The sequence below is a fragment of the Labrus mixtus genome, chromosome 14 (genome assembly GCF_963584025.1).
Source record: "Labrus mixtus chromosome 14, fLabMix1.1, whole genome shotgun sequence".
Taxonomy (NCBI): Eukaryota; Metazoa; Chordata; class Actinopteri; order Labriformes; family Labridae; genus Labrus; species Labrus mixtus.
The window spans coordinates 11377783-11449513 of NC_083625.1; the positions used below are offsets into that span (position 1 = coordinate 11377783).

Consider the following 71731-nt stretch of genomic DNA (forward strand, 5'->3'; position numbering starts at 1 on the left):
CCTGCACTGTGGTGCAGCACTGACAATCAGAACTCTGCACACATACACACAGGCACAAGAGCACACACACTTTTAGAATCACACACAGGGAGACACACGCCCACAACTTCCGGCAGCCCCCCTCCCTATCTCTCTCTCACTCTCTCTCTCTCTCTCTCTCTCTCTCACACACCCCTCCACTGCAGGCACGAAACATTCTACAACTGCTGGTGTGCTGGAGCTTCAGGAGAAACTGCCAATGAGAACTACTCTGCATTCACACTAGATCCTGCTTCTTTTTTGTAACATACATGAATCATTTTGATAAGGAAATAATAGAGGAAGGATTGCTGATAGTAAAAAGAAAATGAAAACCAATAATAATTATGGTACTAAATATGATCAACATGCCTCCTAAATTCTATCTTTCTTTTGGTTGCACCTTTTCCAGATAAAATATTGAAGTGTTGATTTATTGAACGAAACACATTAATGGCCAATTAGAACAGTAAAGCAAAGTTATTTTTAAAGAAATCGAAAATGTAATGAATATAAAGTCTATCAAATTGTGTCAATAGCCCAATTCTTGCTGCTTGTATTCTCTCTCTGCTGCCTGCCTGCTTAATAATTTGTCTATAGTAGCTATAAGACAAGTTTAACTTCTCAATAAGTTCTGTATGTGCAGATGTTCCTGATTACTGTGCTAAATAAGAGAGCCAAGCATGTTGGATGAACAATTTAGGTGTCTGGTGAAGGTAAGTATAAAAAGATATAAGAGGTTTTGTTAGATGTTAGGAATCGTGAGTGAGATTTATAGGAAGGACAAGACAGAGAAAAAGACGCTGGCCCTTTAATTTGGTGTTGCTAGGGAGATGAGCTGTTTACTTAGTATCAGCCACAGAGATGATGTCTGCTTTAACTTTAATAAGCCTCCCTCATATGCAAATACACATGCTGGTTCTTTTGTGTATGCCTTTTTTTCTGCAATGCCACAATCACTATACCTCTTGCAATCTTTCAGTTCACGATAAGGGCATGAGTGGACGCAACTGGGAAATTGAGTGATGATGATGAGATGACAACAGTAATGTAAATTGCTTGAATGGAAAATTTAAGAAGATCAGGCCAAATCGTATGGGTTGGATTAAAAACAAAGTGACAGAATGAGAAATTAGAGAATGAGAAATCAACACTGACATCTAGTGGATAGTGTAGGAAATTGAGGGTACGCCTGTATGTAGGATCTCTGACAGTGCTTCTTTATATAATGTGCAGACTTTTTTGACATCCTTCCTCCAGGCCTTCTGTAGGTCAAGGCCTATGCAACAGTTACATAATTACATATTTAGAATAACACATTTTTTTTAATTGAAAAGGAGAATTAAAAAAAGTTAAATTCCTGTAAACAGCTTTAAACTCATCCATTAGCCTAGTCTAATTGGAAAGGTAATTAGATTGGAAAACTTTGTTCAATAAAGCACCCTTTTTTTTTTCTTTTATTGTTTTTTTTTCTTTTTTTCAAAACATGACATGACAAAATAGGCATACAATGCCCACCAAACATACAAGAAAATCCAAAAACAAACCAAACTGTCATCACCCTGCACCCATCTGTCCTTGATTGTTAATGTACAATAACGGTCCTTGATCTTTAGTGGAAATAAAGCACCCTTTTATCAAATGTGTTTGCATGCAATGATGTGGTGTAAATATGTTTTTCCAAACTGTTGATCTTCTCATAAAAAAAGATACGATTTCAAGTAGCCTTAAACTGTCGGCAAAAAAAATCCATACCATTTAAAAAAAATAAAAAAAATAAAGAAAAGGAAAAACTATATTAAATTCAGCAGGCCTATACCTCAGAATGACAGGAGCTTTACATAAAACCAGCCAAAAATTACAACATCATTGGCAAAGAAAAATACTATCAACGTTTTAAAGATGACTTATGAAATCAATTATTTAAATTTCTAGGAAGCGACTGCTGCTGCCTACTACATTACATTACCGAACTGCCTCCACTAATACGTCATCTGATGACTATATTTGGGATCCAGCGACTTTGAGGATGTTTGACACAGATGGGCCACCGTACTTGTTGTGTTTGTTTTAGTGAAAGCAAAGATGGCGAACGAACTAGACCGAGTGCGAATCTCAGCTGCGGAACTTCGAGGCGACGCGTCGAATTCACTCAATATAACTGACTGTCAAACAGGTGAGAGCAGCGTAACTAGAGCAGACGAGTTGACACATTCGCGGAAAAGTAGATACATTTATCACTGAAGTAGCACAAGTTATCAGAAAGTAGCCTACGGAGTTGCTGAGTTTCTGACCAGCTAATGTTGTTAGCTAGCTAGCATCCTGTCCCTCCATTCTTCAGGTCCGCGCGGTCTGTTTTAAACGCCCCCTTGACATAAATACCAACACATGAGTTTTCTTTCCCTGTATTTAGTTATGTGTTTTCCTTCCTCGATGCATCGTGTTTACTTACATTAGGTCCGAAGTAGATATGTCCACCTAATATTTGGATGTGCAGTGGAATGATAACAACGATAAGCTTGACTTTTCACATCGTTTAATGTTAGATAATGTGCTCAACAAAGTTTTACACTTTCGTTTTATGCCATTAGAGAACAAAATATTAATTTAAAGAATTTAAAATAAGGTGATGTTTGGTTCTCAAGTTGTTGGGTGTCTTTATCTGTGGGTCATTGGTTGATTAATATGCACAAATCGTGTTTCCATAATATGCCCAGAAACTGATAAAATGTTAACGTGACTTGATTATATTGTGGTCAACAAGTCCTCAGTTGTGTTATCATTTTGTGCAGTAATAGTAAAACTGATTATACTGTGTGACTTATAATAATAATAATGATAATAATGATAATAAATTAGATTTATACAGCGCTTTTCGAAATACTCAAAGACGCTTTGACAGGAAACAACAAAGCAAAAACTAAGAGAACAATACAAAATAGAAATAGTGTCAGAGGATGAGAGTCAGTGGTTGTAGGCGGTGATGAAAAGATGAGTTTTTAGGGATTTCTTGTAGGAAGTGAGTGTGGGGGATTCTCTGATGTTTTTAGGGAGAGAGTTCCAGAGGGTGGGAGCTGCAATGGAGAAAGCCCTGTCCTACCCAAAGGTTGGTCCTGCAGGTGGTGGGGGGGGGGGGGACAGGAGGTTTGCATCCGCAGACCTGACAGTGCGGGTGGGAGTGTGTCGGTGGAGGAGCTCAGACAGGTAGGGGGGGAGTCAGGTTGTGGAGGGCTTTGTAGGTGATGATGAGGAGTTTGAAGTGGATACGCTGGGGGATGGGGAGCCAGTGGAGGTCATGAAGGACAGGGGTGATGTGATCTCGGGTGCGGTGAGTGTGTGAGGAGACGAGCAGCGGAGTTTTGAATGTATTGAAGTTTCTTGAGTGATTTGGATGGTGAACCATAGAGGAGACTGTTGCAGTAGTCTAATCTGGAGGTGATGAATGCGTGGGTGAGGGTCTCGGCAGCTGAGAATGAGAGTGATGGGCGGAGGCGGGCTTATTCAATCTTAACTGAAACATTGTGACTACTATAAATTGTTGTCAGTCAATCCACCATGAACTCTCATACCACATCATTACTAATAACACCAGAACGGCCAGTTTTGGTCATTTCATTGTTTTGTGACTCAAGGAAAGACACAGAGTATGAAAATTGTATAGTTTTCACTTAAAGCATCCGTTTGGCACATGTAAACCTACAGTGTATCCTTTCTGTTTATGACTACTTTGTCTTACAGCGTTTGGATTTTTTTGTGTTTTTCTTCTTTACTGCAGGGGAGCATTCTGTAAACAAGCAGCATAAGAGGCATGAAGGAAAGCGTCCTGATCTGAAGCGCTATCAGTCAGTACCTGGACCTGGACAGCGTCACTGTGAAAGTGAGGAGGGAGAAGCTGGTCAAAGTGATCCTCTGACTGCTGATTTAGATGATCCGCCCTCACAGTGTGACATAAAGAGCGTTTCTCGAAACGTTATAGAGAGGCATGGGTGCACATATGATGGGATGGATACCGACTATATGGAAAAAGACAGGATGAGAGGTGATGGTAGTGGAACTCAGAACTGTAGAAACGCTGGCATATCACAGGCTAAACCTGATGCAAATCTAAGAAAAGACTTTGTTGAAAATGACAGTGAACAACTGGAGCCTGTAGGAGCTGCTAAACCCATGAGGAAAGCTCGCAAACCAGATCGAGCATTTTATCAACCTGGGAGCAGGAGGAGTATTCAGGGAAAGGACGGTGGAGTTGGAAGTGAGCAGGATAAGCCTCCATCTAACAAGCATGAGCACAAAACTGAGCAAGAATCCCAATCGATTACAGGGAATAGGGAAGGGAACAAAAAAACGTCTATACTGAAGCAGGAACAGAAGGACCAAGAAGTAAAAGGCACACATGATAATGCCAAACAGTTTAAATCAAGTGAGATTAACAGAAAGCAGGAAAGCCGAGATCTAAACAAACCTCCATTACCATCTGATTCTTCAGTAGAGAAAATGTCTCGCAAAATAGAAAAGCTCAGTGTGAAAGAAAAGGGTAAAGTTGGAGGTGAAGGGGATGACACCCCAGTTTCAAGAGATGGGAAAACAACTGATAAAAAAGCAAGAAGCCAAGGAGTAGGAACCATAGAGGAAGAAGAGAAGGTAGAGAAGAAGAGGGAAAGGGGAAACCGCAGAAGAAGAGGAGGAGAGAAGGAAAAAGAGACAAATCAGGATGCCAGTAGAGATGATAATGAAGTGGGTGGTGGAGGAAAGAGGGACGGGAGGAAAGCTGAGAAAGAAAGAAACAGAAGAGCACCTGAAGCAGAAAAGGATAATAAACCAGGGGAGTCACACCCAAGCAAAGGAAGAGAGAACCGCAGAGAAAACAGAAGAGGAGACAATAATAACAACCCGAACAGAGATACTGAGAAAGATGCAAGGGTGCAAAAAAATAAAGACAGGGTTGTTGAAAGAGGGGAGAGAAACAAGCCAACTGCAAATATTGCAACACCAACTTCAAAACGCTATTCCAAATCAGATATTCGGCGCTCACGAAATCGAACTTATAGCAGTAGCTCAGCCAGCAGTGTGACCAGTCTTGATGGTCCAGGAAGAGGAATGGATAGGGATAGTACCAAGTGGCCATGCTTGGAACCAAAGTTCACTAACAAAGAGGGTATGGCTTATAGTGGAGAAGGGCGGAGGAGACATCTGCAAAGCTGGACAGCCAATGGGGAGTCTTCTACAGAATCGCAAGAAGGGAGTGAGATGAGTGACATAGCAGAAGATAGAAGGAGGAAAAGAAGAGGTGGACAGGAAGAGCAAAGTGCAGGGAGGCAAAGAGAAGACAGGAATGGATCAAAGGGAAACAAAGGTGGATGTCGGGGAATCCTAAGGGTGTCTCTAGAAACCCAGATGGGTACCTCGCCACGTGGTGGGGCTGCCAAACATTGCTCACCAGGCTCGGTTCCACGTGGCAGAGGTGGGGGTATACTGGTGCTCCCAACCCGGACAGATGTCTCTAATCCACCTGAGGTTAGGCAGAGACTTCTCTTTGGTGGAATAAGAGGAGGAGCTGCTAGCAGGAGTAGAGGAGGCAGAGGAGGTGGATTGAGACGACTCTGGGATCCAAATAACCCTGACCAGAAACCGGCTCTTACCGGAAACCAATCCTCACAGCACTTATCTCTCCAACAGCCGGTTTATCTCCAAACAGGGACTGCATATGGACAGCTTCACTTTTTGGACACAGACGATGAGGTTGCAGGAAGTCCTCCAGTTCCACAGGGTGAGAATTTTCGATCAAAGCAAGCTGCCATGGCCTACTACAAATTCCAAAATTCCGACAACCCCTACTTCTACCCCATGTCCAACAGCAACACACATAGCCCTGGTAACACTACCAGCCATCAGTATTCATATCCTTACCATATGGGGCCCTATCAAATGGATCCCACAAACGGTATGTACCCAGGCCCTGGTGTGGGTCAGTTCTGTGGTAGCTATAAGACAGCAGGTTACTCCCAGACAGCTGCAGGAGCTGGTTTGACTCCAGAAGAGGCAGAGCAACAAGCCAGAGGGGAGCTAGGGAGAATGCTGAGGGCTGCAGATGCACAGGAGCTCCAGCTCAGTAACCTGCTTTCCAGGGAGAGAGTGAGCGCTGACGGGCTGGATCGGATGGCCCAGCTCAGGTGAGGATTTACGGGAATAGATGTATGTTACTACCATTTTTCTCTTTGTGTCACGTGTGACTATCATGCTTTTTACTGCTTGTTTAGCTGGCAGTTGCCCCTCGAGCCCAATTAATTATGAAATGTACAAATCTGACACAGTTGGTATTTAAACAAAACATTGTCCTGTTGTGCCCTTTTTTCTAGAGCTGACCTTTTGGGGCTCTATGAGCAAGTCATCCTGACAGACATTGAGTTCTCAGACTCTCAGAACTTGGATCAGGCTTTGTGGAAGAACGTCTTTTACCAGGTTATAGAGCACTTCAGACAGTTACTCAAAGACCCCACTTGTGACAACACTCCTCATATCAGGAACATGCTGCTCACACTGCTTGATGAGGTAAGAATTGTTTTCCTGATTTTGAGTAGGTGTGGTTTCACTATTTATTATCCTGCCATAATACACTTCAGGAGAAATGTTTCTCTGGGACTGAATTGCTCTCTGGGATAAATAAAGTTGTCTAAGTCTTACTAAAGTTATATTTGGATATGCAGTTGTAAATCCAAATATATAGGGTTAGCTCTGCAATCAAACGAACCAAAATGATTATGATTGTATATAACTACAGAATATAATAATTTGTAGATGGCCTGTTATAATAGTGGAATAATTTGTTTGCTATATCATTTTACAGCTTTGTGATGTTGTTCCTTAATGAGTTGATTATACATGCCTTTCTTTTTTTCTGTTGTGATCATTGTGTTGTACAGGGAGCACTATTCTTTGATGCACTGCTTCAGAAGCTGCAGACAGTGTACCAGTTTAAGTTGGAGGATTATATGGATGGCATGGCTATAAGGGCTCGACCATTACGCAAAACGGTACAGCAGTATTTCTTTGAGTTTGTATCTGTATGTCTACTTCACATGAGTTTACTGGAGTTTACATCATGAACTATATGTCGCTTAGGACTTGTTTTACAATGTACACATATGACAATGCTGAACTTTATATGTTGTATAACATTTAAATGTTTAAAGTTTTTCTTGTGTTTCTGGCTTCCTCAGGTTAAGTATGCACTTATCAGTGCACAACGCTGCATGATATGTCAGGGAGACATAGCACGTTACCGGGAACAAGCCAGTGACTCGGCCAACTATGGAAAGGCTCGCAGGTAGGCTGCAATTTGAAGTTCTCTAGGTATTGAAATATTTCGTCCCCTCTCTGAAGAGTCATTAAGGACACAATCACATTTGGCAATCCGTACCATGCCTAAGCACGCTTCACCCCTAAAGTCCAGTTCGTTGGACTGTTGTGAGTGCTCTGATTCTTGCTCAAGCACGGTACACGTTGTTGGCCCTGGCAGCTTGGAAGAGGTGTGCTTCGGCATGGTAACGTTTATGCACGAGCACAAGCACGGGTACACAACATACACAGCCTTCATTATGGAGAGATCCTGGAGTGTTCTGGCTGTATCTCATTAAAGTGACTCAAAATAAGCCACAAAGTCAGCTCTATTTTTTTATTTTCAAGTGTGCATGTCTTGTAAACTAAGCATGCTTCATAATTACGTAAAGCCATGAATGTGTCATTCTTAATTCATTCAAGAAGTAACCGTTCCGTTGTGGATGGGGCACAGGCAAATGTACACAGGGCTCTCATATAAGAGGCCACATACAGGAAATAATGAATAGTGGCCCCTCATAACCAGGGGCCCCTAGAGAATTCTTGTGTACAGGGTCTATAATTTTATACAGCATCCCTGTTTGTTGGCAACTATTATCATGTGCATCACTGCCATCTACGTAATAGTATGGACCATAGTTCTTTATCTTGTTCATCAAACACTTAAAAAGATGAAAGCAAAACGAAATAACAAAATAAACAAACCAAAACAACCTTAAACCTACGAGTAAAATGTTGTACCCTTTAACTTCATTTTTACTTTTAGATTGTTGCTATGTTCTAAAGCCAAGAAACTTAATAGATGTATTTCCTTAAATGCAAAAAAAAAAATGTGCACAAAGTTTCATGCTGATTTCTCTATACGTTATATACGGTACTCATTTTTCTCAGTTGGTACCTGAAAGCCCAGCAGATTGCCCCCAAAAATGGACGACCATATAACCAGCTGGCCCTGCTGGCAGTCTATACAGTAAGTAATTGGTATTTTTTGACTATTTATGTGACGTTATGCTTTTCTCCTTGTTATGGCCCTGTAATGAAAAAAAAACACAAACATTTTTGAGTCGTGGTCTATTTTCATCCACCCATTGTGCCTCTTATTCTTTCTCTGTTCCCGCCTCTCGCCCTTATAGAAGAGGAAGTTGGATGCTGTGTATTATTACATGCGCAGCTTGGCAGCTTCCAACCCCATCCTGACAGCAAAAGAAAGCTTGATGAGTCTCTTTGAGGAAGCTAAGCGGAAGGTAAGACACATGCCTTGGTGACTGGATTGGGAAAGTTGTAAACATCCCATTGTATTAAATAAAGACAAATATTAGGATTTGGACATGTAGGTATGTTTTTTAATAATTTACTGAACTGAATTCCAAACCAACAGAAGCAGTTCCTTTTAACCTGTTGATCATGGTGTGACTGTAGGCAGCAAAAGACCCACTCGTTTACAGGCTTTGTTCTTGTAGACAGAGCAGCTGGAGCGAAGGAGGAGGCAGGAGCATGAAGGAGGCTCCAGGGGTCCCGCAGTAAAAGGAAGAGGAAGAGGGGAAGACGGAGCACGTGTAGAGATTTGGATTCGCCCCAGTGGGCAAGCTTCAACGCCTTCCTCACAGAGGGGAGGTAGTGAATCCAGCAGAGACTCTGAACAGGATGGAGAACTTGGCAATCTGAGCCCTAGTGATGTAAGGTCATCTTTTCTTTCTAATGTCCACAAGTGATCATTAACAACCATGCATCATTCTTCTTTGTCTGTGAACATTTCCCCCCCGCTATTCTTGATAATGTTTTTCAAATCTCTCAGACACTAGCGCCTGCATTCATCTCCTAAATGGATTAATAGAGCGTTTGATTCTCCCTTCTTTTGAATCTAATTGTGTGCTCCTGTAGCTTAATTGTTTCCTTTGAGTTAATTTTTGATTCACTTTATTTTCTTCTTTTGTTAAATGTTTTATTTTGAGTATGTTTGGGGCATTTATCTTTTGTTTTCATGACATCTTCTTCGTTAAAAGGTTTTTCAATAACCTATTCACTCTTTCTTGTTCTTTGGCTTTTTCATTATTTTTACTAAAGGAAATGGTACTTGTTGAGTTCTGTTATTCCTTCTCTGGCCACTCCTTATTCCTTCTCTGGCATTAGATATGGCACATGGCATCATGTGCCATGTTTAATGCCACATGTGGAGTTTGTGTGTCCCCTGTCTTCTGGAATTGGTTCAGTTGGGCATTGCTGATCCGTGGTACTGTTAAAGCAGCAGCAAAATGGATTCATTCCAGATTCCGAAAAAGATGCTTTCACTAGCTCGTTTTTCATATGAAAGATCTCAAATATTTTGTCTCTCATCAAAGTACCCTGCATCTCTTCAATAGTTATCAGTGTGCATCCTGTTGGAAAAGAGGTGCATGTGTGTCCTCCTTCCTGCTTCAGTAGCCTGTCAGTCCATTTCCTCCAACCCCTAAAATTTAAATCCTCGGGTGCATTTCATTGGTTACATCAGCTCCATGTCACATGTCTTTTCTTTTGCTGTCATGTGTCGTGCTGAAAGGTTTATTGCCAAATGATAAATAATTCTTTCTGTTCTTCCTTCTGCCTTTTTTTTTTAATCCAGCTAAATAAAAGGTTTATACTAAGTTTCCTGCATGCACATGGAAAGCTCTTCACTAAAGTTGGGTAAGTAATGCCTCTTGTATTCTGGCTCCTAAATTCAAGGACTAAATGTTTAAAAAGAGCGCTTTTTCACTTTCTGTCTGTTCTGTATTTACAGCATGGAGTCCTTCCCAGACGTGGCGAGCCGTGTTCTGCAGGAGTTCAGGACGCTGCTTCAGCATGGCCCTGCTCTACTCGGCAGCACTCACTTGCTGCAGATCATTACCATCAACATGTTTACCATACACAATGCAAACAGCAGAGGTATTTATATAAAATATCACCATTATCATTATTCAACAAACAATGTTTAAAAGGTTAAAAAATATATATAATATGTGGCTGGGCAAAGGTCCTTTATTTTCTGTGTGAAATATGACTTTTTAAGAAAAGTACACCTGCTGGAATGTTTGGACTTGAAAGCTTCATTGAACACTGCACAGCTGATAGTAGCTCTTGATGTTTCAATTCAGATTTCATTTTCATACAGTCAAGGTTTTACTAAACCAATTGAGCATGCAGTTCTTCTTCCAACTTGCCCAAAATTAAAAATGAACACAGATTCTAACAGTCTGCAAGAACCATTGGTAATAATTATCCAAAGGGTGTTGAAGAAAATACAGTTTAAATTCTTTGTTTGGATTTTCAGGTGAAGACGGAGAAGTGCGGCACGTTTTGCAAGAGCAAAGCACTGCCCTGGGTCTGGGCATGTTTGCACTGCTGGTGCAGCGTTGTACAGAGCTGCTCAGAGACACTCCTGCAGGTACACTGTAGGCTCTATAAATATTATTGTAGGCAAACGTTATCTAGACAAGCTTTATGCACATTACTGGTCAGCTCAAACCCTTTCTGCCGAGGTCAGTGCAGGTGAGCCATCTTGGCTTTTTGTGATTATTTGCCATGCTGAGAGCTTACTCCATAATAAGTGTCTGTTTGCTGACAGCTAACAACACACGTGTTGTGGAGGTAAACATTTTGACGGGTGCCATGTTTTTGAATGTTTTGGTTACAGTCAACTATGACATTGCATAAGAAAGCACATTAGTTATTATTTCCTAATTTAAAAAAACAAGTGATAAATAACTACCGGATATATTTTTTTGGTTTCATTATTACATTTTAACAAGCAAATTGCAATCAGCTCTGATGTCCTAACACTATCTATTGCTCTTTGGAGTAAACACATTTTTGGCAAACACCAACAACAAAAGTCTTCAGGAGTTTCTAGATTAATCCTTAGATTTGTCTTACCTGTTAAAAACACAAAACCTTCAATAATTTTTGGCTGCCAAATGTGATGGGCTTTTTAAATTATTTTTGTAATCACATCTAGTGTTAAGCATGTTCTGTTAATTATTTTGTGAATTTGATGTCAGTCTCAAAACATCATTCAATTGAAGTTTTGCAATATTAACGATCCTGTTTTCACATGATGGAAGTTTCAGTTCTTTTTGTTGAATCTTTATTTTCAAGTGTTGTATTAAAAAAAAAAGTCCCCTCTCTCAGATCCAGTTGTGATGGCAGATGGAGAGGAGGAGGGTAAAGGGGAGGACTCGGAGGGTATGGTGCGGGTCTCAGCTTTTCCAGTGGACCTTAGGGAACTACTGCCCAGCATGAAAGTCTGGTCCGACTGGATGCTGGGACACCCGGACCTTTGGAACCCACCACCATCTAGCACTGAGTGAGTTACCCAACTAACTGATTTCTTTGGCTACTTCAGGTCCTGGAAACAAGTAGAAAAATAGTTTTTTGTTCCTTAACAACCCCTAAGTGAAATAATTGGCTATTTAGCATCTAAATGTTCCATTGGGTTCAAAAGCTATTTGCACCTCGTCTGTTTTACACAAAAGCTGCACTATGACAGCACGTGAAGTGGAATTAAATGATTCTGTTGGTTTGTGTCTGTGGGGGATTACACACTGTCGTTTGACATGATTTTTGTATGTAAAACATTTAAAATTGTCACTTCAATTTCTATCTCAGAGTAATAAGTCAGATCTGCTCATAGCATCTACTGGTATTTCTACACCACACAACCCTCCTCTGACCGAAATTACTGACGCAGTTTTTTCATAGACTTGTCTGTCTCCATCACTTCCCTATCCAGTAGCAACCCTGATGTTTGGCAGTGCCTGGCTGACCTGTGTAACATGCTGGCATGTGTGGACCACGGGGAGGTGCCGCTGTTCAAAGCCGACACTGACGAGAGCGAGGGAGATGAGGAGTTGACAGTGCTGCAACTGAAAGAGGACAGACTACTTGCTGGCTTTGTACCACTGCTGGCTGCACCACAGGAGCCCTGTTACACCGACAGACACACTGAAATGGTGAGTGGAAAGAAATTATATCATAATCCTGCAGCCCTGTTACATACTTCCTCTCCTGTGGAATTGCTGGATTTTCTTCAGCCACCTACAGAATGCTCAAATTAACATGTGAGCCTAATCGTCCTCTTGCCGTTCTCAAGCACATAAACCTTCATCCTCTTTTCTCAGGCAATTGCAGCAGATTGTAAGAGGGTCACCGTGCTTAAGTACTTTCTGGAGGCTTTGTGTGGACAGGAGGAGCCTTTGTTGGCCTTCAAGGGGGGCAAATACATATCTGTGTCTTCTTCATCGCCAAACAGCTCACAGGATACACGGAGCATGCAGGATTCTATTACAGAGAAAGAGGTCAGTAGCTTCTCTTAACTCTTATAACCTTTCTTCTTTTTTTTTTAAAACGAATTGAACTATACAAAATGATGTAAACGTCAAACCAAATTCAATTGCAGTTCAGCAGAGCTACGTTATTGTGTTGCAAAGTGTGTCATCCTTATCTTTGTCTGTTTGGCAGGCTGATGATGTCATAGTGGAGGCCGAGTCCTCTCTCTCCGCATCAGAAGGAGACGAGGATGCTGAGGAGGCAGGAGACAGTGAGAATGACATCAGACAGTTAAAAGCTCGACGTCACGTCCTTGCCAACAAGCTGGCACAGCAACAGAAGCGCAGAGATAAAATACAGGTAAGAGGCTTAGACTTGCATACCTGGAAATAGATATTTAAATCAAGAAACAAATCACTTTTGAAATTGTCTGCGTCATTGATATGTCATTGATTGGATGAACAATCTGTGATGAAAACCAATAGTTAGTAGTAGCACAAGCTGAAACACGTCAGTCCAATTTGGAGCTTTTTCATTTTTTTGAACAAACACTTGGGAGGAGCAGGCCGTCCTGTCCATGTAAACATGATGTAAACACGGCTCTGACAACGACACAGCCAGCGGGACTCGTGCTTCTCGCTCATTGTAGACAGTCATAACTCAGAGAGATATTTACATATGATATTTAAGATTTGTCGCACAATTTTTCATTCCAATGCTATTTGAAACAGCTTCTGTCATTCTTCACTTATGAAACTGACAGCTATTTTAAACGCCACCTAAATGTGTGACACTATGGGATTCGCGGGTAAACAATGTCAAATTGGTTTGCAATGTGTGGCTAACGTATGCAGCCTTCAGTCCTCCTTGCAGCTTAACATCCACATGCCTGTGCTGAATATGGTTACCCATTGCTCTGGTCATGTGGTTCATTTTATCTGCGTTGCGCCTTGTCAGGTGTCACCCTTTCATTAGTGAGTTAACACATCAACCAGAGCCCTGGCTTGTGACAGGTGCCTGAGTTACAGCTTAGATGCAGCATTTATTAAGGCACTGTGCGCATTAATTAATAAAAAAATATGACTACTAAGTTTGACTAACAAGTAACTCTGATGTGAGTAGTGAGGGTGAAGATGCTTAATCATTGTATAATTATGCACATCCCCCAGTAGCAACCTCAAAAACCAATGAAAAGCTGATGTTTTTTTTATTTAGTCCTTCATGGAGTTAGCTCATAAAGCATTTAATGTGTATCTTCTTTCTTGTTCCAGGCAGTGCTGCAGACCAGTGGGCAGCTGGAGCTGGAAGTGAGGCCACTCTTTTTGGTTCCAGATACGAACGGATTCATTGATCACCTGGGAGGGCTGAAGAAACTCCTCCAGTGTGGAACATACATAATAGTTGTCCCACTTATTGGTAAGACACAAATAAAGAAAAAGGGCTCAAAATGTAAGTTAGAGTAGGCATTCTAGAAAGTAGGATGACAGAGAGCCTTGTGACATATTAAAAAATGATTCCCCATGTGTATGACATAGAGTGTAAAAACCAGGCCACCTTTGTTTGTGTGTGCTCATGGTGTTATCTGTGTTCTCTCTCAGTGATTACAGAGCTGGATGGCTTGGCTAAAGGCCAGGACAACTATGGTGGAGGAGTGGGGTCAGGAGGCCGCAGCACTGGCAGCCGCAGTAACTACAATGTTAGTGCGAGCCACGTGCAGGCGGTGCAGGAGAAGGCCCGGTCAGCAGTGGCTTTCCTGGAGAAAGGATTTGAAGCCAGGGAACCTTACCTAAGAGCCATGACAAGCCGAGGAAATCAGCTCGAGTCTATCGCCTTCCGCAGTGAAGACACCACTGGACAGCAGGTGATTAAAAAAAATGTTTTCTCGATTTTTCATTCATTTTTAATATGGTTTCAGACTTTGCAATATGCTGCTTTATGTTTTACTTTTAGTGATTTAGTCTTATGCTCTTCCTTTAGGGTACCAATGATGATGTGATTCTGTCCTGCTGTCTCCACTACTGCAAGGACAAGGCCAAAGATTTCATGCCTCAGCAGAGAAGTATGTAACATCATTATTGTCATTGTGTTTCATCATTGTCATTCACTCACAAACATAAAAAAATACTTTGCACAATGTGTTGTAAGTAAAGTGTATTTTTTCAATACTCTTTCCCTTAAAACACAGATGGAACAGTGAAACTCCACAGAGAGGTGGTGCTACTCACAGATGACCGTAACCTGCGCGTCAAAGCGTTGACCCGCAACGTCCCGGTCCGGGACATCCCTGCTTTCATGAGCTGGGCCAAAGTGGGCTGAACCGGGCAGAGCTGGAATCAAAGGAACCCAACTGCTGAAGCCGGCTTGCCACTCAGCCAGGGGAGAAGACACACTTTGAGAAGAAGACAGGGGAGAAACAGGGGAGAGGAAATGTATGAAGAAAGCAAAAAACCACTTCATATGGAAAATAAGCAAATGATTGAGAGAGTGGTTTCAATGAGCTTGCCCCACCCCCCCACCCCCCTTGAGACAAAGTGTGTGTGTATGTATGTGTTAAGATCAGTGAGCTTCCCCAGAAAGAGTCAGGGAGACTTGATAAGTCTCAGGAAGGCGGGATCAGAAAGGAGTCAGGTAATAAAGGAGTGATTTGATTTGTAAGATGTCCGGTACCAGCCTCGAGCCTCTGCTCCTAGTTAGTGAGTGTATTCTGCAAGAAGTATTCAAATTTGAGGCTAATGATAGAGTGAGGCAGAGAGAGGGAGAGTGTTTGTGGTCATTTAATTGATTAAAGAGAGTAGTAATGAGGCCACAAGTGGCACTTCCACACTCCTCTTGAGGACACGGCCACTGAGGCTGCTCTGGCCTCTACAGTAGAGCTGAGAGAAGAAGGAAGATGAGGAGAAAGCACAGCTGGAGGACCCTAAGAGTGTAAAATGAGTGAAGTGAGGGTCAATTAAAGGCCCACATGTAACTTCAGACTATCCACGGATAGGTTTGTTTGTTCCATGCATTGATAACTTGAGTTGTTCCTCCAGCTTGATGCTAACGTTGAGTTTGGGTAGTAAAGGAAAAATGCTCTTTAACAAGTCTACAACTAATTGGTTATAATTTATTTTCTTGTTGCTTTAACTTGTTTTTCGGTTTGTGTGTGACATTTATTTGTTTTAATTCTTGGAGGCCAATTTCTCTCTTTTTTTTTTGGACCTGATAATAAGCATCTACAGAGTTTTTCTCAAAACATGTGAACCCCAGTTTATTGAATCCAATCTTTTAAAGGTTTTATGATTTTTTTTTTTTTTTTTAGCTTAAAAAGAACAGTAACATGGACAATAATAAAAAGCTAATCAGTTGTTTTTTTCCCCGAGATGTTTGAGTGACATTCCAGCTATCTTTCTTTTCTCACTTGAAACAAATAAAAGCAGATACTGAAAGAGCCCCATCTACTTTAGACGGCCATGTTGTAAGTAGATCCTCGGCCCTTACAGCTACTCTGCAGATCTCTTAATATAAGGTCCTACTTGTACCTACTTAACTCCATCTTTACAATCACGTGAGGAGTCCTGTGCTTTTCACATAAAACTACAACAGCAGTTTACCTATTCTGAAAAAATATTACTAACCCCAACACGTGTTTTTCTTTTTAAGTGTGACAGTTTTTTTCAAGGTCATATTTCACATAAATCCACTTTCACTCTTTTAGTTATAACACACATGAGGTCCACCATCATAAACCACAGCCTTTAAAACTCCAGTTAGCTGGAGCATCATCTCACTGGTACATGTTCAATATGAAACACATGGGTAGTGTTTGTGCTTGTGTATGCATTGCATTGCTTTGAAGACAAGTACAACTATGCTGACTTGTCTCGGATGCTTCTGTGTGCATTTGTTTCTGAAAATCTAAATCTTTTACTAACAGTTGGTATATAAATAAAAAATAATTCCGTCTGTAGATGTGGCTTTCTTGCTTTTTTTTTTTCTCCTGTTCTGTTTCAGCTAGGCTCATTTGACTCTCATAAGCTCTTGATGTTTCTGTATTAGTGTGAACAGAGTTATTGCATTTGTTCCACTGCTCTGTGCAGATGCTACTGTAGTGTTCAGTAAAATCTACCGTGTTTAGTGCTGCTGCTTTGTTTTTGTGTCAGAGCAAATGTAGTAGAGACATAAACAGTTCATCACTATTTCATCTTCCATCAATAAATATGTTCTGAAGCCATTGATGTTTCCTCATTCATTGTTTACTAAAGAAGGTGATCTTATTAGTACAATAGGCAGACATCTTATAACAGGAAAAAACATGCCACATATTGATGAAACATCTATCTATTATATACCATTCCAGGAACTCTTGTAACTGAAGCAGCTAAAAGGAATTCAGCCTTATTCATCTGATTATTTTCCCCTTTTTTAATCTGGACCTTTCAGTGAGACATTTAAAGAGTCAGATCGCGCACTTGCCAGTTTCATTGACTTATTTATTATTTCTTTTATTACATTAAGTATATATATACAATAAAGCAAAGCGTTAAACTACCTGCTAAACGAAAAAAAAAAAACTTGTTTACAGGATGGATAAATCAAAAGTTCACAGTGAAATGTAAAATCTATTAATACCAAATTAAAAGCATGAAATAGGATGCACACTGCACACAATCAGCGAAACCTGCAGCAAACAATATTGTAATCAAAACCTTTACGCGTGTGCCCTCATGTGGTAGATAAAGATGACACACGTGGGAAGAGATAAAACAAAACATTGAGTACTGAGCATTGGTCAGAGCAAATCAACACAAAACATTTTTCATTGATACACAATTGTGAGAAAATGGACATATCAATCACACTGAAATTATTAAGGTTAAATCTGGGAAAAAGCACAAAGGTTAAATTAACATCTAGACATAGTACATGGGTGAATGTCTTGGGTTGATTCCCATCACTCTGATCTTCAGGCTGATGTTTGATCAAATTTCAAAGTTCTAGTGCTGATGAAGATTACAGCCCACAGGGTCAATCAACGCACACGAGTACAAATGGTATAGAAATAGTGCTCGGAGGCTTCTACTGTCTACTGTAACATGATAGCACACATTCTTCTATAGAAGGCAGTTATAGCAGTCAAATCTGAAGTAGCACAGTCATTACACATGTTGAGCTAAAGGCTAAATACAATATATCTATGTGTATAGTAATGAGGATGTGTGTGTGTGTGTGTGAGAGAGAGAGAGAGAGTTTGTGGGACACACAGTTCTGCAGCCTATCCATCCATATCATTTGCTTCAGTATACTTGTGTGCCTGGATACAGACCACACAGGCAGGACCTGATTCCCATCATCATGACAACAGGGCTACCAGGCAACCAATCAAAGCCCTCTGAGCCCTGCTCTGTGAGCTGATTGGTCCCTCTGCCTGCAGCCTGTTCTGGAATGCCCATCTTTAACCTCTGTGCTGCCATGCACAGTGCATACATCCTTTATATTCTCTTGATGCAGATTACACCTACATGGCTAATCCTTTGAGATGTGGTGTCACGTTTGTACTGATGTTATAACAAGTTGTTTTTCTCACGCGAGTACGAGTCCATTAAAATGAACAGTATTTATATAAACATGAGATAAACAGAGGCCACAGCTGCACACATGGCTACTTGTATGCGCCCCTGATGTAAACAAAACATGATGTGTCACAAATGGAAATGTATCCGGCTATTTGGGCACTTGAGTGTTGAGGTGATAAACCTCCTTGAAAGTATGTATTGCATCACCAAGCATGTGGACTTGTCCACTATTCTGTTAAACCATTACATTAATACAACCAATGTAAGACTAAGTTGTACTATTTATCGGAGGAGTTGTAGCCTACAGATTAGATTTGTTTTTACACAGCTTCTAAGTACAAACTAATGGTTCCACCAGATGATGAAGATTTATTTTCCTGGTGCACAACAAAGACTGTTTACAATACTGAAAGATTGTGCTGTGGTTTAAACCCCCCTCCCACTCATGATACTATACAAGAACAAGATCAGGTGACCTGACAGTCAAATGCTATTGACCCCACTTGACATCTTGAGAAAATGTGTCATTGTGTGAGGATAAATAACACCCTTTTAGTCATTGCCTGTCACTTACAGGGAGGGTTATTTATAGTAGAAGTCAAGACTGCAACTGTTAATCAGGTTAGGAGCTCAGTGACAGAGAGCAGAAGGTCAAATAAACACACACAGGAGGTGAAGAGAGAAATGTCCAACACTTGGTTACTCTCCAGTGTTTAATTCCTGTGTTGACACTGCATGGTTCCCTCCATCCAGACCACACACACCTATGCTTGCAGTTGTTGCATGGTTAGCCTACAGCAAAGCTCCCCCAAACTCTGAGATAAGGGGGGGGCACAGCATTTGACCCAGTAGGATACACCTGGACAGCAGCAGCAGCAGCAGCAACAACAACAGGAGGAGGACTCTCCAAAAAAAAAAGAAAAAAAAAGAAAGAAACTGCCCTCGCCCCAGTTAAAGACGACTGTACTGCTCTGACTTTAGTGTCACTCGATGCATTTGCTCCCTGATTCCTCAACCATGAAAAGGGAGGTGATTCTCCCCGCCGCCATTTTTCGGGAAACTGCCGATTGAAAAAGAGAAACTTTGCTAGCTCCTTGTCTCACGTTAGCAGCTAGCTTGCTAGTAGCCTGTTAGTTTAGTTAGGAGAGGACAGTCGTCAAATCAGGTTCCGCTGGCATCACGTTCATGTATATTATCCATGCATCCAGCGAGCATGCGTGTAGAGAACAACGGTGAACGAATAAGCTAGTTGTAGTCTGTATACTGGGGGCAATATTGTCCTCAGACTGGCGACTTTGCAGTGCTAACTTATCAGCTATAACGACTTCACACTTTGATTTCTCTGGATTGCCCTCGTCTGAGATTTTTTTTTTAGCGTCGGGCTCCTCAAGTCACTTCTCCGTGGCTACAGCCCACTGAGGACTCGGTGTTTAACCCGGTGAGTTGAGCTGATAACTTCAGCGTTGAAGCTTGTTTTTTTTTTTTACCAACATTATTAAAGCTTACGAGGCAGCTTCATAAATAGGTTGTTATTCGCCAGCTAACTTTTAAGTTGCTGTCACATCGACATATTTTTTTTTACACCGAACAACTTCAGTGAACTCTTCGTTTGCACAAGGGTGTTGTGTGTTTTTTTTTGTAATGTCAATGCACGACTAGAGAGCTACATGGTGAATGATTTGGTTTTTGTTGTAGACACATTGCTTTACTCAAGCGTTAGCTGGCTATACTAGCTTGCTAATCCGCTTTATGCAACTACAGTGCCACTCCCTCATTTCTGTTTTTTTTTTTTTGTCCGGTGTGGCTGTACGTTTATAACTCGGCGGCTTATGGATGTGTCTGTTTTCGGAAGTTTGCTCATCTGCGAGGGACACCATGAACCGCAATACTGTCTGAGAAGCTTAGCTGTGTGACTGGTAGGTAGGTGACATTGGTGAAGTCTCTTGTGTCTGTCGTACGTAAACCGTGCCATTGTGTTTACAAGCAGCATTAGTGAAGGGTAGTCTGTCAAACCGTGGTGATAATCATTGTGTAAGCGACATGATGCACAGCTCTGATGGATGTTTTTTTTTTTGTGTGCACTGACGTGAGTTCGCATTCCTCAGTTTTTCTGTGTTGATATTGCGTAACAGCAGCTATCTCTCAGCAAAGCTACTCTTCTGCTCTTCGCCCTTTTTAACTTATGCATGACTGTGGATCAGCCAAACAATGATTTTAAACTAACACTATGAATATGTTTAAATCGCTACAACTTCACCAGGACGCTGCGCTCTGTCTGGTGTCATGTGTTAGCTTTGATGTCTAGGTTTTGTTTTCTGGCTCAGAAACACCAAAACACCTACACATGATGTACCTTGCATGTACCATTTATAACGGTTCTGTCAAATGTGCTCTGCAGCAGGAGCAGCCCACCTATCGTTGTTGGTGTTTTTAGGACGTGATGAACACAGTGTCCATGTTATAAATGCAGCCAATAGGCTAGATCTGAAATGCAAGTACGACTTGTCCTTTCACTCTGATCTTACAGATCTCTGCTAGGCTGCACACCCCCGCTCACCTTTATTTTCTGTAACCTATGCTGATATTAACACCTGTCATATGTTCAGTTATGTAGCCGCGATGAGAACAAACGTGTGTTCACAGCTCCCATTCTTTACTTTCAAGGAGTGACTGCTTGCTGATGATGAGAGGTATGCAGTCTGTGTTTACTGTGAGCATCTTGATGCAAAAAAAAAGCCAACGTAAAGTTGTGTGCTCTTTTGTGTCGGTGTTATATCAGGGGGTCTGGATATGGGCTGCTACTGCATAATGGATTTAAGTGTCTCCCAGGAAAAATGGATTAGACACTGGAGCAAAGCCTTCTCCTCTTGCTAAAGTCTACATCTAAGTCAGTCAGTGACTGTCAGCCACTGCAGAACAAGTGCTGGTTCAACAATATGATCCAATGCAGTACCGCCACCATAACTTCATCTATTGATTAGAAATATGCAATGGATCTTATTTATGTTTTCAATCTCATTTCTACTGTCCTTTTGATTATATTAATTTTCTCATGAATCCCAATTGTCCACATGTTTCGCCTTTGTTCACCAACCTGACTGAAGCCGCTTTAACATACGCATTCCCGAAAATCTTAGAAAAAAATCAGACAGATTACCTTGCAATCCTTCTTTGTTGCCTGTTCACACATGCACCTGGAAGACAGTCCCTGTCTGATGTAAATGGCATCTCAGGAGGCAAGACATGACATGGAAGTGTCAGCTGAAGCAACAGATTCTGGCGCTGTAATGAATTTATTCAGTGCTGTGTAGTTCGACACAATCACAATGTTACAAAAAGAGTGGAGAAGAACATACTGGCGACAGAAAATAATAAGCAATTACATAATGTGCATGGAGATTGCACCAGTTAATGCATTCTATGGTCGTGCACCAGTTGCAGGATAGAAACTTCACCACCCTTTTCACTCTGACTTGTGGTGGATTTTCCATAATATCTATTTCTGCATGATCACATCAGTGCACCCTGACTTGATGAAAAAAAAAATTGAGGGGGCTGTGGGGGTCAAAGTCAGAGAGAAAAATATGGCTGTTGGAAGTTCACACATGCAGCCCAACCTGAACATTTCTGGAAGATTTCATGGGTTTTGTGCTAATGTGAAAGCACCACAACAGTGACAGCATCTTCATATTAATAGCAGTTTAAAAAGTGATGTAAGAAACCCAGGGTCCGCTTCTTTGAGATGCGTTGCCAAGCATCTGCTGAGGATCTTTGATTGAGAGTGAAAACATTTAGTAACCACCATATTTGATGAGTCAGACTGAGAGCATGAAGATGTATCAGGAAAGAGGAGCATAAAAAAATATTTCTTCTTTCAGTCAATTGACAGATGACTCAAAGTATAAAGTCATTTAAAATCATCCCAGTTGTGAAGGTCTGCCTTTTTTTTTTTTTTAAGTAAATGGATGCATCATGCACATGAAAGCTTCAATCACTTGATCTTCATCAGGTGCTGCTGTCTCAAATTTCAATCATCTTTGGAGATGAACCGATGCTTTAAACAATCTGAATGATTCTGTCTCATGTGCATTCACTCACTATGCTGTGATTGTTGATGCTTATGACATTTATCCTAACAGGCAAAGTGCAAATGGAGATCATGTGAGGGAAATAGGATGTTTTCAAATCCTCTTAGTGTTTGGTCTCTCCATTCCGCTCCTCTGCCACCGTCATTTCTATAGCAGTATCACAAATCGGGACGTGTTGTTGTTGACATGGGTTAGCTAGAGAGCTTTCACTTCCTCCCCTCAGTCAAAACCACAATCTGTAATCAGTCTTGGAAGCAGGAGCAGGAGCATGGTCACCCCACCCTCCTTCTAAGAGGATAGAAACATAGTGTGATAGCTATTTTCAACAACAGTGCACATGTAGGTCATGAAATTAAACATGCAAAGTCTGGGACATGTGCACATTTTTACAGACGTTCCGAGTAGAGGAAATATTTGATGTTTAGCATTTCCGTCTGGCTGATAGCATTGAATAAGATGTATCAGCTCAGTGTGTTCCTTCTCTGAATAATTTAGCAATACAGCATTTAGCATCTTACTGAAGGAAATGTAAAAGTCTTATGTATCAAGTAGCATATTTTGTCTTTAGAGCAAGAGCATGTGCAAAATGTAGCTGTGGCTAGTAAAAGTAAGACCTGGGATTGTCTGCTTAAGGCAAAAATGGTCACATGGCAGTCTGGTTAATTATCGGAATGATTTTTTTTTTTTAGACTTGTTTTTATTGATTTAAACTCATAAGAGAACGGCTGTAATGAGCTTTTCCTGAGATCTTTTGGATATATTTCTGGCAGTCTTTCTCTGCGTTTTGAAAGTCCAGCAGACAGTATAGGATTTCTCTGGGTTGCTCTCTTCTGCAGCTGACCATGCGCTGTGAGGAGAATTTCACTATCAGGATCAATACACTATTTGATTATTTATTGTCCCACTCCATTTCTCTTTCTCTCATCCTCTCTGTAATATCCCTCCACAGCGTTGTGTAGTGGTTGCCTCTTCATTAGGCTTCTTTCTTTCATGAGGTGGTTTTTACAGGAGAGTGAAATCAGAAAATATGGTCAATGAGAATCCCTTTTCTTGAACACACAAAAAAAGGACTCATTTGTATTCATTTTTTGAACACACTGTTCTAACTTATAAGCTGTGTGTGCTCATGAAGTCCAGTCCATAATTTCTAGATTCAGTCTTTAAGCTTACACCACCATGTGTTTTTTTTTGTGTGCAAAATTCTATTTGTAGCCAGAACTTCCACCACCAGATACGTGTGCATTGCCCGTCCACTCCGGTCCGTTACGGCTCTGTGCACCCTCATACGTCAACACCCACAGGCTGCCGTCAGCTGAAGTGCAGAGACAAAGGAATTCCCGCGGTATTTTAAAGATTCACTTGCGACGTCACAAGATAATATGTTGTATAAAACCATTTAAAACACAAAAAACACACATGTAGTCATTGTTCTGAACTGTCAAAACGGAGTGTTTTATTCTGAAAATAAACCAGAGGTTATATCGGTGTCTGACTTCCCATCCCGCTCGATCTTTCCTGTGGTAAATTGATGTGCCGTGCTCCGGCATCCGGCAAAAATAGAAGAAGCGGAGCCAGTGGAAGCACACACATTGAATAAAATGAAAATCTATCTGCTCCGCTGCTGTAACGGAGCAGAGACGGACCGAACATGCATCTGGTGGAATTTGCCCGTTACTGTCCTCTCATCCAGAACTCTTTCTTAGTGATTTTTTGTCAGTTTGTTATTATTTGAGTTGTCCTTCCCTGCTAGTATAGATTACTAAAGCACGGTGACAGAACAGGTCCAGGGACACAAGGGGTCAGGGGGAACTTAGACCAGAGAGTCTCTTTAAAGTAGGGATAGATGATGTAGGAAAAACTGACATTTAGAGATTGTTAATGTTGTATTTTTTTACACAAATTATACACAAGATTAAATTGGCCCCTTCTTTCATCGTAGCGTTGCCTTTAGCCTGTATTTTACACGCAGGGGACAAACAGACTCTGCCTGCACAGTGGCTAGTTCTCTGACTACTGAAGTGATATCAGACTGGTTTTTGTTGTAGATTATTCATGGCAACGAGAAAATAAACACAAAAGTGGAGGCGTGACGTGCTAAGCAACAACTTGACTGACATCGCACATCCTGCAGACTATTTCCACGTGCCCGTATAATCGCGATGGTAAAACAACATATGGCTATTTGACTTCAACCCTACTTTTATTTTGAAATAAACTGAGGACCTTCTGGTAGATCGAAAGTTACGACATTAACTTAACCACGGAAAAAGAAACCCGTTTAAGGATCAAAAACTAAATGAAAACAGCTAGTAGGAACAAAGTGAAATGATTGACGTGATTAGGTGAGTATTACTTTTGACTCGTCAACTGAGCTGTCAGAGAGTTTTTTAAAAGTGAAATGAGACATTCAAAGATGCAGCAGTGGAGGCTTATCCACTGTGTGTTTAAAGGGACAAAAATAGCATGCGATTAATCATGATTAAAAAATGTAATAGATGAATTGAAGATTTTAATTAAGTGCGATTAACTAGTTAATGCTGAGCCCTTGTTTGTGTTATTGGTTCCCTGCTCTTCTTTTTCCTGCGATGAGAGTTCAACTTGTGTTCTTTTTGAAAGATAAAATAATTGTTCTTTTTATATTGTAAAGGATGTCATGATCACAAAGGAAACAAAGTGATGCGTGAATGACAGGATGTAATACTTTACACTCAGGGGCACTGGTTGACAACAGGCAAGGCAGGCAACTGCTAGGGGCCCCAGACCATTGGGGGGGCCCCAGAGGGCTGACAAACTTTGGACCAAAGCAGCAACCCAAAATTAGCAAATTTTGCAATGACAGTAAGAAACCTCCTGTAAGGGGGCCACATCTTGTTGCCCTGCTGAGCGCTAGTCGGAGGGCCCCTGAAATAACTTTTGCCTAGGGCTCCCAACAAACCCTAGAATCGCCACTGTTTGGACTGCTAATGGAAAACACGGTCATTTCCTACAGTTATCAGCAACATCCTCCTGAGATGCCGAACATTTAGCAGATTTAATACCACTGTTATAAGAGGGCTAACATGGATGTCTTTAGTTTGTCTACAGTGTATAATCAGCTAATCATTTATGTAATAACTTTCCTTTTACTAACCTAGCTTGTGATTTTATGTGAGTGAATCAATGTGCTGAATCAAGTAGAGTAATGAGGAGGAAGTACAGTCACGTTAGGTTCAGAAATCTCTTGGTTATAGCTCTTTCATAAAGGCCAAAACGCTTTGAGAGCGGAGGTCTACTGACATAATTTTGTTGGTGCTGCTGATGTTCAGGCTCTGTCAATGCATCAGGCTATTTTTGGTGCGGGGACAGTCCGTATTGTCTGTGCCTGGAAATTAATCATTTAGAGTACAGCAGTGATTTTACTTTGTCAACATTACACTCAAGCCTTTTCTGCCTTTCACACAAAAAAAACCACCCAAACCTCAAGCCATTGTTCATGAATGATTAATGGTCTCAAATATGAGGAGGGGTCTGTCAATAAACTCAATGTCAGATATTTAAATGTTAACCTTTGATTTAACTGAACAGATTTTTTTTTTTACAAATGTTGTATTATCATAAAATGTCTGAAATTGTTATAAAGATGAAACAAGTCATATTTCATTAAGTTGATTTTGGTCTCTCTGTTGCTGTTGAGAAATGTTTTGTTAGTCAAGTTTCAACACATAAAGAAAACTTTCTTGACTAGCCTAACACTAATGTTCTCCGTTCACTGCTTTTAAAGTCAGATTGACTTTTCTTTGTGTGGGTTTTTGTACACTTTTGACCAGTTCAGCTTTTTCTCTTTCCAAAAACTCTGCCAGCATTCTCTTCTTTTGATCTGTTCTTCCACAAAGTAGACACCTAAGATCATTGTCCTGCTAGAAAATTAGTAATTTTAGAGAAAATTCAGGTTTTTACAGGAATAGCTTTCATTAACTCAGTGTAAGAGAAACGTTCGTACACCTGAACAAGGGCTGCACGATGGACCTACTTATTGAATTCATTTTGACAGAACGAACCCTTGAAATTCTACTAGGTGGAAATTATTGTTTTTGCATCAAATAAATGAATGTTCTTGGGGTGCAAAAGGTCTAGCTGTTAGGTCGTGCCACATATACGGAGGCTCTAGTCTTCAAGTGGTCGGCCCGAGTTCCAGTCCGGCCTGTGGCTCCTTTTCCTGCAAGTCATTCCCCTCTCTCTCTCTCCCTGGTTTCCAACTCAATCCACTGTGTTATCCAATGAAGGGAAAATAAATCTTGAAAAATTATAAAATCAATAAACAACAGCATCTTTTTTAACTTCATGTAGCCCATGGGCATATTGCAATTTCAACATTTTAATCAACTGTGCAGCATTACACCTAAACATGAAGTGTTCCCTTAACTGTACAGTTCCCTTAACCTGTCCTGCTTTCTGCATTGAACTCGGATCCTAGGCCCTCGTTCCCTCGAACAGTCAACTTTTGGTGTGGTTGGAAACATTTAGCAGCCAAGTGTTATGCACTACAGTGCTTATCTAATAATGCTGCAAGCATTATGACAGAATTAGACAAGATGTGAATCACTCTTTGTTCAGTAAAACCAGATTAAAAGAAAACAGACTGGATCTCTGTTAGTGTGACTGAAGTTTGTTCCCAGCAGCACTTGTAAGCTTCTCTCTACTAAGATATGTTTGTTTTACTTGAGAGCTGTGTCTCAGTGAAATACTTTTTTCCCCGAGTGTTTTTCTCGGTCAGCTGGCTGGCTTTTTGAGCGAGACAAACCTTGTGACATTTAGTTATCAGTGGAGTTTTTGGTACACCAGGAGTTGCTGATAACTGTCACTGGCTCGGTTAGAGTTGATGTTTTCTAAAGATAAGCTAAAAGAAGAACCAGTAAATTGAACCTCTGACCATTTATATGACCATAAAGGTAAAAAGGTGTGGTGTTAGGAAAGGGAACGGTTCACCCACCAGTTCCATATTGTCTGAAGACAAGGTCAAGATAAAGGTTTAAAAATGTGAGAGATACTTTAAGGCAGCATGCTGATGGTTGTCTTTTTGTGTACCTCTTGTTTGGAACTAATGCAGATCTTGAAAGTGTTTGATCCCTGGAACACTCACTTTCAGTGGAATAGTATTTTCACAACTCTTTATGTTTATTAAAGCAAAATTGTGTTACCTTAATAAATAAACGAATAAGAACTATGTCCCCGAACCCCCCAAATGCTGAAGCAGAGCCACTCACTTAGTAACCAACAGACCAGCCAGGTAACACTGGGCTGCTTCCAGGTGTGAATGTCTAACCTGCATATGATCAAGCTTAAGCTGAACATCGTCAGGGGGTTAAATGCATTAAGCCAGAATGTCACATGTATCTCATCCTGACAAAATAAGAGTATATTCAGGATCATTGGGCCTTGGTGTCTAATTGAGTAACTGTGAGTCCGTTATTGACCTAAAACACTACAATGAAAAAAAAAAAAACAGGCGATCAAAACCTAAAACCAAGTGATGACAGTACATCTCAGCAGTGCTACTTATACATTACCAAATGCAGGTAGTTCACAGATACTGCGTAGTCGCATGAAACCTGATATAACACACTGTCTCTAGAGCAAATCCTGAGGAAAAACCTCAACAGGGTCATAGATTTTAGCAGAGTGAACTGAGCTCAGTGTGCACATCATGAGTCTGGTTACACACGCGCGCGCACACACATACACACACACAAGGGGAACAATTTAATGTATAATCTCCCCAAAAGATTAATAATGTTTTAATAGTTGCACAAATCTGATCTCTTACTTGAATTAGACTCAGAACTCAGCAATTCTGTTTGTTGTGCATGTGGAGGAGGCTTCACAGTGACATAGCACAGCACAGAAAACAATCAAAGAAAAAGTTGCCAAGTCACCAAAATACAACAGCACCAACTAATTTACAAGACAACAGCATCAAGTACGTCTACATTAAAGAACAGAGGTCCAATAACATTCAGAATATGTACAGCACAGACATAATGAACATTAATTCCCTACAGAGCATGTGTGATTGTCAAAATGGCAAACTTTTTGTTGGCCAAATTCACCATTTTAACCCATGAAGTTAAGTCTGTGTGGGGAACACCAGTATATGACTCTTAACATGCATGTTACATTAATGAAGAAGGGGAAAAAATGATTAATCACATTTAGAGTTCTCTGTCAAATCTAACCCCAGGTCCTCTAATTGATCATCCAATGAGGCTCACTCCTCATTCCTGTTGGTCGCCTCGTAGCACTGGACATGAAATCAATTCGTAAGCTGGGATATTTACATTACCCAGTCGTTCCAGTTGCTTGAACATTTGCAGTAATTGCTGAGGCAGTCTGAACTGATGCACTTGTGATGACTCTGCAATTGGTAGATTCTATCATGGTCAGCACTTGAAGGTGTGACTAGTGGCTAAAGGCAATGTTTTCAAAATACTTAAGGAGCTCCTGGCTTCCTTTGAAAAAACTTTGCTCCTTCTTTAGGTGGTTTGATTTTAAATCCCACCAAGTAAGTCAATATTTCTTACATGTGTGTTTTTTTTTGCCAATTGTGTTATATCTTGTGGATAGGGGTATTTGTGTAGATCAACATATAGGATGTTTGGTGAGCATAGATGAATAGTGTTCTAGGTAACAAGGATACTATAAACTGTAAGCTTTATGCCTAACTTTTAACGTCTGGAATTGGCAAAACAAATGTATGTTCATATAGGGGTTTGACTGGATAAAGGTGCAAACCTAGATGAGATTTTGTGAGGCAAGACTAATGTTTGCAGAGGTTTCTTTTCATGTCAAGTCTGAACTTTTTCTGGGTGTGCAGGTAGCCTAGTGGTTAGTTTGCATGCCCTGTGTGCGGAGGCTATAGCCCTCCAAGAGGGCAGCCCGGGCTCATTTCCCGAATGTCATTCCCCACTCTCTCTCCCTGATTTCCAACTCTATCCACTGCCCTCCCTCTACAACAAAGGCACAAAAAAGACCCCCAAAAAACATTGGGAAATGTCATATTTTGGAAAATCAAGATATTTGTACCTTATCTGTAACACTTCTGTCTTTCTGTCTTTGCTTGTCCCGTCTCAGGTGCTCATGTGCTGGTTCCTTAGGCCCATCCACTACTGCAGATGAATCTTCAGCTGCTTTGGCATTGCTCAGCACCCAGATAGTCCCTTCCCCTTTGCGTGGGTGATAAGGGACTACATTAACCAGGATGCCCTCCTCTGTAAGGGCAGGCAGTCTGAAGGATCCGGAGGTGGCAGAGCTTTTCTTCAAAGAAGACCCAGAGAAGCTTTATTCTGACCTCCGAGAGATCGGCCATGGCAGCTTCGGCGCTGTCTACTTCGTATGTGTTCACGTTGAATTGTAAAATAAAGAAATGCGCTTGAACTTATCTTTTAAAAGAAACTAAAGTAAAAGTCTGTGGATAAATGAATGATTTGATCAAATTTGTTAAAAAAAGATGTAATGTTTTTTTGTGCACTTAACATGTGTGTTATCTGTTGTGTCTCCCAGGCACGGGATGTGCGCACCAATGAGGTGGTGGCAATTAAAAAGATGTCCTACAGTGGCAAACAGTCCAATGAGGTGAGACCAGAATTATGTTTGTGTTAGTAAAACATTTTTTAAACGGAATAGGAAAAACACACATGAGCTTGTTTGGAAAAAGTAATTTAAAAATGATTGAATTTAAAATGCTTCAAGTCATCCTATACAATATTTTGTTTAGGTGTGCACTTGAATTAACTCAAATGTGTCCAACAAAATCAAAACCCTGAGATATGTTTCGTTTTTTAAGTAATGTTACGCTCTAACAAAAACAGGTGTTATCTTTAAAATGCAAAGTCCTCTTGTGGAAGAAATACACCATGTTCATTTAAATAGACCTTTCTTATTGAAGATATAAAGAAACTATGAATGTTTTTAACCCACGGCCTCTGTTTGTGTGCAACAAACCTGCAGTGAAGGATCTTGAGGCCTTCATATGGGCCTGTGTCCACAGACAGCGCTTTTTGCACCGGCAGCGTCCAAAACCTCAGTTTCACAGTGCTTCTTACTGGCGCTCATTGTTGCTAGGTTACATAAATTGACTTCTTCTTCCCTCTGTCGTAATTGTTATGTCAGTTTTATTAGCTCCATGTGTTTAATATTTTCCTTTATTCAAGGAAATATCACCAAGAAAACATGAGAACAAAGTATAGGAATATTGTCCTCAGAGTGCGGCGACAAAAAACATCTTGCGCAGAGGGCGCTGAGCACTGAACAAACTACTGTACTTTAGTTTTGTAGTAAAAATAGGTGCCGCCAGCGCAGAAAGCGCCGTCTGTGGACACAGGCCCTATATCAATTATTAGCAACAGTTCATAAATGCTAACATCATCCATTAATATTTACTTTACATATTTAAAATCTGAACATGACAGCCAGAGAAAACAAAGAACCTACTTCCCCACAAAGCAGAATTCAGTTACTCATCTTCATTTCAGTGAGTCTGACTTTGTGGTGTCATCATTGTCTTCCCTTTATGTTCACTTTCACTGCTGTTGTCCCAGATGTAGTTTACTCTGCTCATGATTTCAGATTAGCTCTAATCAGATTACACATAATCTGTGAAGAGAGCCACCTTGCCCCTTGTTTACACTGACAGCAATCTTGTGCCTAATCACACACGCTCACTGTCATCCTGTTTTTCCCCTCACAGAAATGGCAGGACATCATAAAGGAGGTGAAGTTTCTCCAGAGGATCCGACACCCGAACAGTATAGAGTACAAAGGTTGTTACCTCCGCGAACACACAGCATGGGTAAGTCAGCTGTTTACATTTTACACAAGTGACAGATTGTCTAAATGAAGTTACATTAATTATTATTTTCTATATAACACAGCTCGTGATGGAGTACTGTCTTGGTTCAGCTTCTGATCTGCTTGAAGGTGAGCCTGTGTCTCGTGTCAAACAAAGACTGTATAGAAGGAGTGGACTAAAACATTTAAAAGATTTTGAAAAAAGCAAGCTCCTTAGAATGTCATAATAGTATAAAGAAAATGTTTTCTACCTTTCTGGCAACTTGTCAAGGTAGCCAGGCATGAAGCATGGCATAAATATCTATTTTGTGATAATGATTTAAAATGAAAATCAAGCTGTATTGCGCAACACCTGAGACCATGAAACCATGAACTTATCAGGAAAGCATTTACTGAGGTAATTTACCAAGTGAGAGATAGGCTCTCTTTCCTATGAACTGATGCAGTATGCAATCAGACCTCTCCTGCAGCCAGTCTGCTTCCCCCTGCTGGCAGCTAGAAAGAATGCAGGTTAAGGGTTTCACTGTTGAAACCCTGAGGGTACATCAACTTCTTATCATGTCATCGGTGTCAAACATATTTGACCCTCCTCAAAGAGAGGAGGTGACTGTCTAGCCTCAAAGAAAAAGAAACGTGAACTACTTTGTGACCTCTCCAGCTTAGTGTCATTCCTGCTCCATGTTTGTGTTCCCTCTTTTAGTTCATAAAAAACCTCTACAAGAAGTAGAGATTGCTGCCATAACACATGGTGCTCTGCAGGGGTTGGCCTACCTTCATTCCCACAACATGATCCACAGGTGAGAAAAGCTTAGAATAAACACTACATCTCCCACATGCCCCCCTGCTCTCTCCCTCTCCTCTCTCTCTTTCAAACACAAACCAACATATGGTTTCTCTCTCTCTCTTATAGGGATGTGAAGGCAGGTAACATTCTGCTGACGGAGCCGGGGCTGGTCAAACTGGCAGACTTCGGCTCTGCCTCCATCGCCTCGCCTGCCAACTCCTTTGTAGGAACGCCATATTGGTGAGCGAGCACTGAAAAAGAAAGCGTAGCTGAATGAAATGCTGACTTTATGAGAAGCCTCCAAATGAGCTTCATAAAATGGCATTGATTCAAAGATTGGACTAAAAATATTTACACATTTCTATTAAAAAGTTGTGTGATGATGTATTTAGATCCTCTGTCTTTAGCTGTTATGATGTTATTTATGTTGGCGAGAAACTGCTTAAAATCATAAAATATGCACTTATTACATTTTAAGGATTAAATTGACAATGATGCGAGGTACCATCACCTGTGTTGAGCACGTAAAGAGACAATGGTGACTGTGTATCATTGAGTAAGATGTCTCTTTTTATAAGAAACAAACTTTTGTTCTTTCTCTGCCCCCTTCTCCTTCTCCACCTCTTCTTTCAGGATGGCACCGGAGGTGATTCTAGCTATGGATGAGGGTCAATATGATGGGAAGGTGGATATCTGGTCCTTAGGGATTACCTGTATAGAATTAGGTGGGTGACAGTACATGTGTATATATAATAATATAATAATGAAATGTACTTTGCTGTGATCGTTGCCTAACTGATGGACTGAACTTTAATACAAAGACAAATCCGGGTGGCTGCATTAATGAGAGTCATGCTCTTTGACTATCATTGATGTTTGGGTTAACTCAGTAATGAGTATGAATTGTTTGTCTTTCAGCGGAGAGGAAGCCTCCCTTGTTTAACATGAATGCAATGAGTGCCTTATACCACATAGCGCAGAATGAAAGCCCTACACTGCAATCCAGTGAATGGTGAGTTGACACACACACACACACACACACACACACCAGAATTGTTTTTATTTGCATGAGAATACAAATACGTAAGATACTTTTGTACCTATACCTGTACCTTGTAGCTCTTCTTTTCAAAACATCGTTGTAATTATGCTCCCTGTGTTGCACCTTCAATAATATTTGGTTGTTGTAGACTTCTGGTCTCTGTCTTGTTTTGACACTTTGTCGTACGATCTCTCTTTCAGGACGGATTACTTTAGAAACTTTATCGAATCTTGCCTTCAGAAAATCCCCCAGGACAGGCCACATTCGGATGACATGCTGGGTGTAAGTGCATGCACACACAGTCCACATGTGATGCAGGGTCAGTGTGTTAAGATGGGAGACTGACAAAGCCCTCTGGTGATAAATCTCTCTCTAATGTTTGCTCTCTGCTCTGTTCTGTTCCCCATAAGCTTCTATTTTCATTCACTAATCCTCTCCTTCCGGATTCATGCACACACACACACACACACACACACACACACACACACACACACACGCAGAACATGTAGACACACAAGTACACACAAAGCTCGGTTTGGGTAGAAAAAAACACAGATGTAATTACTGTAGTGACGTGACTTCAGTGTCCATGGTTAAGTAACTGAGCAGCTGTCACTTAGCCCGCTAATGGACTCACCATTGCTAATGGAATTTGTCCTTTGGGTATGGTAGCACTCCACTCTATATATCTTTTTTAAATGTCAAGTTTCAAAACAACACATGTTCTTCAATAAAATGAAGAGTTGTTGTTCACGTTAACTGCATCTAATTGTTATCTCAAAGTGCTCTTATGGTTAAGAACCAAAACACAAAAACAATTATACACACAGAAAAATGTACTGATAGCTTACTCATAGAAGTGTTCCGTTTTCTGTAATCAAACATCGTTTTAAAGGTGTTAGCACATCCAACTGTCTCATGAAGTAGACGGCAAACTATCCAATGAAAAGAAAACATTCCACAAACTACTCTTGCTCTGTATCACCAATTTTTGATGTTTTCAATATGATTGAGCATTAAAATCCTTTATCGTGAAGCACTTTGTGATGTCTGCTCTTGAAAGATGCTGTATAAATAAACTTAACTTACTTACTAAAATAAAAAAAATTAGAATAAATTGATGGCAGCATTTGTTAAGAGCACACAAGTCCAATCAATCAGCATATTATATTAGCAACACTAGCATCTACCAGACCAAATCTACAACACACTAGATACAGTTCCAGTTTTTATAGATTCCTGAACTCAATGCAGAACCATATAGCAGGTGACTTCAGAGTACACAGGCAAAGCTTCACTAAAAAGAAAATTCAGGATTGAAAATAATTCATACGTCAGCCAAACAGTACCATTTAAAAAAAAAAAAAAAATAATAAAATAAAATAAATAAACACTGAGAAATCATACAATTTACATTTTGCATCTGAAGCCATCAGTCTGTACCTCAGTAGTTTGCCACACCGAGGTACACACCAAATCTTTTGATGCACTACAAACTAATTGACAAAACATCATAGAGGCTAACAAAACGATAGCAGTATTAAATAAAACAGCTTTATAAACAGGAACTATCAGTGAGAGGCTGTCTTACCTCCATACTGGCCTTTCTTTCTGCAGCTTCCTGTATGAACCAACCAGCACCTCGTAGATCAAATTCAGGACCGAATATTTAAAGCATTTAAGCATCGAATTCTTAATTTTTGAACACTGTGCTAATCATGAGGGTACTTTCTTTAGATATAACATTTAACAATCTGTAAGTTGTAAGTTAAAATGATTTGTTTTCTGCCTGATTCTGCATCTCACAATGTCAAAACCTTTCTGGTGTTCATTTCCTGTCAAACTGTGAGTGCTCTTTTCTTAATGGTTTGTCTTTTTTATCTCTCAATCAGCATGCATTTCTTCAGCGTGAACGTCCAGACTCGGTGCTGATGGATCTCATTCAGAGGACCAAGGATGCAGTACGAGAGCTGGACAACTTGCAGTACCGTAAGATGAAGAAGATCCTCCTCCAGGAGGCCCACAACGGACCCACAGCAGAGACCCAGGATGGAGAGGAGGTTTGCAGAAGTTTATAGTTCAAAGAATCAGATTTATGGAGGATATTTTAGCACAGAAAAACATATGCAATTGTCATGGAATTGGACCAAGGAGAGAAAATAACCCAGCATGCATTGGTTTGTATGCATGTCTCTTTGTGTGTTTTGTTCCTTCTCTTGTTCCCTCTCGCTCTCTCTCTCCCTCCCTCCCCCCCTGTCTCTTTCTATATCTGCTCCTCCCGCCGTCCCTGCAGGAGCTGGAGCCGGGCGGAGGTCGAACAGGAACAGTGAACAGTGTGGGCAGTAATCAGTCCATCCCCAGCATGTCCATCAGCGCCAGCTCACAGAGCAGCTCTGTCAACAGTCTGAACGAAGCAGCGCAGGACAGCCGCAGTGAGCTGGACCTGATGGAGGGAGACCACACGGTCATGTCCAACAGCTCCGTCATACACCTCAAACCGGTGGGTGAAGTGACTCAGACATTCACATGTTGCTTTTTCCACCACAGTCTGGGAAATGTAGTTTCAAATGATTGTTCTGACTGAACCATACTACACTTAATGTCAAATTATTTCAGCCTCTTTTTTATCAAATGTGACAACTTGTGGTCATTCTATATCTTAAATGTCAACAGATTGATATAATTTAAAAAACTAAATGAATGGACTACTTCTTCAATGTAATTCAATCAGTGCATTTTCACACAAAAACAGTTATTTTAGATGTCAAGAATAGTGCAAAATGTCTGTGATGACTACCCAGGGCCCGCATCTTTTTTTACTCTTCTTTTACCTAAAAAGTCAAAGTCAAACTTCAATGTTTAGTCTTTGTGTTCAAATAATACTTCACAGATGCAATAAGTCAGATTTTAGAAGCTGAAATGAGTGAATGCTTTTAAGTTATATTTTTTTTCATAACTAAAAAATCTGTCCACAATTCATAGGTTGACCAAATTTCAATTCATCTAAATAATCGAATGTTTAGGTTTATCCTGACTGATTGCAGAATCAAAAGATGATAGATGTTATGTTGGGATCATCTCTTTCCATCTGTGGACTATGCTTCTCACCATGTCAGTCTTTTAGGGACCTGACTTTGTCTATGACTTCTACAAAACCAGAACATGTCGATTGATTCAAATTAAAAGAAAACAGTTAAGACAACAGTTATCAGTTTGCTTTCCAAAGTGTTGATAAAGGCTTTCTGATTCTCCTCTGTCCTGTCTTGTCCTCTTGAGCTCTCTATCTCTATCCCCTCTATGCCTATAATGTTTCTTTTGTTACTGATGTGTAATGTGAAACCCTGTAACTAAACAATTTGTTAATTCTGCTGTCTCCAGGAGGAAGAGGAGAGTTTCTCTGAGGAGCAGGCAGCCACCAGCGAACCCTCTGAGCCTCAGCCGACACCAGCTCAGGCACCAAGGAAGCACTACCGTAACAGAGAGCACTTTGCCACCATCCGCACGGCGTCACTCGTGAGAACACAACTTCTGTCTCCTCCATGACACTCCCTTACTCATTCCATTTTATTAGTAGTTGTTTTACAGAAAGGGTCAGATTATTTGTGCTTCATGTTTTGACCAGAAGACTGTGAAAAGTTCTATACATTTAACCATCCCCCCCCCCATTTTTTCATACATATCTGAGTCTGAATGGACTGTGCTGATTCTCTTCTGCAGGTAACCCGTGAGATGCAGGAACACGAGCAGGACTCTGAGCTGCGGGAGCAGATGTCGGGGTACAAACGCATGAGACGGCAGCATCAGAAGCACCTGATGGGGCTGGAGAACAAGCTGAAAGGAGAGATGGACGAGCACAGGCTGAGGCTGGACAAGGAGCTGGAGGGTCAGAGGAACAACTTTACCCAGGAGATGGAGAAGCTTCTCAAGAAACACCAGGCGGCCCTGGACAAGGACGTATGTGGAGAAAGAATTCAGGAAAAAAATCAACAACAAAATATTGATTCTGAGATGACATACAGTGATTTACTGTGCCTGTATTAACTTAGAGTAGGACTGACATGTACTGTTATCAGTTTTTATGCGTTTTTCCTCAATTGAAGTACATGTTGTTACTGTCTTTACTTAACCTTTTTAGTTGAAGACATTTAGCAACGATGAGAAGAAGTTCCAGCAGCACATCCAGGTTCAGCAGAAGAAGGAGCTCAGCAGCTTCCTGGAGTCCCAGAAGCGAGAGTATAAACTACGCAAGGAGCAGCTTAAAGAGGTAATGCTCTTCTGTTGTAAACACATCTCCAACACAATCCCTTTTGTATCAGAAACATATCATCCAATTAAGTGTTTTTTTCTGAGCATTTTTTTGTTTGGAATATGTGAAAACACTAATTATATTAATTTTCATCAATTGATTTGACCATAAGCAGCAGAAAGAACATGAAGAAGTGCAGCAAATTGTCTCTTGACTGATTGACTGGAGCTAAAAAACTTTTGGTGTGTTTGCCTGAAAAAAACAAAAACGGATTCAATCATTCAGTTTTCAAAAATATTTTTTTCTCAATTGACGGATCAATCAATTGATTCAGCTCATCTCAACATTATCTCAGACATCATACATGAAAGAAAGAGCTTGAAGCTTCAGTGTGTCAAATGTTACTTTCAGTTTAATTACCAAAACGATATATAAAATAGAAGCACTCGTTCTATAGATTCTGTGTTTTTAAATGTCAACATGCTGACAAACTGTTGTATTTTATAAGCCAAGAAACAACGGTGCCCGTGTATGATGAAAATAAAATGCACTTTATTTTGAAAGGAACTGAGTGAGAACCAGTCGACTCCCAAAAAAGAGAAGCAAGAGTGGCTGTCCAAGCAGAAAGAGAACATCCAACACTTCCAGGTCAGAGTATTCCCACACAGAAGGCGCCAAGATCAAATGCTGATACAACACAGAGCTTGATATCTGTCGTCTTCTGTCAGAGTTTGGATGAGTTATTGTTATGCAACATTGTGTCACATCCCAGGCAGAGGAGGAGGCTAACCTGCTGAGGAGACAGAGGCAGTACCTGGAGCTGGAGTGTCGGCGGTTCAAACGCAGGATCCTTATTGCCAGACACAATGTGGAGCAGGATCTGGCCAGAGAGGTATCTTTATGCACAGAGATAATCAGCCACCAGCATCTACTACTTTAAAGTAAGATTTCTTCTGCTTGACTGCTGTCACCCAACATTTTCTACTCTCTTTTTTTTTCTTCCAGGAGCTGAACAAACGGCAGACACAGAAGGACCTGGAGCATGCCATGCTGCTCAGGCATCACGAATCGATGCAGGAGCTGGAGTTCAGGCACTTGGGGACGATTCAGAAGGCGAGGGCAGAGCTGATCAGAACCCAGCACCAGACTGAACTCACCAACCAGCTGGAGTACAACAAGAGGAGGGAGAGGGAGCTGAGGCGGAAGCATGTCATGGAGGTTCGACAGCAGCCCAAGAGCCTCAAGGTGCAGAGACACAGGAATGCAGATCTGTAACATACCCTACTACAGAGACTTCCAAACACTGAGCCCCTTCACTACTCATTTTGTGTCTTTACTTTGTCCTCTCCAGTCCAAGGAGCTCCAGATTAAGAAGCAGTTCCAGGAGACTTGTAAAACCCAGACCAGGCAGTACAAGGCCCTCAGGAACCACCTGCTGGAGACCACGCCCAAGTCTGAGCACAAGGCCGTGCTCAAGAGGCTGAAAGAGGAGCAAACCAGGAAGCTGGCCATCCTGGCTGAGCAGTACGACCACTCCATCAATGAAATGCTTTCCACGCAGGCTGTGAGTACCCTAAGAGAGGGTCTAAAAAGATTATGAGGCATTATTTCAGTAAGTTTATTTTTATTGTGTAATATAAATATGAAAATGTCCTCGTTCGGCCTGATCTATTTTTTAACTCACTTTAGATTAGCGCTGGGATTGTTTAGAGTTATGAGCACCAGTTTGAGTATGTTACTCAACGCAAAAACTTTCTTTTATATAGCAGCAGTTTAAAAACATACTCATTAAACTTGTTTTTCTTATCACTAAAATCTGGAAATGTGTGATTTAGGGATATGTAATCAAGACTGAGATTCAACCAAACATTTGAAATCTACTCTGTGAAAATCAAAGGTTTTTCCTATAAAACTTTATATCAGCATTTTTCGTATATTGCTCCTTTGCATGCCAAACAAAAGTTGTTTAATTAAGCAAAAATAAACCATTAAAAGTCGTCTGTAATTGTGTTAGAGGATGTCATAATGGTGATATATTAGTCAATCATTCTCAGTTGATGAACAATCAAGTCTAGTGGCACACATGAAAGTCAGTTAGTTTCTGTAGTTTTGTTTTTAAACATTAAATAAATCTGCAAGTCATTGACATCCAGCCAAAAACAAACCTCCGTCTTGCAGTCTATCCAGACCATTTACAAATTCACGAACAGCCTACAGGAGTATGTCTCCCAGAGAAAGATGTGTTATTTGTCTCTCTTTGACTTTTTCTGTCTCTTTTGCTCACGTGCCCTCAGCTGCGGTTGGACGAGGCTCAAGAAGGGGAGTGTCAGGTTCTGAGGATGCAGCTGCAGCAGGAGCTGGAGCTGCTCAACGCGTACCAGAGCAAGATCAAGATGCAGACAGACGCTCAGCATGACAAGGAGAGGAGGGATCTGGAGCAGAGGGTATCTCTGCGGAGGGCCCTGCTGGAGCAGAAAGTAAGAAAGATCGTAATCTCCCGTTGAGTGGGCATAACATGCACCCTTCTTATCGAGGCGTCTTAGTTTAAGAGTTGTGAATGTCTTGAGATGTTCTTTTTATAATTGTTTTTATAATTTAATTGCTGGAAAAATACGTCCTTGTCTTCCTCAAAAATATCAAGGATTAAGTTGAGTTGCTAAATTTTGTTCCTTTAACCAGAAACTTTAAAATCAGTTGCCCTCTTAGTAGTCAAATAGCAGAATTGTATTTTTTGCACTTTCAGTTAAAATGAATTTTAGTTCATTTGTCTGTGTGTTTACCTCCCCAGATTGAGGAGGAGATGCTAGCCCTACAGAACGAGCGTCTGGAGAGAATCCGCTCCCTGTTGGAGCGCCAGGCTCGAGAGATTGAAGCCTTTGACTCAGAGTCCATGCGCCTGGGCTTTAGCAACATGGTGCTCACAAACCTGGCCCCTGATTCCCAGGGAGGCTGGGGGGGAGGAGGTGGAGGAGGAGGCCAGGGGGCTCAGGGGGGAGGCCACTGGCCCGGAGGAGGAGGAGGAGGTGGTGGTGGTGGTGGCCACCACAGTCATCACCACCAGGGGGGCTCCAGCTCACAGCAGCCCTGGGGTCATCCCATGCTGGCCGGGGGCCCGCCTCCCTGGAGCCTCCACCACCCTGGAGGAGGGAGTCAGAGGGGGAGTGGAGCAGGCGCAGGAGGGGTGAGGAACAGCCCGCAGGCTATGAGGAGGACGTCAGCAGGGGGGAGGAATGAACAGGGCATGAGCAGGAGCGCCAGCATCACCTCTCAGATCTCCAACGGATCCCACCTGTCTTACACCTAGAACACACGCTTACCTTACCCACGACACGTTGGTTGTCTTCAAGTGAAATCGACACACGATCACACACCATGTATGCACCACACATGCTTCACTCACACTCGTTGTTGTTTCCAACAGTTAATCTTAAAAAAGTGTTAACACTGGATTTACCATCACCACTTTCAGTCTCTTCCATGAGTGCTAGCAGCAGTCTGTGGAAACCCAAAGGGCTTGAGGCCAAATCCCGGATAGCTGACAGCCATAGAAGGCATGCCACAGTGCAATAGTGTCATTTTTTACAGCAGCCTGCAATGCTTTTCCATGTGTATATATTTGCCATGTTAGTTCGTGTTGCCATAGACCCAGAGTAATGATTGTAACAACTACCAGAGGTTTGTAGTCCTTTGTTTGCAGTATGCTATTTTAAACGCAATAGCCCATTGAGGTGCATTATGGGAAAATATGCATTCAGTATGCTATTTTAAGAATGACATTAGATAGTGTGCCCTCTAGAGTTAAGCATATCATCTTTATTGAAGGAAAGTTTAATGACATTAATCTTAAAGTGAAATGTAACAGGAAGAGGAGAGGGCAGGTGGTGTTTAGGGCTCTGATGATTGAAGAGCAGAAGTCTAGAGAGTGAAAAAGAAAGAAGGTTGTTGTAAGTGAGTATCGTTGGGTATCATAATGTCAACATAAAGTCGCAGCGCAGAGATGGCTGACTACAATAATGGATACTTTTAAGACAAGTTTTCATTCCAGCCTGAATGACTTTTTTCAGAAGTATATCCTACAGTTGAGAGAAAATCTACCTAAAAAAACAATATAAAAAACACGTATGTCAATGCCAAAGATGCCAAAGGTATAAGTGCAGAGTTTGTCATCAATGCCAATAATCAAAGAGATTTTTTTCCAGAGATTCAGGTTGAGTCAGTAAATTGTGGCCAAATAGATGCATGCGTTGCAGAATCAAAAAAGAGCATACTCAGTGTAGTTGGCTCAGCTCTTGTGTTTCCACAGGTCTCTGCCCTTTCACTCTCACCCGTCCAATGGACGGCTAACCGAAGGAATACTGTACACCTATTAGTCCAGCACCCTCACTAAGGGGTGGGTTTAGCTTCCAGAAGCCCACATTTGCTTGAATGCTTTCAAAACTGGTGTTCTCCCGCCCCTCGTTTGCAGTCATTTCTTGGTCGAATTTGGTGATGTATCTGTTGGTGAAACTCTCTAACCATGCCTGTCCACCTACCTCGAGAATTCTCTAGTAGTGCTTTGCAACAGCAGGAGTTATGTGGCAATGTTTCTCACACACAGACACACAAACACACACACACACACACACAGACGTATATTAATATAAAAAAAATACGATTTTATTCCACAGGGAAGAGTTTGTCCCTTTAGACACTTGGATAATGAATGCATGTAAGTTGGTAAATTATGTGAAAAATGGGATATAGCACACTTAGCAGTAGTTAGCCTAGTTGGCTGTAAGTGAGCAACACAATCCGTGCGACAGTATCCATCTCAGCTAACTACAAATATCTGTGTGTGATGTTTTGATTTACAAAAGAGAATTTCATGGAGCCAGTGAACAGGAAGCAGAAAGAGCAGCTGCTCGCCCTCTGCTGGTAGGTGGCCTCTGTATGTGTCAGCTGATGGGCGGTGATGCTGTGATCTCCACTGCCATGTCCCTGCAACCTTCCTCCCTACTGACACCCCGCTCTGTCTCACCCCCGGTCGCTCCCCCATGTGGCGTTCTGACCAGTGATTCCCTCCTCCCCTCCAGCTTTGTGTCCTCCCCTTTGTGAGCACTGTGTGGTCATCGCCTCCTCCCTGATCGACATGGGAAGAGCTCTTCAAGTGAAAGTAAAGAAGTACAGAAAATATATTTATGTAATATTATATAAATCTATTGCAAAAGAAGGATTATAGTGAAATAGAGATTACGGTGGAAGTCTTATTGTGAAATGCAGAGATCGTGCATTATGAGTGTCAGAGGTGGAATGTACAGTAAACATGTTAATATTGTATATTTTGAAGTTGAAAATATGGACATCTAATCGACAAATCGGAGACAAATTAACCTGTTGTTATGCCGACACAGTGACATTGTTTTAGATCAGTGGTGCTCACAGGTAACGTTAGATTATCGGCCACTGGGTTTTCACAGTCTTCCTCGCAGCTGTGAATTCACAAACATGTTAAAGATATTCCTTTAACGAACAATAACTACACAACGTCGGTTTGGATTGCCTTGAGTAATGCAACAGTTTCTTGAATACTGAATGAGGACGATTTTTGCACATTTCAAATGTAGTTAAGTGTAGCCTCTGCTTTTGCACTGGCCATTACTGACGTTATGATAAAACATGATAAAGAAGAATCAATACGTCTATTTAGGTTTTTTTCATTGTTTTAAGAAGACCTTAGAAAAATATACAAAATCTAAAAAAAATATTTGGCTGCATTAACAATATTCAGCACACTTGGCAACCTGAAACTGTTTCTAAATTCTTGCACAAGAGTAAATAAGGATGTTTGACATTTACAAATGGTTCCTCTTAGGTGTTGTGGGGTCCACTATTTGGACTTTTATTTCTGATTTATGAAACCTTTGCCCCCCTGTGGTTTTACACACAAAGTCATCACACTTAACTCAAGTATTTGCCTTTATAAATCGTACCACCATGCACTCAGAACTTATACTCATCTGGATTTCATGGCCTAGTTCTGAAACAGAAAAGAAAAACACAGTATGTGGTGGTCTCACTTGTCTCTGCAGCCAGTATGAAGTTGTACCCCACATCTTTTATGAACCTGTTTTTCCAGTTTAGTTTTTTATTTCCTTTTATTTTAGAAAGGGTTATTTTATGTTCCAGATTATGTCTACAGAAGGCCAAACTTGTGGCAAATTTTATTCAAACCTTCTTCCTTGTTTACTAGAACAACCGGGTGTTTTGCAGGCAGTCGGGGCAGAGTCTAGCTTTAGACCTTGGTCACTTTGAACTGGATCAGTTGCACTGATTGCACAAGTGATTGACCAGATCAAAGAGTCTGCTGTGACCCCCCCCCTCCCCCCAAAGAGCTGCCATTGGCTGAAAGAAGGTGGGAGGCAGGGTCACATCTCTGTACAGTCAGTTTATCAGTATTCCCTTTCTCTTCCCTGTCATTTGGTGGATCTTGCTGTTTTATTCCTCTTAGTCCAGAGACCTGTATTAAACTGTATTAAATTGTATAGATTGTGAAAAAAAGATGAATGTCGCATAGCAGAAGAGAAAAAAGCTATTCCTTGCAGATGAAAAAGTGATTTAAAATGTATAAAATCAATTCAGAAACAAAGTTTAGGGGATAAATGTAATATTTTGTTTGTAATTACTATTTTTTGTTGGAAGAGGGCTACTGGATAAAGAATCATCTGTAATAAAGTAATTTTAATATTTCTACGTCCCATGCTGTTTTTTTTGTGACTAACATAGAAAATATATTTTTTTAAGCTAAGAAAAAAAAAGACCTAATCTGAAGCAAAAAGGTCTGAATTCATTATAATTTTGTCATAGATGTCTGAAGTATGTTAAAGGTCCCATATTATACTCCTGTTCAACAAGTTTCGGTAAGTCTCAGAGCTCCCCAAAACATGTCTGTGAAGTTTCTTGTTCTAAATCCACTATGATCCTGTATTTGATCATGCCTATAAGCCCCTCTATTTCAGCCCTGCTCAGAACAGACTGTTTCTGTGTCTGTAGCTTTAAATGCAAATGAGCTGTGTCTGACCTCGCCCCTCTCTGGAAGGTCTCTGGAAGGCTCAGGCTTTCTAGCTCCATGACTTATTGTTTACATTGAGAAGGCACATAGTGTTCAGAAAGCATGGTAAAGTGTATTTTGCACAATATGTGACCTTTAATAACAATGTTACTGATACAATGTTTCCACCTGCTTATACATTTGTACTGGGATCACTTTCAACGTGCAGGGTTGTTTGTTTTACAATAACCTGTTGAAGGTCAGGCTTGAAATATTGTGTTCTCTAATGCATAAAGCAAACAAATTATTACATCTTTGGGAGCCATAGTATTGCGAGTCAGTGCATCAAATCTAGTGTTTTTTTTATTTTTTTTTTATGTGATGTGCGTGTCTTTGCTGACTTTTTATACAGATTTTCTCCTCAACTCCAAACGTGGAATTTATCTGATTTTCTTTCCTCCAAACTTTGTGTCCTTGTGTCATATACTGTAAAACTTCAACTACAGATGTTAAAAGTAAGGAGTCTTCTTCTCAGCGTGTGTAGGACCTCTTCCAGGTGAAGTTCTCCTCTTCCTCCACATTGCTCTGCTGAGCTGCCATTGGTCTAGGTCTCCTCATCACAGGGTTTCTCCTCTTGCGAAGGGGAGCCATGCTGCTGATCCTGCTTAACTGCCCAGCCAGACTAAAATCTGCTGCAGCATCCCACATTGCATTTTCCCTCTCCTCCTTTTTCAGGAAATCAGCAACCACTCTGAAGTACTCCAGAACTACAAAATGACTCCAGTTGTCCTCCTCAACCTCTTCGTTTCCTGTCCTCCCTCCCTCCTTCTCCTCTTCTTTGCCCTCTAAAGTGAACCCACAGTGCCCTCCTCTGTCCGTCAACGCCAGCAGGAAGTAAGGATTGCTCTTGAAAAGGGGAAGGGGCAAAGACGATGCAGGTGGAAGGAGGGGGTCATCACAGCTGCAGACACAGAGCACAGGCACCGCTACCTCGTCTGCGTCTCTGAGAGGCTCGTTCCTCTCCCAGTAGCCGTCCCAGTCCTTGGCTGGGTAAGCCCTCTCACCCAGCTCCCAGGCCGCTGAGGGGGCCAGACCCTTCAAGGAGGTTCCTGGGGTCAGTCCAGAACTTGTTTTTGTTTGCTGAAGCTGGGATGAGGAGCAGGCGAGAGTTTCCTCAAAGTCTCTAAGAGAGGAGCAGCTGAGAGCCCGATCCACATCCAGCACCCCTCTGAAGGATTCGGCATATCTAATGAAAGTAGAATATGAAGAAATACGTTTAATATATTTGTCCCTTATATCCATATTAACACTGTTAGCATTTATCTTTTAGTATTTATGTTTTATGACGAGTGCAAATTAATGAATTGTCAAATTCAAACTATTAAGCCAATGTGTTAACAATTATGATAACAGTAACTAACAGATTATCACTAAATTATTCCTCTTTATCAGTGGCTCCTTTTTGGCCCAAACAAACCCCCCACTCCCCAAAAGCCGCCGCAGCAATCACAAAACACTTAATGATGTTACTGTAGGTGTGCAGTGCGTGAGTCCGAGAGGGCTTGAGATGATACGCACCATTTTCCAGACACATACATGCTTGCTTTGGTGACAATATCATTTTTTCATACTTTATGAATACTACTTCAACATACGGACATTTGTTTGCATTTTGCAGGGGCAAGATGTTCACGTCCTTCCAAGTTTGCAGTGACCTCTGGGTAAATTCCACAAGTCTCCAGATAAGCAGACTCACTAAGTGGCAACCTCCAGTGTTGAAATATGAAGCCAATACGTAAGTAGAGAAAAAATGTAGTTCCTAAAGCGTCCACTTTAAGGGTTGGCTGCAAAAGTCCCGGAAGTCACATACACACCCCATTCAAAAATGAATGTTTTTACAGCCAGGTTAAAATTGCCCCCCACAAAATTTTGTCTGACAAGCTCACTTCCTTGTGTGCACACTCTGAGCAGGGTGTTTTTTAGTAACTAATCTGTTTATTTTATTAAGGATAGAGTTATTTATAATGGGGCCGTGGCTAATCTGACTGACGGCTGGATGGGTTGTAGCTGTTTGTCAGGAGATTTAGCCAGAACTTCCACCAGATACGTGTGCATTGCGTGTTCACTCCGGTACGTAACGGCTCTGTGCCCCCCTCATCCGTAGACACCCACAAGCTGTCCAGCTGTCAGCTGGAGTGCCGAGACAGGGAATTCGCCCCGGTAATTTGACATATTCACTCGTGACAGCGTAAAATAATACGATGTATGTTGTATAAAACCGTTTAAAACCATTGAAAACACAAAAACAAACACACAAAAGGTCATTCTTCAGAACTGTCAAAACGGAGTGTTTTATTCTGAGGAAACCCCCGGATGTTTTAATGTCTGACTTCCTGTCCCACTCAATCTTTTCTGTGGTAAATTGATGCGCCGTGCTCTAGAGGGCTCCGGAATGCCGGAGCTGAGACGCACGCAGCGCAGCAGAGCCGGTGGAAGCACACATAAATAAATAAAGTGTAAACCTATCAACACCGCTGCTGTAATGAAGTGGACGGACCGAACACGCATCTGGTGGAATTTGACTGTAAGTACCTGCCTCAGCTCATTGCCTGTTGTTAGGATGATCAAAAGTGACGCAGCTTTTCCAAAATGGTAATCCCCTGTTGATAGGTTACAAAAGTCTCCTTCAGTAACTCATGGGTGACCTCACTGAGTCTACGTCCATGTTTATATAAAGTCAATTGGACTCACCGAAATAGTGTAGCGTTTAAGCTTCCTGCCCAGAGAGTGAGAACAGCAATGGGGTGGATTGCATTCATATTAACAACTACAACATAATCCTTTTTGTGTTTAGTTCTCTCACCTTCTGAGCTGCATTTTCCGCTGGAACAAAATCCCCCAGTGGTAAATCGGAGGCATTGCCGTTTCAAACCACTGCTGGCCCAGGAGAACAGGTGAGATAGCTGCAGCTGCGGTCAGGTAAGAACCTGATCCGCTCTCCCCTAAGTAGGAAAGAAGAATCCCTGAGCCTGAACCCTCACTCACAGCGAAGAGAGCAGAGGATGGGTGGCGGCTGTGGACATATGTTATCACCTGAAAATTGAAGAAATCATAATATATTTGCTCTGTTAAATGTGACAGTATAGGCTGAAATTTCTGTCCAGACTGATGACTGGATGAAGGCCACAAGCCGAAACGTGTCGGTCTTATAAAGTTCTTCTTCAAACTAAAAAGTGTTGCTTGAGCTATTTGACCTGATCCAGAGACTTGATGGATAACTAAGACATGTTTTTTTTAAACTATCATGGTCCCCAGAAGAGGACGAGACTAACTTTTGTGACCCAGTAACTTCTCAGCTGATTGCCACCAAACTACAATATTTCTGTTTCTGATCAAGTGCTTAGAAAACTTGACATTCACATCCACTCAGCTGTTCTTATGTCCAATCCTTTAAAGCTAATACTAGCATGCTAACAAACTAAAATGTGATGGTGCAACATTAAAGCTTTGAACCACTTCGCTGTATCCACACAGCATGACTCTTATTTAGCTTAAAATGTTATTTGTTTACTCACATTTGAAAACTTGCAGATACTCCATTAAGAAATTTTACGAAGTAAATAACAGAAAACATTTAATCAAAATGTAGCTGTTAAATTTTGGTCATATTAAGCAATACACTTCAGGACAGATTCACAATAAGCTCAGTACATAGAATCTTGAATGAAAAAAATAGCAAGTGTACTTGTCCCTTAAAGGCTTTATATGCAAATTTTTCAACCAGCAGATGTCGCCCTTGAGCACCAGAATGAAACCAAAACAACTTGCGGTGCATTGTTGTGTTAGCATGCTAATGCTAGCGATCTTTACTATGCTCGTATCTTCACACTGCATGTATATTTACCTGAAATGAGCGTGATCTAGAAACACAGTTAAGCAGTGAGTACAGTATGTTATTCTTCTTTTCTCTAGTCCCTCAATTAAACAACTTTTATTCTCGAGGGGAGGAGTCTGCTGCTGTCCTGGCGATTTAAACAAACTGTGTGTGAAAAATCATATATAAAGCCTTTAACCTCTTAGATAAAGTGACAGTGTACACCTGCCATCTTGTATTAATGAGGATAAATGTTTCTGTCTCTATACCTGCTCGAGATCAGCTGGGTCTCCAAACTCAGTGAGTCGAGCTGTGGTCAGTGGACACTCCGCTGTGCCTCGAGGGTGAGACACCACCACATAAAAGTCCTGACGTATGGCCTGATGGCACAGCATCTTTAGGTGGGGGGTCATCCCTCCCCAAAACTGTGAGATGAGGAGGAGGACAGGAGGGTTTGAGGTGACGCAGCCAGGTATCCTCCCCCCTGGCTGGTGCTCCCTCCTCCCCTCCCACCTCTTCCTCTCAGCCTGTCTGGTTCCCACAGCCCAGTCCAGAGCTACAATGCCTCCGTCTTTTAGTAATAGGTGGTCTCTAGTGAACTGTACTGTGTCCCCATGTTGTCCAAAAAGCAGGCTGGACAGAGTCTGGAAGTGAGGATCTCCTCTGGGCCACGGGGCCAGTCTTGGCCTAGCCAGAGAGTCGCAGTGGCGGAGCAGATATTTGGCCAACGCAGTTGCTTTGCAGATGAGCTGGGGGCCATCTGAGACCTGACTTGACCCTGACAAAATATCTCTCTCTGCTGATCCGGCCTCTTTGGTCCGTGGTATTGTTCGTTTGTCCAGTGGTAGCTCCAAGATCAGGCAAATTATGACCCAGAGTCTCCAGCATGCAGCCCTGACAGCCAGCCGTGTCCAGGAGTATGCCCTGGGCCAACGGAGAGCCAGAGACAGCAGCAGGAGGAGCAGGATGGGGAGCAAACACCACACAAAGTCCATTAAAAAGGAAGCCATTGGTACAGAATACTGTTCCACAAAAATACAATAAATTCTCTGTGACGTTTTGCTGTGATTTCCTCAGCGACATCTGACCCACATTCTTGAAACTCCTGTTCTGATGCCTTGTCTGGGCCAGACTAGCCTCTTTAGTTGACAGAGTGCTTTCTTCCCTTTTTTTTTAAAATGTCGAATGACAAATCATAAAAAATTGGCATCAAACAATATCAAAAGGAGAACAGGGAAAAGACACGAGAAGCAAATTGTTAACTGCTGCTCCACTTCTCCCTGCAAATTCTCCTCCCTCCATAAATCATTCACTGCAAACACGACCTCAAAAGAGCAAACACAGGCACATAAATCTGTTCCATTAATGCAAGCATGATAATAGTCCTTGACCTTGTTCCATGTGTAAAGTACACATAAAGTTTTCCTTTTACAGTTTAATCCCAGCTCCAGCTGTATAAAAAGAAAAAAGAAACACCCAATAACGGATGAATATTGCTGTATACAGTCACATTAAAGGCAGCAGACTGTGTTTTATCAGATTATTTATAGTCTGTACTTTCTTTTAGATACAAATCATTTCTTATCATCTGAACGTTACAATCTGGATTTAGGATTTTGTGAAAAACAAAGATTGTGTTTGTTTCTTCTGGAATAGGGGCTAATTCAATTATTTGTCCAATAAAAGAGTATTAAAGATATATACATCAAATGTTACATTTATATGTCCGGAGCTTTCTTAAAATAGTTTATTTCATAATAGTTTCCCCTGTTTGACAGCCTCGCCACTTTGCTCCACCTGCTTTTTTGAGTTACAGGGCATGTGTCCAAGGGGGTCATCAGCCCCAGACCTCTCATTCATCTTCTCTTCTCTGGCTCTCTCTAGTGCTCTAAACTCTCACAGCAGGTGAAGGGAGGAAGGTGTTTTGGACTTCCCCTGCTTTAACCTTCAACAGGTCACTCTAGCTGATGTTCCTGTTTCATCTGATGAGTCCCCAGCATGTGAAAAGACAACAGATAACACGAGGAGACCAGAAATGATTGAGGTAAAGCACATTGGAGAGTGGTACGTCGTTAATTAAGACAATGAAGCGTACCCAGGTGTCATTGTGGATTCAGAAGGGCACAGTGTGAAAGTGTATTCACCGCAATGGCATAAACAAGTTCCATTGGCCAAGTCTCCGGGAGGACATCTGTTGGTACCATGACTGGCAGGTTCTTTGCCTAATACCAGAACAACAGGCTCTGAACAAGCTCTCTGTACAGATGGAAGTATGTGGAACAGCAGCTGCAGAATCGAGCCATGTTTCTGCAGAAACGGAGAGACTGTTTGGAGAAGCGTCTAAGTGATCGCTCTGTAACATGCTGTTTTTTTCAAATCATCTGTTCTCCACTTGAAAAAATTTGTCTTTTTGTTCTACAGTTGAATGTTTGACTCTCACTGTGCAGCATGATGTACAGAGTTTAACAGAAGAATGGCTCATTTTGGGCAGCTGCATGCAGGTAGAGTGGACTGCAGCCACTCACTGTTTGAGAGTGCAGCGTTTGATGTTGCCCAGGGAAAGGCAGCCAAGTTGCATGGCATTTGTCATGTGACCCTATATCGGTATTTGAAGAAGGAGACAAGGCTGTCAGGGACAGAAGGCACACCAAATGTGAGCTCAGGATACCAGCCGGCAGGAAAAGTTTTCACAGCAGCGTAGGAGAACATACTGTGCAATTACCTTCTCAAGGCTGCTAACCTGTGCTGTGGCTTAAGTCCAAAGGAGGTAAGATTATAGTGAACACTGTCATATTTGATGACTTCATTGTGCTTTGTGTGTATTTGTGCAGGATGAACTGTTTACTTTAGTTTATGTTGATCTACTGTAGCCTATTTATTTACACACAAATTATTTCATACAGGTTTGACAACTCAGAGTTGGAAAAGTCGTACAAATGCAAGTTCTCCAAACAATGGGAGGAGAACGGAGTGGCTGACTGGCTGGATGGTTTCTTGAAAAGGTAACCAAGCCTTTTGATAAGACTGCCACAAGCCACAAGTTTGGCAAGAGCAACAAGCTATAATAAAAGCAACGTCACCAAGTTTTCCACAAATCTGGCCACAGTAATTAAAAATAAATAAATCACTGCCAAGGATATTTGGAATATGGATGAGACTGGAGTCACAACTGTCCAGAATCCAGAAAGGTTTCTTGCCAGAAGAAGCCAAAAGCAAGTTGGAGCTGTGATATATCGGGGGAGCGTGGAACCCTTGTCACTGTGGCATGTGCAGTGAATAAATTAGGGAATGCAATCCCGCCACATTTTGTGTTCCAAAGGACAAGTTACCAACCCCATTTCATCAGGGATGGCCAACCTTGCTCGGTAGGAACAGCGAACAAATCTGGCTGGATGTACTGTAAGATGAGGATTTTCTTGAGTTCATAGCCCACTTTCTAACCCATACAAGAGCCACTCAGACAAACAAAGGGCATCTACAGAAAATGAAAAAATGCAAGGAGGAAAAGAAATAAGTGCACAAAAGAAAATGAGGATGGAAGTGAAGACGAGGAAGGATACTGCATTGTCTGCCTGGAGAGCTATTCCAAAGCAAAAGAGGTCTGGCTCTCTTGTGTGTCTTGCAAGACCTGAGTACACCTTGCCTGCACGGATGGCAGTGCCATCTACATGTGGCACGACTGTGATTCAGACTGATATTAATGAACTCAAGTTTCGCAAATCATCATGCCGTTGTTACTGCAAATTGTTTACAGTTTGAAACACGTTGACAATTAATATCTCTCTGAAATCTGTAAATAATTCAAAGAAGGCATGTTTGACTTTTTCTGTGCGGCTAAAAGTTGTGCACGTTTTCATAAAATGATTTATCAAACTTTTCACATGAAATGTAACAAGAATGTGTTGCTTATAATTCCACTTGATTGTGTTTGTTATTCTTTTAATATGTATATCCTGTACTCGTGTGTTTCATAAAAAAGTATTTTTTGCTGTGCATTACTTATCAGCTGATCTATCAGTTAAAGTGATAGTTGATACTGTGGCATTACTGCTAGAGGTTTTAGAATAAGATTCAAGATAAAACACATGGAAACACAAAACATCTAAACACATCTGCAACTGACTGAATATTCAAAACAATTATGAGGGGTGTAACGGTACACAAAAACGTTGGTTCGGTTCGGTTCTCAGTCTGCGGCGAACAGGCTACAGGACGCGTACGGTGGAGCAGGTCAGATCTCGATGGAAGATTTTGAAGAAGCAGTACTACCTGGTCAAACACCAGAACAATAGAGGTAGCTCTAATCCATCAACATTTAAATAATACAAAAGATTGGACGAGATGCTTGGTCACCTTCCGCTGGCTACTACAGCAGACGATGGTGTTGATGTTGGCTTCTCTGGTGCGACGTATGGTGAGCCTTTACAGGGAGACACACAGAATATAGGTAAGATGTTCAACTAACGTTACAATAGTTAGTAACTTAACTATGTCATCAGTATTTTTCATGAGCAAATTTAACAGATTCAAATCATTAACTGCATTATAAAATATTCCTGTCTATAGATTTCAAAGATGACACACTGGAGGATTTCAGCTCAGCGGGAGTTGACACAGACGACACTGTAGCCACCTCTGACTTAAACAATAGCCTCCCTGCATCCACTGAAGGAAACTCTACTCATCCTTCCCATCCTTCTGCTGAGGGAACTTCCCGATCCACAACACAAGGTAACTGGAGACATAGGCCTACCTCAAGCTAAAGCCCATGTGATAATCTATAGTACTTTTGTGACACTCAACCTTATATAATCAGCGCTAAACACACAAGGGGATCTTTTGGAAAGCAAACCTAGCCTATAGAGTAAAAATTATCAAAAAGGAACCCAACCCAAAATTAACATTTGTCCCGCGTACTTTTTTTTGGCATTAACAAAATTCATAGATTACCAACTTAAATCTTTTGTAATCATTGGCTATGTCCTCAAAGTTATTTAAACCCACATGGTGTGTGTTTCATGAAATAAAAGTTTTAATTCCAACAAATTACTAGCATTTAAAATACAATGATGAATAAAGAATGATCATATAGGCCTAATGATTGTGAGGTGCGTGTACTGTACTCAGTTACCACATTTATTTACACCATAAATCGTGCCGGTGATAAAGATGTGCTGAATAACGAGAATACAAAATGTGTGAAGCCCCTGCCGTGTCTCTGTGCATCTTGCAGCTTAGTCATCTTTATTAAAAATAAAAATCACACTTTACGATAAATGAAAATACCAAAAAATGGGGTCACTTTGTTTTATGAGTATATTTTGGATCCCTACATTAGTGGTTACAATAGTCTACGTTTATTTTTTCATATTAAGAGTTACTTGAAAACGTCTCACCACATGCATGCGTACAAATGAAACTGCCAGTTTTAATGATGATGATGTTTAGTGATATAAAATGTACGAGAGATATCAATATACATTCTGCAGGCTTCAATTCACCCCCTCGACGTCTGTGTCACCAATTTCTAATGCCACCAAAAGGTACATACGCCTAAGTCAGTGTTTGCTTTTATATATCCCAAACTCTGCATGGGAAATACCGTTTTGAGCTGTAGTCCTCCAAGCGGGCGGCCCAGGTTCAAATCCCACCTGTGGCTCCTTTCCCACATGTCATTCCCCACTCTCTCTCTCTCTCTCTCCCTGATTTTTCCTATCAACGGTCCTATCTCTAATTAAAGGGACTAAGGCCACATTTACACAAAGCCGGGTATTTACAGAAACTAATATTTCTCCCCCTCCGTTTTCAATAATAACGTCGAACACACCAGATCGTTTTCCAAAAAAAGTTTTCATTTACATGAACCCGCAAACTATGCCAAACCTACTGTATATGCAGCAGTGTAACGAGAAGGATAAAGCCATGCAAGCCAATCAGAATCCTCAGAATCAAGAACAACAATAACACAAGTGACTTCCTGTTCCTTTCAAAACAGTAAGAGAACATAATTTTATTTAATATCCTTAATAAAGTAGAGCAGTTGTGTTTGCAAATGCAAACAGGCCAAAAGCGTTTGCATAAACGTAAAAATTAGTACCACCTTAACAGCATCCATGATCAGTAGCCATACAAACTGTAAACCTAGGACGCTCACATGACGTTGAGCATTTTCTGTCGCATACTGTCGTATGTGTACAGCCAAGTGTAGACCAAACCGCATGAAAATATATGCGTTTCTCCTACGTATAAACGGGTCCTAAAAGCCCAAAAATAAAACAGTTTTTAAATCGTCACCATGAAACAACAAGATCAGAATTAACGACAGCCCAAAGCCCAGCTAGCTTTATTTATATAAAGCACATAGATGGAGTGTGTCTTTGCCAATTTTCTTCACTGGTGTGAAACTATCCATCAAGGACAATTTTGATAGATATTGATTGATTTGACTTGTCTGTAATACATTTCTGCAAGGGCTGAAAATGGCTGGTCTTTTTTAATAAGCCCATACCAGCAGGTATCTGTTTGTCACAGATTTGTCAATAATTTTTATTAGCAGGGGACCTAGAGGAATTGTGGATGAAACAGTAAGGTTAAGACCTGAGCTCATAAAAGCACATGCTGGAGTGGTCTGATCATGTGTCAGGTCTAATATTAGCTTTCTCCAAGAGGTCAAGGGGAAGACACACTTTGACAAAGCCTGATTGGAGTTTCAGTAGAGCTGGACATAAATGTAAACCCTCCTCTGATTAGACATAGTTTGCAAGCACAAATGTACATTTTATTAATAGCCTGTTTTGTTCTTTTAGTCTTTTTAAAGAAGGGGGGGGGGGTCCTTTGACAGTAGCAGATTTTGTATTTTAATTATTTTATGAAATAATGTTGAATTGCATTCTTTGCATTGCATCCCCTACCATTATGAAGCAAATTAATTTGAGGGCCGGTGACGAGTGTAAATGTAGCCTGTTCCGCAGCATGTTGGATATGGCTTACCTTATGTTTTTAGGAAGCAAATAAATAGCCTAGAAATGTTAAATTTTTCAGGTTTTTGCAAATAAATAGTCAACCCTCTAGCAGTGAAGCTCCCGCCAAAATAGCAGCACGAACACCGACTCTGCCAATTTATATGCTGCTAGCACTAACTTTATGACAGGAGCCAGCAGCCATCCTTATGTACATGATCCAATCACTTTGCAAAGTGGTGGTCTTTTGGAGGACATCCGAACAGTAAATGTCTGCAACTTAAAGCCGTTCTATCCCAGTGCTGAGGATTTGGAGAGACAGGAGAGACAAAAGATTCTGGACATTCTTCAGGAGGACTCTATGGAAGACGAGGAATTTTTTGGCTTCTCAGATTAATCATGATAGAAAAACAAACAAACAAATGAAAAAAAAACAAAAACAACAAAAAGTTTTTTTTTTCTCTCTTCAAGGGGGGAAGAGTGTGGCAGACAGGGTGCAGACTACATCCTGCTGCACAGCAGAGGGCTGTGAGGAAGGGGTGTGGCCTAGGAGAGGCAAATTGATGATTGTTTGCACCTGAGAGGGAGCGTGTGTGTGAGAGGAGACAGAGAATTGCTGCACAGTAGGGTGTTGGATAACTGGAGAAGGAGGGTTCAGGCTGCTTGCAATGTTCTTGGATGCCAAACAATTAAAGGAGAGGAGCGTTCATAAAAACCTAGAGTGGGCAGATTGTTTTGCCTTCTTTGCTCTGGAGGTATGGACTGGAGCTTCAGATGATCGGGCAGTTATGAAATTATAGAATAGAATAGAATAGAATTACTTTATTGATCCCAAACTGGGAAATTGTGGAACATTGGCGTGGTAACGCTGCAACCCCTCTCAGGAACCAAAACCTGGACAGGTGATATCGTCTCTCTCTCTCTCTCTGTGTTACCTCACCTCAAGACTTCCCCTGCTTCTGGTCTCCAATCTTTCCTTCCCCCGCCCAAACAGCCGCTCACACACCTTCACTCACACACCCTCAACCCCTCTCTTTCTTTAATATTCATATTTTTTACGAGAACGTTGGAGTGGTTTAAATCTTCTTTTTTGATGAACTTGAGATCATGGACTTTGACCTTTTAGTTATATGAGATGTTTTCTTTAAATATGAAATATTTCTATTGTCCTGAATTTATGTTTAATGTATAAATGAACTTTGATTTAATTGTATTTCGTAGCGTGGTTTTGTGTTGAATTTCAGTGGGAATAAGAGCTATTCACCCTGAGACTTTTTTGACAGACTTAAGGGTCTGTCTGGCGCCCAATTGGACCCCTGCTTGATTTCAGTTATGCTACACTACCAACACAGCTACATAAACATAAAGACTAATATGTTTCTCCCAAACAGTCTAATGCCATTGCTGAGTGACCAGCCAACAGGCCTTACAAACAGCAACCATCTAAATAATGGACCAGGACAAAAGTATGTATCTTAGGAATACATTGCCATGTTTCATTGTTAGTGAATAACAAGCAAGTAAACTTGCACTTCTGTACGTCCACCATGATGTTGGAAATGACGCAGTGCCTGTTCTGCAAGACTTAACTTCATATAGGAATACTGTTTGGTTTTTATTTTCTAATCTGGGTTTTTGATTGTTTACTTTATAATAGTATAGTTAATTGCAGCCTAGCTGGCTGATGTTTCTCAGATTTTGGCTGGTCTTTGAAAAACAGAAGGTTAATCTTTTTTTTTTTTTTGGTGGTTCTTCATACGAAGTATTAGTGCAAAACAAACATCTATTCATTCTCTTTTCCTTGCCCGCTCACTCACTTGAGTGGACTGCGTTTGAGAGCATGTGATAACCTAGATGTTGAAGATGGCCTACACATGGGCGGATGGTTCTGATGGTTTGGGCACTGGGAAACATAATCCTGTGCACATTTCATATTGTTAAAAGAGAAAAGTATAATAATGTGGCTGTGCAATTAAGTCGTCCGTTCAGTACCTAAACATCCATTAAATAGTCTATTTTATGTCTTTCGTCTTGCAGTAGATATTGCCATCACTGCAACACACAATGCAATTTTGAAAAACTTTTATGACACGATAGGAGAATATATAATGATGTTGTTTTTTGGGGACTGCGGAAGTGTGTGTGTGTGTGTGTGTGTGTGTGTGTGTGTGTGTGTGTGTGTGTGTGTGTGTGTGTGTGTGTGTGTGTGTGTGTGTGTGTGTGTGTGTGTGTGTGTGTGTGTGTGTGTGTGTGTGTGTGTGTGTGTGTGTGTGTGTGTGTGTGTGTGTGTGTGTGTGTGTGTGTGTGTGTGTGTGTGTGTGTGTGTGTGTGTGTGTGTGTGTGTGTGTGTGTGTGTGTGTGTGTGTGTGTGTGTGTGTGTGTGTGTGTGTGTGTGTGTGTGTGTGTGTGTGTGTGTGTGTGTGTGTGTGTGTGTGTGTGTGTGTGTGTGTGTGTGTGTGTGTGTGTGTGTGTGTGTGTGTGTGTGTGTGTGTGTGTGTGTGTGTGTGTGTGTGTGTGTGTGTGTGTGTGTGTGTGTGTGTGTGTGTGTGTGTGTGTGTGTGTGTGTGTGTGTGTACACAAGTTGAATACAAAGATAAGTACAACTAAAAAAAAAAAAGGCAAATGTAAATAACAAATTACTTCATAATAGACTTTTGGAAAAGAAAAAGATTATTTTTGTAATACAATACAAATATCATTTTACTGTTTAAAGTGTCAGTTCAAATGACTGATGAGATTGTCTGAATCCTATCATCTTTCTGAGTTTTGAAAAGATGGCTTCGGCTTATTTTAGACCTGATGAATCCCCAAGAAAAGATTTGAATAATTCAAGCTGACTGCTACTGCTGCTGTGGATTACTTGGTTATTTGAATAAACATTCAAAAAAAAAAACAGTAATTGATATTGAGATGGTCCACTGACAGAAATAGAAAATGTTTTTAAACCTTTATTTCTTATTAGTATTTTATCACCTGACTGAGGATATTTTTGTCGTCATCACCTTGAAATGAGCCCTTTCTAATCACAGAAGATGACCACTTTAGGTTTTCTTACTGGATGTGAGAAGAGAGGTTATCAAGTGGTGCAATCTGCTACCTAACCACTAGATGGCACTAGCACCTAATTCACTAGTCTGTCAAAGAAAACACTAGGCTGTGGTACTGTAGAGAGATTCAGAATAGTACCTGCAAGAAGCCTCTATAAGGATCAAAACTTCAACAACACCAGTAAAAATGAGAGACTTTCAAGCTTCAAATCTCAAAACGTGTTTATAACAAGTGTTACTGTGTTTTTTCTAAATGTCATGTTGAAGCACCAGGAGCATAGTGCATCTCAATTCAAGTCGAACAAGTGACTTCAGAGTTATATTGCTACATGATTGAGTTTTTCCAATCAACTGACCACAATCCTTTCTAAGCAGTAAGATATAAAGAAGTATATCCAGGAGTCTGAGTTCCATTGGTGGCACAGAGAGTCAGTAACAGGGTAATGTCATGAGGGGATTAAAAGCCAGGGACCTTTGAGGATAAATCCATGGAAGACTTTCTGTTTCTTGGATGGACTCGGCTCCTATCAATATCGCAGATGTTCACTAACCCTAACCCTTAATAAAAACATAGTCTTAACATACCTCTCTCTTAGTTTGGTGTGTTTGCAGAGTGCCTTTGGTTTTCCAGTTGCCTTCATATTTAATATCCTGTCTGTGTGTGTCCAGTCTCCCCCAGGACCTCTACTGACCATAAATTCACAGTCCAGGCTTTGTGTTTTCTCCCTTCTGTTTTTACCTCTCAGAGCTTTGTGTCTCTATGTTGAGAGAGCTTAACTGCCTTTGTTCTTTATCTTCTGCTTGGCCCGGCATTAAGAGTGTGGAGCTTTTCTCTCCGCTCAGAAGAAAATACAGTGGCAATTGTCTTTATGGTTTGAGAGCAGAGAGGCTCAGTGACATGTCAGTCAGTGAGGGAGAAAAAGTGATTTGAGGGAAAAGAGAAAGGCAGAAGAGAGTGTTTAGATAAAGAAGAGACATATTACAAGAAAAACATATAGTACTACATATAAAGGACAGAAGTATGTCGGAAAAGAGAGGAGAAATGCCTTTACATTGTGTATTTGATATGTTTGAGGGTGTTACTCACGTCACACTTTCTTCTCAGAGTGTTGTATTTTTTACCTCAAGGCAAGGGCAAATGTTGTACTATGGCGGCCCCAGGTGGCTATTGGATAAAATGCATGCATTCTTTTTTATTTTAAGGTCCTCCATAGGAAATAAGGATAATAAGAATAATGTCATTTCAGTTGACTCTGCCCTCTTGGAATTTAGATGTCTTATCCTCGATGGATGGTGTTGACAAAGGCTTAATGACTAGGGCTTGACTGATATAGGACTTTTAGGGCCAATACTGTCATCGATATTAGGGAGAGAAAAAAATCTGACACCGATGTATAGGCCGATATCTTTCTTATATCTATCTTCAATCTGTAGAGGTAGACAGATAGATATACACATTTACTGTGTTGATCCTTCAAATGCAGTTATCAAACACTTGTCTAAAGGATATAATGAAGAAGATATGTTCACTCAACTTGAAAGTAACTGTGCATGTATTTGTGTCACCCCTTGACACTCCGGAGAGTGATAATGCTTGTTGTAATTCATAAAGCACCCTCTGCTGGTGAACTGCTAGTGTAATACAATGAAACTCAAATGAAATATTATTTGACTGGTGAGTAAATCTAGTAGTATCGGCGTATGTCTGCGTTAAAATGATCTGAAACCAATATTCACTTGATAAGCTAATATCGGCTGATATTATCGGCTGGCCGATAAATTGGTCGGGCCTCTATAGTAACTAGTTGATTGGGTGGAAGAATTAATACGCTGGACTACTTTGCAATCATTGTATCACATTTGTTTTGTGATTGATTTGAGGTGTGCAGCACTAAGTAAGTAAATACGCTGTCTAAAACAATGCTTTGATGACGACCTCAAAACTGTGTCAAGTGCTGCTTGCTGTGAGGATTCGTCACCTTTCTTTTGTCTGGAAAAAAACACTGAATGTTTTTATTGCACTTTAGGCAATAAAAACGGCGTTTAAATTGAGCCCATGTGGAAAAAAAGACAGAAAAGTGACAGACAAAAAAAAAAGCGACTAGAGGTTTGAAAAATGCTCTAACAACTTTGTAAATGTATTTGACATCATGGATTTGAGCTTGCTATCAGTCTTTGTGAGCAGCAGAACTATCCTTTAAATCTGTTAAATCAGTATATGTACAGTCAGCTTGTGAAGTTCATAGACTTATCATTCAAACGTCAGTTTTCTTCTGTATTTAGCTTGAATTCTCATTTGGCTCTGTTGATAAATGATGTATAATGGTGCAGCTTAAAAGCATTTGGGGAGTTCAGTTTTTGCCTGTGCCTTCTAGTAGTTGGATTGGATTGTGATTTTCACACAATGTGTTCATTGACTGCTTGTAGACTTGTAACAAAAGAAGGGGAGTGATGGCGGGGGGCATCAGTTCTGAGTTGTAGCATTTTTTTTTTTTAAACAGACTTTTGAAGTGCACCTGTCCCCTCCAGCAATGAACTGAAATCTTGCGGTTTGAAACGAGGATTTTTTAATATTTTTCTCCATACGAGATCCTTCATTATGCTGACTGTTTTAAGTCCTCTTCAAAGTGCTTTTTACAGTCTGCCTAGCACTGCTTTTCTGTTTTTCTTTATTTCCTTTCTGCACATTTTCATCAGCCCTTGTCATTTGTCTTTTTTATCTGTATCTTTCCTCTACTCAAGGGAGTTTTCCTATCCATCAACCCAACCAAAAACTCCAGCTTTTAAATGTTTGACTCTGTCTGCCTCCCTCTGAGACAGGTTGGATCTGAGCATTTCATTTCTGTCTCATTTTGCCTCTCTGTCTGCTTCTCCTCTTCTCTTTCCTCCATCAATCTTCCTCTTGTTCTCTTGCCTCTCCTCCTCCAACCTTTATCCTCCCTTCTCTCTCTCGCTCTCTTTCTCATTCCATCACATCATGCGTCAGACTTTTCTTCGCTGTGTCTCAATTTCACAGCCTCCCTCTCCACGCTTTGCTGTTGCCACTTTGATCTTCCTCTCCCAGTCATTGATAAGCAGCCTGTTTGCTGGCGTGTAAGTGTATTTTTAGGTTTGTCTTCTGTGCATTAATTGGCCCTCCTATCCTAGGCTCGTTCTCTACAGTAGCTCTCAGCTGTGGAGGAAACATTTTCATCCTGTTATCCTCTGGCTGTAAGAGATTTTCTGCCTCAGGGCTTTTATAACTCTAATCCTAGTTTTTTGACAGACAGAGAAGTCTGCTAGTCTTCGCTGAGGGTGATGATTTTAAAGATTTGAAATGTTGTTCTTGGATAACAAACTGGATAGTTCCAAGGGTTATTTAGTCACATTAGCTTACAGCGGTTACTCTGTTAAGAAAGGTTGGAATCATATTTTATAAATCATATTTTTTTTTTATGTGAAACCTGTCTGTTTTTTTTTTTTTTTTGCGAGAATTGTTTAAAAGGGAAATCAAAAAAATTATCAAATTAATGTACAATTAAATTTTTGAAAACAAGAATCAAAACAGTAATCTCGATCGAGCCAGTCCATTACGACCTATAGCAGTGGTTCTCAACTGTGAGTGGGTCGTGAACATGTGACTGAAATAGTAGCTAATGCGAAAACACTCCACAGTTGTACAATCCTATCTGTGAGTGTTACAAACTTTTGCGTAATATTATTTGAATATGACCAACTGTGTATGTAATTGCTCAAACACAGTCCCCCAACCAAAGCCTATTTAAAGTGAAGTGAACCAGATCTTATAGCTCTGTGAAAGTAGTATATTTTTCTTTTTCATGTAACAGACTTCTTCTTCTTGTCTTGCATCACTGTTATTAACAGTGTTGGGCAAATTACTGAAGATTAGTAACTATTCTTACAGTTACTAGTTACTAAAACATATTAGCGTTACTTCTTTTTGCTTCATTACTCATATTTCTGTACACATTATTTAGTGCTGCTGTGGCAGTGTGAGAGGACAAAACTCTCGATACTATAACATTGTAGCTATTATCAATATGTATGTGTTTTGCTCTTTAGTTCTCTGAAGGCAACATACTTAACAGTTGACATTGGAGCATTTGGTCAACTACAAACGTTGCTGTCCTCTCTGGCTTAAGCCGTTTTCACATATGCACTCCAGATAATATCTAGATATTTACAGGAGGACCGCTCCGGAGATTCTCCTGAACTAGCCGTTCACATATGCTCCTCACAGCGGGGGACTATCCCGACATAAGATGTGACGTAAATAAACAACGCAGAAGTAGCGGCTGAAGCAACAGAGTCCGCTACACGACGTTATAGTGAGAATATTTGCCTTTATATCAATGCTATGTGTAATCCAATGGAATGACAACATCCACAAAAGAGTGGAGAACAACATACTGACGAACAGAAAACAGAATGCAGCCGTTTAATTACGTGCTCGGAGATTGTAGTGGTCGCGTGCAGACACTTTAGGCAGTCACCGTATATATAAACGTCATTCTCTTCCTGTTGGCTCGAGCTGAAATCTCCGGAGTATATTCGGCCGCGTTCAGACATCAGCTCACTCGGATATTCTGCAGATAAAATACTAGGGGTCTGGCTGGATAAACTCTGGGTAAAGTCCGTGCGAAAAATGCGGCTCTTTGCGTTCACACACAGCCTAAAGAACCTCCGGGTAGCCAAATCTCCGGAGTTTTTAAGGAGATTTCCGTATGTGTGAAAAGGGTTTTACAGATCGCAGAGCTGGAGGTGATTTTAAATATCAAGCCTTGGCTGTTTGGATAGAGTGGCTCCTCCTTGGTCTGCCGGGCTAACGTGAGTTACACCTGATCCCCGATGTGACCAGCACCGGACTCTCTGACAACGAGAAGCTTGTTGTTTAGCTCGGTGCATCACGACATGGTGGTTGACAAACTTTTAATTGCTGCGCATAGACAACTCACCACCATATTTTTGTTCTTTACCTCGAGGAGGAAAAATTCCCGGTATATCATTGACAGAAAGCTCACGCCTAAATGAACCTCAGCCATTGTGTATGTTTACTGTTATTACATTCTGCATTAACATGAACGTTGGCTTAACCTCACCCGCTGAAACCGATGTATATAAACCTTAATACTGTATTATAGCTGTGGGCTATATCAAGTTAAGTTTTGAGTAACAAGCCCTTATGAATCTCTGTAGTTGTATCAGTGATTTCAATTTGAAAAGTAACTAGATACACTGCTAGTTACTGTTAAAAGAAGTGGAGTTAAATGTAACGCATTACTCCAAACCATGGATGTCTAACTGTCTTGGAGGTGCATTCCTGCAACCTACTGAACTATGAAGCAGAAAGAGTGGACTCTTGGCCAACTATGATATCTCAGACACAACAAAGACTAACATAACATAGAAATCTGCCACTCTTGGTTTTTAATAAACATTCAAACACTTTCCCAGACTTGACTGCTCATAAACAGACATTGCCACATGGCGTCCTCCCTCTTTTAATCTTCTCCTCCAAATATGTCCGTACAGACACGAGATCTCACGGGGAACTTTCTTAGTCTTTTGCTGTGCAACGTGAGGAAAGATCACCTTGTCAGTCGAGTGTGAAATTTCAGACATGCGGCTTGGTGACAGTCTGTGCTTGATTGTTTATTCACACCTTCTTCTGAGTGTGAGAGGAGGCAAGTTGAGAGGAATTAATTGGTGAACAATAAGGAGATACAGTTGTTGTCACAAAACTGTGTAGAACCTCGCATTGCATAAACCACGATTGCTCACACCGACGGGCTGCTCATAATTCTTCCTCTGTATCCAACTATTCTATTAGATGCTCTCAGCAATGTAATCATTGTTTTTAGTAAAATAACCAACAAAAAGGAATATAAAAAAATTGTCTCTTTTGTTCAACTTTTCCCATTTGGCATGCTTTTTTACATTTTTAACTCTGGTGTTTGCTTTTTGTTTCCTTTGTGGCATATTTTTCTTCCATTTGAGGCACTGTTCATTTATTGAGAATGGCTCTATAAGCTTATTATGATTATGAATGAGGCTGAGGGAGGAGAAAAACAATAGGCGTCTCAATCAGACATTCTGGTTGGTGACAGAAGACTGAAGCAACACACAAACACGCACACAGACACACACACACACACACACACACAACCAATGTTGCAGTGTCTGTTCTTTGTACTGGTGCTGAACCCTCGCCTCGGCCTTTTGCTTCACTTTGATGAGGGCACCGTCACCACACAATAGAACAGAAGGTGCAGAGGATAAAGCTTTTCTAGAGCAGGAGCACAGAGAAAAAGGAGGTGAACCAAGGCCAGGAGAGGAGAAAGACAACTAGAGAGATTGAGTGCAGGAGAGAGAGTCAGATCTATTAATGTTAAACAAGCAAACTTGAAATACCGGCACCACACAAAAAATGTGAAAAATAAAAAAATCAAGAGCGCCATGGCCGATGTAAGTTTGCAATCTCATTGAACAGAAAACACAATTGTAAGATAGCGCAAACGTATATTGATCCACTGGTGAAGTAAGTAAGTGTGGTTAAAGCAGTGGTGTAGTTGGGCCTAAAAAAGTTGGTATACTCTCTTTTTTATGTGGCCCTTCCGGCAGAGGATAATCTGCCTCTGTTATAAACACTGACATGTTAAGCCAATTAGAGACAGAGTAGGGATGAGGGAGGGTTATCCCTTTACCATCCTAGGAAAAACAAATTGCAGCATACCATGGATATTGTCATCCAATCATTGGTGTGAATCAGAGGGGATTTAGAAGTGGGTGTACCCTATGGAGACACCACTGGGATCTAGAAAAGGTCTCATGTTTGTGTCCTGTAAAATGGTGTCAGTATGTTGTGAGGATGAATCTTTAATTTATACATTTATACAATAAGCTAGAGAAATATGGAAAAATCCTGTCACATAAGTTGTGTTGAAAACATGGCTTTAATGTTTTAAAATTATACTATTGAAGAAATGTTTTAGATTTCTTTATATCATAGTATAATTCTGAGTTGGAGCCAAATTACCCAAAATATTGGGATATTATATTGACAATAGCTGAAAGCCATCAAGTAAAATGTACTTGGTAAAAAACAGTTATTATATAGTAGTTGAAATAAGCCATTCAAACTAATTTAAAGACATCACATTCTCCATGAATGCTTACTAAATTCTGGCATATATTTCTTTAGTTAAATATTTTTGCACAAAAAAAATCAAGTAATCTACCGGAGACATGATTGCTTACAGGTTTTGACTTCACACCTGGATCGATTGTATTGGACCGCAAAATGAGTTGTGATGTCACAAAGCCTTGGTCGTACAATAAGGGTTAAATTCTTAAGAAACTTTTTAATTGAGAGAACAAGGTTCTTTTACAAGAGTTTGCTCTTAATGCCATTCTGCACAATACTTCCAAATCAAGTACCAAGAAGTAAAACATGTATCACTGCTAGCATACCTAAAAAGGATAGGAACCCAACAGCTTCAAAAATGATTGTGCATGCAACATTTATCCTCTCAATTCTCCAAGGAATGATATCAGATGTGTGTGTGTGTGTGTGCATTAGTGCATTACTCTCAGGCACACTGCGTGTCTGATATTGCCTTTTTCACTGCTCGATAGCCCTTAATTGAAATGCAGTAAGTGAATTGTAGACTTTGGCAACAGAGTGACAGACTTATTAAATATAGCTTTCTGTCAATGAAGGTTAGCCAGCAATGCTTTACTGCACTGCTAAAACCCAAACACTAAAAACAAGTGCCAGGCCCACGCTCTGGTCAAGGAAACCATTTCATAACCTGATGGCAGCCATATAGCAGGGGGAAATATGAGAGCGATGTCGTGGCATCCAGAACAACTGTAGGGGAGAAAAGTGCGCCCAAAGGTAAGGAAGGTGACATAGGTAATTTTCATAATGGAAGCAATTGCAGTGAGAAGAAGAGTGTTGTGTCTTACTGTACTAAAAATTAAACGGGACAAAATGAAGAGTTTGAATACTAAAATGAGGCTTTCATTATTTCACCGATGCAAGATCAGCCTTTCCTAAATTAGGGTTTTGGAGTTAAAGTGAAAGTTATTAGCCTTAATAATCTTTGGTTTGAAAATAGTAACATATGAGATGATTGGGCTTCTAAAATATTTAACAGGCAGCAGTGATTAGTTTCAAGGGAAAGAAGCTCTTCCTTCTCTCTTTTCCTATTAAGCTGTTAGAACCATTTCCAATTCTTCATTCGACTCTTCTTTATGTCTACCTTTCTTCCCTCGAAATATGCTGTTTGCATGAATCCTATTTATTTATTTATTTTATTTTGTAGATAATCAAATTATAGATAAGTTTTCAGTCATAAAAGAAAACTTGGGGAGGGGATTATTTGCAGCATTTATTAGCATACGATTTATTTACACCAAGTGGTAACCCATTCTAAGTGCCAAGACAGTGGTTCCATAAATGGCAGATAGAAACTTTCTCCTATAACAATACAGTCCTTAAAGACTGGTATGTTAAAATCCTTAACCCTACATGAACAGGGTTACTTTTAACGACAGGTGACTCATTTGAGCTGTTTGGTTGGTGTTACCTCAGCTGATTCTGGTCATTGAACTTGACCTCCACCCTCTTGTGTGAACATGACTAACCACATTTTTTCTCCTTGACAGGGAGCTTGCTTATTCATTTATTTATTTATTTAAATAGGAACAGTGCACACATTAATGAACATAAAAATGTAATTATGCCAGATTATAGCCAAAGGATAATTTCCATCTGTAGTCCCTTGGTAGGTTGGTGGTAAACAACGAAAGAAAGTTACATAAAACCATGATGACAAGCAAAACCAAGTAATGACAAAAGAACAACATATACTGTACATTACTAGACATAGACACATAAATACAGTTGATTAATTTCAGCAATAACTGTAACACATTTCCATACTGTACATGGAAATAAAGCTTGGGTGAAGAGTAAGCCAGATGTCCAAAAGAATAAGCTGAAAGATGCTGAAACAGTCTGTGGAGAATTAGGTCATAATTGTTGGAGGTTTGTTGTGGCAGCAGCTTTTATGTTTTTCCAATGATTCTGCTTTTCTTTGCAATGTCACAGTCCAAAACAATATATTTGATTCCCAATGCATCAACCTAGTTTACAGTACTCTAAATAAATGTAATAAATAATCATACTGACATAAACATAATGGGGGAAAGCCATTGGAAATGCTTCAGTGCCTCTCAGGGCCTTCATATTCATAGAGATCAGTTAAAAGCCTCCAGTACACGAGCACAATTTATCGAGCTTCCTCGAATTATCCCCAAAGAAAATCACTTAGCAAGAGTCTGTGAGGTGTGACGAGGTGAAAGGAAGCAGAGATAGATAAATCTATAATCACCCAAAGCCGTGGTTAGTCGAGACTTTCTGAAAACGATCCTGTGGCCCATTGTTTCTTTTTTTCATAATGAGCCTCTTTCTCCTGCTTTATTTTATTTCCGGCCTTTGCTTCAGAAACACAGCTTAAAGCAAGGTCCCTGAAATAACACATTGATTTTTTATTGTTTTTTACTCATTACAAGGAATTTAGTCCTTAATTTAGCTTTTTATATCTTGAAATACGATTTGTTTTTATCTGGACATGTCAGGTTAATGTGGCTTACAAATAATTGTTGTGAGATAAATGTATTGTTTTTCACAAGAATTAAATGCTTGCTTCAATTAGAGTTTTTTGCAATGAATTATGGAGCTGATCAGTTCTGACCAGGCCTGGTTCTAGATCAAAATGACTTCGGATGAATCTGAGCTTAAAGTGGGTGCAGCTACAGTGACCGGCAACAGCAAAGGAAAAACAGCTGAACGGACAGGTCACGTGCACCTGTCATGACAATCAGATCATAGGCGTCATAAAAGATTTATCTGAGTCACTGTTGTCATTTGAAAACCGGGGTTACTTATAGTAAGAAAAAAATAAAAACCATTGTTATTCATTAACATCCATTAAATTGAGGGTGCAGAAATTTAAAATGGTTCTGACAGTTATGTTGCAAACACGATATCTTGAGGCATTGCATTACAAAGAAATGATAGAAAATTTGTGAAAACCTCAATATTTAACAGTGGAAATAAAAACAAAACACTACAATGTATGGCTTGGGGTACAGGACATAGTGTAGACCGTATTCACACAATGTCCACTAAGATCAACATCACTGAGGTTTGGTTGTGCTGCAGGGAATTTGATGTCTTTCTAAAGGAAACTCAGACACTTCAGGTCGCAGAAAATCCAACCTGAGGAGTCTCTATTTGACCTGCTGGGCTTGATAACGACTCAAACACCCCACACACACCAAACACACCTCAGCACGACAACCTGCAGTGGGAAGTTGCACAAAAAGAACATAGCCTTCTCTGTTATTGAGTCTGGCTCTAAACATTTGATCTATCAATGAGACCACAATACAAACTTCTACTAACTAATCTAAAATATAGCAATGCTATTCATTGCAGCATTATCTCTGATTGCACTGGTTTTATGTTTTACAGCAGAGTCAATTCACTGTAAGATGAATTTCCTCTTTAAGGAAGTTAATGTGCCTTCAATCTCACACAGCCATTACACACATTAAAAACATTGGAAATTGGACTTATTATTCTTATTTTATACCTGTCACTAATCTCTAAATTTGATCTTTCCACCCTTTTTAAGCTTTTGCAGGTTTTAAAATACAATGTTCTATATTTTTTTTAAGGACCTAATTGAGGTTTTGCAAAGACAGATTTATTTAACAATAAAATAATTTCCTCTTCATGTTATTATATAACCCGTGACCCTGAATTTCTGCATCAGTTTTATTATTCTGACTCATTTTGAATAATATCTACAATGAGAATTTGCCAGTTTAAACCCCCGTCTAACACTGTATCTTTTAAAAGTGAACCAATATCAAAGGAAACATGCATTAACATCCTCCATTATATCTGATATTTGTATAGACTTCAAATTGAAATCGAAAGTCTCCACAGAGTCACGTATTCCATACGGTGACTGACCCACTGGGGCAGTTGACCTGGCTACTTCTTTAAGACACAACACTATGTGGCCGAGAGAAGCAGAGAAAACCTGAAGTTTTTTCTTTTTCCTTTTTTTTTTTTTACTGACCTGACTCACGGAGATGTAGTTGACGTAACAGTTGTTCTGCAGTTATGTATCAACTTAAGAGCCAGCTAATCTCCTCCTCCCCTTTATCCTTCTTGTGTGGGCTATAATGCCATAATTCATCAAATGAGTGCATATGTACGGTGGCCAGTAGAGGTCAAACGCTCAGCAACTGATGAAACGACATACATGCGTTTGTTTCTTTTGCAGCGCGCTTTTTGTCTCTGCAGCGCGTTTCAGCCTTTGCATTTGCTTTTGAATGTGCACCGTTTCTATATATGCGGCGCGTTTTTCTAAATGTGTTGTTTCATCAGTTGTGTTTGACCCTACCGGCCACCATACATGAGATGGATAAAAAAATTTAATATAAAAAATCTTAAGACAAGATAATAAGATGACAGCCTATAGCAGAAAAAAGGGTTGATTTGGAAAAAAAAGAGAATAACATTTGACAATATAAAATAATGCAGATGATCCTGTATAACAATACAAAGACTCAAAGAGATAAGAAAATTAATTGTATTTTCAAGTGTCTTTTTATGATCCCACTATAGTTACCTTTTAGACTTCATTTTTTTTATTAAGCTCTACATCAGCCTGATGATTTCGTGAAAAAAGAATAAATGCTTTCTTGAAGCACTTATCAAGCCAAAGTAACAAAATTAGAATAAACCACATTTCAAGCTTCATGAGAGAATAATTCCTTTAATTCATGCCTTAGTGAAACTCCTGCTGATAGAAGCTGCCTCTCTCTAATAAACACTTCTTCAGGTTATGATTCTGCAAGTTAATCTACAATTTTCTGGCATCAACTGTTCAAATGTTGGTGCATAAGACATGATGTATTAAAAACCCTGCTTTGTATCTTAAGTTATTATGACTTTATTGGATAAGTCCGCAGTTGGAAGTTATGAATTCAGGAGATAACTTGCCTTACATTCATGTATAGTGATAGGAAATGTAATGGCTGAAAGTGTTAATGATTGATGTGCATATACTGTATGTCAACTTGATGTTGAGGTTTGTCCAATGGAGCTCTACCATGCATTCGATATGAGGCTGAAGTTGCATGTGCATACATTGAAGAAAACAAAACATTGTTGTTCAGGAATGTGATAGAAAAAGGAGAGACATTGAATGATATCGGAACCTCTCGATGCAACTCAGCAACAAGTGTGATCAACTTTGCTGGATCACAACACAATGACACTCAGAAGCCGTTTTCACATATGCACTCCTGAAAATATCTACATCATTTCAGGAGGACTGCTCCGGAGATTCTTCTGACCTGGCTGTTCACACACGCTCCTCACAGCGGGAGACTGTCCCTGTCAGACCGGAGGGGGGACGGGGATGGGGGATGGGGGGGGGGGTGTCTCCTGACATATGTAAGATGTAAAAAAATATATATAATATAGTCTATGCCCCAGTCACAGGATATAAACATCACCACCCTTTTCCACGCGTAGAGTCTGAGTTAAATTTCGGCCGTTTGCGTTTACACATACAGCTCCTCCTGCAAATATCGGGAGCTTTTCAGGAGTTTTCTGCAAGTGTGAACGCCCTAAGAGAGACACTTAAATAAAAGAATCATGCCTTAATAATTTCAGAGTCATAAAATCCTATCTTATAGCACTATAAAAGTGTTGCGCAGAGTAAAAAGCATTGATCTACTACTTAAACTTGGCCTCAGAATTTCATTTCTTAAATCTAAATCTAAAAGCATATTCTCCCTCTCCTCCTCTCATTTTGTGTTATTGAGACATCTCTATATATTTAACCATAAGTGAACTCCAGTTCTCCAGATGACCTCCATTATTACGCCAGCTGTGGTTACTGGCAAACCTGTAAAAAGCCTCTACGGAGAATTTTGTGTCAGATAGAGGGCACGCCACCCCCCATGAGAGCTTGACTACTCCTGGTTCCCACTTTAACACCGCAGCTGTTGTGGTGGCATCATGTGCGGCGCCAGCATTACTTTCTACAGCTACCAACAGATGCTAATAAGAAGAATAATCAGTGGGAGGGAGAGGATCTGTCTGAAGGCAGTCACCTGAGGCAGGTCGGAGACAGGAATAGAGCCAGGCATTAGCTTCATAAGGACAGGTATATTAGGAAAAGCCAGATAAATGCCAGCCTGTAATGTGTTTAGACAGTGGCTTAAAATCGAGGCATTAATGTGTTATTGCTTATTAGAGCCGCCATGTGTTTCAGCCTAAGGGAGCTGGGCTTGTATGTGTTGTGTTGCTTTGTTTACACTGTCAGCTAGTTTTGTCAATGTTAGGACAATTTTAATGCCTGGAGGACAGATACATTTGAACTCGTTCAGTATTTGTTAACATCATGCTGTGGACAAGAAAAAACTCCAAAGTTAGCCATTATAGCTCCTGTGGGAACTTTTCGTTTGCATTAATTTTGGCGCGCCCTGTAGACGTTTCTGCAGATTTTGCCCTATACATCCAGTTTTGCATTAAAAAATATACTATATCCTGCTTTC

The 71731-nt window shown here is 40.6% G+C and overlaps 3 protein-coding genes across 4 annotated transcripts; 2 read left to right on the top strand and 1 right to left on the bottom strand.

Moving 5' to 3' along the window:
- Positions 1-2091: 2091 nt before the first annotated feature.
- Positions 2092-16846, top strand: smg6 (SMG6 nonsense mediated mRNA decay factor). Of its 2 annotated transcripts, none has more exons than XM_061055076.1 (19): positions 2092-2194; positions 3794-6188; positions 6375-6567; positions 6939-7049; positions 7236-7342; positions 8245-8323; positions 8487-8597; positions 8814-9029; positions 9953-10014; positions 10109-10254; positions 10640-10753; positions 11497-11671; positions 12098-12317; positions 12486-12662; positions 12826-12993; positions 13905-14049; positions 14232-14494; positions 14611-14692; positions 14819-16846. In XM_061055076.1, exons 1-19 carry the CDS (start codon positions 2104-2106, stop codon positions 14947-14949), a joined length of 4986 nt encoding a protein of 1661 aa, XP_060911059.1. In that variant the 5' UTR covers positions 2092-2103; the 3' UTR covers positions 14950-16846. The 2 variants fall into 2 exon arrangements, with proteins under 2 accessions (XP_060911059.1, XP_060911061.1); XM_061055078.1 differs by having other exon boundaries at positions 12101-12317.
- A 2634-nt stretch (positions 16847-19480) lies between these two features.
- LOC132988014 (serine/threonine-protein kinase TAO1-like) lies at positions 19481-43897 on the top strand. Its single transcript, XM_061055079.1, has 21 exons — positions 19481-19626; positions 29384-29642; positions 29813-29884; positions 30999-31100; positions 31183-31228; positions 31800-31896; positions 32010-32123; positions 32517-32608; positions 32802-32895; positions 33126-33207; positions 34818-34985; positions 35219-35425; positions 36304-36438; positions 36643-36879; positions 37061-37189; positions 37736-37819; positions 37944-38063; positions 38177-38416; positions 38523-38735; positions 39466-39648; positions 39960-43897. Exons 2-21 carry the CDS (start codon positions 29511-29513, stop codon positions 40473-40475), a joined length of 3063 nt encoding a protein of 1020 aa, XP_060911062.1. The 5' UTR covers positions 19481-19626; positions 29384-29510; the 3' UTR covers positions 40476-43897.
- An 829-nt stretch (positions 43898-44726) lies between these two features.
- On the bottom strand, positions 44727-49203 carry LOC132988015 (protein ABHD15). Its single transcript, XM_061055080.1, has 3 exons — positions 48342-49203; positions 47062-47291; positions 44727-45444 (listed from the first exon to the last, which is right to left on the bottom strand). The coding sequence occupies exons 1-3, from the start codon at positions 49080-49082 to the stop codon at positions 44730-44732; spliced, it is 1686 nt and encodes a 561-aa protein (XP_060911063.1). The 5' UTR covers positions 49083-49203; the 3' UTR covers positions 44727-44729.
- Between the last annotated feature and the right edge of the window lie 22528 nt (positions 49204-71731).

Bases quoted from the DNA above. Each gene is read 5' to 3' on its own strand.
- smg6 (XM_061055076.1), top strand. From the start codon at position 2,104: ATGGCGAACGAACTAGACCGAGTGCGAATCTCAGCTGCGGAACTTCGA. The intron at 12,318-12,485 runs GTGAGTGGAAAG...CTCTTTTCTCAG, and splicing joins CCGACAGACACACTGAAATG to GCAATTGCAGCAGATTGTAA. The intron at 12,994-13,904 runs GTAAGAGGCTTA...TTCTTGTTCCAG, and splicing joins AGCGCAGAGATAAAATACAG to GCAGTGCTGCAGACCAGTGG.
- LOC132988015 (XM_061055080.1), bottom strand. From the start codon at position 49,082: ATGGCTTCCTTTTTAATGGACTTTGTGTGGTGTTTGCTCCCCATCCTG. The intron at 47,292-48,341 runs GTATAGAGACAG...TTCAATTTTCAG, and splicing joins ACCCAGCTGATCTCGAGCAG to GTGATAACATATGTCCACAG. The intron at 45,445-47,061 runs GTGAGAGAACTA...TACTTTCATTAG, and splicing joins CGGAAAATGCAGCTCAGAAG to ATATGCCGAATCCTTCAGAG.
- LOC132988014 (XM_061055079.1), top strand. From the start codon at position 29,511: ATGCCCTCCTCTGTAAGGGCAGGCAGTCTGAAGGATCCGGAGGTGGCA. The intron at 36,880-37,060 runs GTATGTGGAGAA...TAACCTTTTTAG, and splicing joins AGGCGGCCCTGGACAAGGAC to TTGAAGACATTTAGCAACGA. The intron at 37,190-37,735 runs GTAATGCTCTTC...TTATTTTGAAAG, and splicing joins GCAAGGAGCAGCTTAAAGAG to GAACTGAGTGAGAACCAGTC.